Source organism: Mya arenaria, chromosome 8, assembly GCF_026914265.1.
Source record: "Mya arenaria isolate MELC-2E11 chromosome 8, ASM2691426v1".
Lineage (NCBI taxonomy): Eukaryota > Metazoa > Mollusca > Bivalvia > Myida > Myidae > Mya > Mya arenaria.
The window spans coordinates 55,467,753-55,539,841 of record NC_069129.1 but is presented as its reverse complement, the minus strand read 5'-3'; the positions used below and the strand labels follow the sequence as shown (position 1 = coordinate 55,539,841).

The following is a 72,089-nucleotide window of genomic DNA, read 5'->3' as shown; positions in this document are numbered from 1 at the left end:
TAGAGATATTGCTAGTGATTTGCCCAGTTGCAGTGGTGTTGACACCACAGAACCAGCACAGCTCCATGACAGAGATACATGTTTCGGCATTTTTGTCTGTATTGGAGTCCTCACAATTTTTATGTGGAAATGTCATCTGACAAACGCAAAACTGCCTGTCTAGAGAGGTGTATTTCCAGCATAGTCTACACTCTACAGAGTGCATGGCCATTGACTCTGTCATTTTCAGATACACTGTGTTGGGTGTGGGCAAAAATGCAGAGTGGTACCACAAGTCACCTAAGCCACCATTCCCCTCACAGGCATAAGGCTCATGGGGATGGTTCCAGCAAAGCTCACAATTGTAGCCCTACAAACTTCAGGTAGGCGATTAAACTGAGCTTCAAGATATCTATGCACTTCGCTATAAGTTCACACTTAGTTTGAGTGAAACTCACAATTTCAGCATCAAAATCCAGGTTAAGATCCCAGCCTTGAGCCTTGTCACCTTCAAAAATTTTAAGTTAAGATGTTCTATAAGCTACAAACGTGTTCCCTACTTCCAGCCATGTGGAATCTACATTTCTAGCTGAACTTTGGTCGGAACTAATATCAGACTCCCTTGCAGCACAGTGAACTTTTGCGTATTTATTTCCAGGCTGGTATACTCCACCAGACTTCCGGCATTTAATATTTTCTTTCATCATTTTTAGCTCACCTGAGCATGAAGTGCTCAAGGTGAGCTTTTGTTATCGCACTGTGCCCGTCGTCGTCCGTCATCAACAATTTGATTTTAACACTCTAGAGGTCACAATTTGGGCACAATCTTAATAAAACTTGGTCAGAATGTTACCCTGAATTTAATCTTGGACAAGTTTGATATTGGGTCATCTGGGGTTAAAAACTAGGTCACCAGGTCAAATAATAGGAAAAGCTTGTTAACACTTTAGTGGCACATTTATGACTGTATTTCAGAAAACTTAGTCAGAATGTAAATATTAATAATCTCTAGAACAAGTTCGAATCTGGGTCATGTGCTGTCAAAAACTAGGTCACAAGGTCAAATTGAAGGAAAAGCTTGTTAACACTCCAGAGGTCATATTTATGACTGTATGTTCATGAAACTTAGTCAGAATGTTTATATTGGTTAGCTCTAGACCAAGTTCAAATCTGGATCAGGTGAGCGATACAGGGCCTTCAGGTCCCTCTTGTTAAGAAAAGTACCTCAAGTCCTTCAATGAAATCAAAACTATGACTAGACTAGACAGTAGACTAGATATTAATTAAGGAACCATAATGTGTAGTAAGCCTTTTGGGTGCTTTAAAATCAGATAAGTAAACAGGACTCTCATGGTTTATAAGAGACCTTATGTGGACCTTACATTCTTTACTTGGGTAAGAGCAGATTAAATATGTAAGAAGGAGGATACAGATGAGAGAGTAAACAGTGTTTTTTAAGGTATCTTTGTTTTTATTTTATCATGATTAAGAAGGTATATCTTCAATTTATGCTAAAAATAGTTCAACTTTCATAACTTTTGCATTCTTTTCATGCTTCCAATTTTGAAATGCATTTCTTTTTTAGTGAAAATACCAAGTTTTGCTATCATAAAGCTCTAAAAATCACATTTTAAACAAGTATGACACAAACACTGTTACATGTTCTTTATTTCATGTAAATCAATAAATTATTTCTGGAGAAACATCAAATTTAGTCCGAGGGTCTATTCCACCCATGAGTATCACTGTCGTTAAATTGCTGTTGCGGTACAGTTTTAAATAGCAAAAGGAAAAAAGTGTATTCTTTCTTAGATACACACTTAAAAGTTAAGAAAAGTAATTTTTTTAATATATAAAGAAGTAAAGTTTTGCATAAAGGTGTCAGCCCACAACAAAATGCTTCCGGATTGTAGTACCCCTTTAAGTAGTTCTAAAAAAATGTTTCTCCCCGTTTAGGTAGGATTTGATGATGTGTACATTGTATTCTTGTATGTATTTTCAAGTTTACACATGAATTATATCATATTTGAAGATAATTGTAGTTTTGAATGATATTTTGCAGGACCTCTTTTTTGGGTGGATGGTTTCAGAGATGCGGCCATGACTGTGGCACATGGACATTATAGATAGAGACAGTAAGGAAATGGTGATAGCAGAAAACGAAACTATCTTAATATGGTTTTCTGGTGTTAAATCAACAAAGTGTTCATAATATGTGGAAAAATAATCTCATAGCTGAAATCTATTTTGCAAATTCATAATAAAGTGGTGATTTTACATAGAATAAGAAGGGCAATTTCGTTGTTTGCCATCACCTCTTGTGGCAGCAGTTAGTGCAGTGTTCTAGGGATCATCATCTTTGCTGCCATTGTCTTTGTTTGTTTTTGCAGGTGAAATTCTCGTTCACATTACAACTTGTAAAAGCATGCTTATGTTGTAAATTATTACTAAAGGGCCAAAATTTAAACTCATTATTAGCATGTTTTCGTTTGGTTTCATTTCTATTTTATCGTGAATTTCAAAATGATCCCTCATACTTTAATGTTCTTGCCTTTTATAGGCACACGGGCAACTGTCATAACAAGGCTCCAAATAACATCAACTTGTACCTCTGGGATCTTTGCTTGAGTTTTTGGGCGTTTGCCAACAGCCCTTTGGCAACTGGCTGATCGGAGAGGATTATAGTGTTGGTAGTTGTAATGGTAATAGGTTCTTCTGATGTATGATCACCAACATAAGATACTTTTAAACAGTGTTTTTGTATTAAGCTCACCCACAGTGACTTTTATGATAACATTGATTGTAGTATGATTTGGATAAATTCATTGTGTCAAAGTATTCATTATGCCATTTTTCATGTGTTACAAAGTTCAATCTAATTAATGACTTTAATTGAATTGCCAAGTGCCACAAATTTAATTAGATTTTTTACATGATGTTTATTTATTGTATGTCACTATGTGTTGATTCTGTATACTTGTATAATTTGTATTATGTACTTGACTTTTTTATGACCAATATGCAGATAACTATATGGATGTTTTGTTGACTATTATATAATATAAAATGAAAAATGATGACCTTTTAAAAAATCTCACGAAGATGTTAGCAAACAAATATGTTGAATGATCATGTTGCCATCACTTAATTATGTTGTATGATCATGTTACCATATCCTATATTACATTAATTGACTTGGTACTTGTTAATAAAATTGTGTTCATGTTCTAGAAACTTCATAGTTTTAAAATGTTTAATTCTGAATCTATGTATTCATACATACAATAATGTTGTATGATGTTTTCATCACAAATATGTTGTATGATTATATTTCCATTACAAATATGTGCTATGATCATGTTTCCATCTCAAATGTATGATCATGTTGCCATCACAAATATGTTCTATGATCATGTTTCCATCTCAAATGTATGATCATGTTGCCATCACAAATACGTTCTATGATCATGTTTCCATCTCAAATGTATGATCATGTTGCCATCACAAATATGTTCTATGATCATGTTTCCAGCAAAAATATGTTCTATGATCATGTTTCCAGCAAAAGTATGTGCTATGATCATGTTTCCATCACAAATATGTTCTATGATCATGTTTCCAGCAAAAATATGTGCTATGATCATGTTTCCATCAAAAGTATGTGCTATGATCATGTTTCCATCACAAATATGTTCTATGATCATGTTTCCAGCAAAAATATGTGCTATGATCATGTTTCCATCACAAATATGTTGTATGATTATGTTGGCATAACCTATATTATATTCTATGACATTATATATTTCATATATTGTGTTAATGATCTAGAAATGTCTTAGTTCTTGATTATTTACTTTGATAGGTCTTATGATTTCAGGGAAATCATTTACATGTGTTTAATAATGTTGTCTCTAATCTGTAGTCACAGTAAGGGGAGTAACTCTTTTAGTCTTATTGTCCACTTGAGTAATCAAGTGGACTGAATTGTCGTTCTTGTTGGTGACTCTTGTGTAAATCTAGTCTTATTGTTTGTGATATATATGGTGCATAATATGAGTAATATGTTTATTATTTGGGTGAAGAGTACTATACAGGGATATGGCATATTATTGTAAAAGAGTTACATAATAAAATGTTCTAAGTGACGAAGGTTTTGTGATTTCTATCACTTAAATTATTGCATAATTCCCAGTAATTGTTTCAACACATTGAATGTTTGTTGTAGGCTTATTGTGTTTGCATGATGCACAAAGTAGATGGTCAATTTGCATTTACACATATTTAATGCTGCAATTAGCTCTTTTTTTCAGTTACTCGTGTTCACATATTGTTTGTTTTCCAATGCAATAAATATATTCATTTGATATTAAGTTTATCTTGTGCAATGTCAATCGTTTTATGACATAACTGTGTTTATCTGTTTCCAAAATAATTGTCATGTTACAGAAAAGTAATTTTGTAATTTCAAACTTGATTTCATGATAATAGTATTGTATATAAAAGTAATATTGATATTTTGAATTTTAATTCAAAGCAACCCATTAATGGTTATTTTTAAATAGAGTTTGATTTTTTATAAATGATCATGTACAGCTAGCGATGTGACGATGATCAATTATTATCGACAATTGATCAGAAAGATCTACATCAGCGACACTTGATAGTGAAATTTAAACAATCAAATATAGAATCAAGGGACATAACTGCTATCGACTACCAGTCAAAACTGTGTCATGAAAATATGTTTTGTTTCTGGTTAATGCTAGTAAATGTTGAAATGTAACTTTAGGTGTTTCTATGTTAAGTTATCTAGTCATATTCTTATCAAGTCAGTAAGTTACTACATTACCTTAGTACAAATGTTCTTTGTAATATAACTGTTAAAGGATTGGTTCTCATCTGCTCATGTTTGTGGTTTAAAAGTGATTTTTAGCTCTACTGGCCAAAGGCCACAAGTGCTTATGCGATGGTAATGTATACGTAGTATGTGCCTCCGTGCATTTGTAAACAATCCTCGTTAACACGATACAGCCTTCAGTTTTGATTGTATCTTGATGAAACTTGTACAGTATCTACATATCCAGTAGAGCTCGGTTCCTTTCGAAAACCAGATCTGCCCATGTATGCCTAGATTATGGGCCTTGATAGTATAATAAAATCAGTGTGTCAGTAAACAATTGCTCGTTAACACGATACAGTCTTCAGTTTTGATTGTATCTTGATGAAACTTGTACAGTATTTTGATATCCATTAGAGCTCCGTTCAAAAACCAGCTAGATCTGCCCATGCATGCCTGGATTATGGGCCTTGAAAATATTAGATTATGGGCCTTGATAGTATAAAAAAATGCTATTGTGTAATAAATGCTTGCGAACATGATACAGTCTTCAGTTTTGAGTATTCAGATACCCATGACGGGTTGGTTCTTTTCGAAAACAGTGATGTTGACCACACAAACCCAGCCAGTAGAGCATGGCCCTTTTGGGCCTCTTGTTTTAAAACATGTTACCGATTACATTTTACTACATGTATATAAGAATTTAGTTTTCTCAGTCTCCTGAAAAAAAATGTTCTTGTAAAATTTAAAACTTAAAAATATTCAACTGCTTGTTGTACTTGTTTCTGACTGATTATCAAAAAGAAATTGATATCTTTTTTGTGTTTATTTTACTTATGTATACAACACTAAATGTAAGACATTACGTTTGTTAACTTAACCTATTTAAACCATTTCAAAAACAAATAAAGGGTTATAGCAAATGTGTTTTTCAACTCAGTGCTTATGGAGTATAAATTAAAAAAAACGAAACTGAGTCCTTTAAAATTGTGTGAACAGTTTGCGTTTAATTTCAACGGTTAAACAATGTCGCATTGCCTAATTTTATTTTCTTACGTTGGCTTTGTACACATGGAACCATGAGAAACATTATAATGAAGCAAGATGTGGTTTCCCAAAGTTCCTATAAACGAAACAAATGATATGATAAAAAATATAGCCCAGTAAATCGTCATCAGATGTTTGATGATATACATTTTGTTCTTTTTTTTTTCAAATAGCAGAGCATTCTTCATTTGCTCAAAAGCTTCAGAACTGTAATTGAATAATGAATTATTCTTGCTTGAATTTGAAATATTTCTGTAAAATGTGTGTATCAGTATGTTTAGTTTTGTTGAGTATTTAATACAAAATATAACAGTAATTCATTTAAAAGAATGTTTTGGAATAAAGTATGTCTTAAATATGAAAACAGTGAGAGGGTTTCTAAATATGGTCCAGATTACTTATTATATTGTAACTGTTTAAAATGACATGAGCTTAGATTTCTATATGTTTTGTGCTATAATATTTGCTAAAAATAAGAATATATAACCAATAAAATACCATCGATGAAGTCAGATCAGTAATTTCCTGTCTATCTTGAAGTAGCCATATATTTGAGCAGAGCGTCAGTTGAAAGTAATTCTAATCAGTGTCATGTTGAGTTTGATGAGATAATTGTGAGGCGGTACGCAACAATCCAAATTTGTTTTGTTTTGTTTATTTGAGTTTATCAAGGTCTGTCCACGCCTATTGGCCGCTACTTATGGCTTGACCCCGCCGTGACGCCATCACGACTTAAATTGTGTTTAAATGACATAAGTTACATGAGATAGAAGTGACAGCAATTGCAATCAAATCCAGACATTGGAAGACTTGAAGAAACAGAGCGAGATACAAGAGATCCGGGTGCTATACCCTAGCTCTTTGCGAAGAGACCTCTTGGTTCTTTAATGTGCTCGGTGTAAAGCACCAATACACGGGATACAACCTTCCTGTGTTGAACTGGTACTGAGTACACCACTTTTCCAAGCACTACCCTTTTAATGACAAGCGCCAGACAAGGGAGCTACTTGTACCAGCTTTTAACGTCTTTCGGTATGATGCGGCCCGGGATCGAACCCAGGACCTCCCGCTCCGTACCTTGATAAATTCCTTCAATCCAATGCATTTACACCAGAGACCTGCTGAAATTCAGCAAGAATTTTTCAGCATTGCACATCATTGTTTGTGTATATACATGTAACTGTAAATTCTGACAGGCTTTGGGCTCAAACTTGCCACCAAGGGTCTTCGTTGATCTTACATGTATCTTGTTTCTTTCCGCTCTTTTCAGTAATCAAGAACACAGTGTAATGTTGTTGAATCTTAGTATGTAACATTAATGCTACACTCACAAATTGACAGTTTTGACATTGTTTTTGTCTCAGGACCAACCTTCATTCCGATTTTATATGATAACTCAAAATAGAACAGATCTTAATTGTTTGAATAACTGTAGAAATGTTCATTTTTCTTACAGCGTAATTAACGTTTTAGCCATAAAACATCAATTTCCAAATGTAAACTTAGAACTTGATTTGGCCCTTAGAAATATCATGAAAATACTTAAGTCAAATCTCTATCTCAGATTCCAGGGGGAATTTATATTCTTCAGCCCAAAATACACATTTCGTTTTTACAATAACACAAGTAAATTTTTTGTTCTAGATTTTTTTTTCTTTGAAATATATATTTATCAACACATTCTATGGGAAAATACATTTTTAGTAAGCATAAAAATGCTGACAAAAAATTGTAATCATAAAGTGCATTTATGTAGTAAATAAAGGTGAGATTGAGATTTAGAGTTGACTTGTCAGTATTGTTGTGATATTTTAAATGGGCATGATCTTTTCCAAGCCTTTGCGTCTTCTATAAGTTATTTCACTGTTTTCGAGACATTTATGCACAAAAATGGCTCATTGCCAGCCAACATAGTTGTCATAATAGATTCTGTTAAGAGCCAATGCTGTTTTCTTTATTTTATATATATATATATATATATATATATATATATATATATATATATATATCCCTGTTGTTGTTGTTGTTAACAGTTACTTATGGTTTCTTAGATTATGTCAAATTGGGACAATGATGCTTTAACGGCTAATCAAAGACATTATAATTTTTTGAATGCATTGTTCCCACATTTGCAGTCACCTTTGTTCCGTAACAGAATGTTATTTAGTATTGTTGGTTTAACATTTGTGTAGCAACATTTGTTCTAACATTTGTGTAGCAACATTTGTTTGGCAACATCACATTAATTAAAAGTTATGCTTTACTTGTGTTCTGCTTCTATCTAAAATATAAATTGACCACCTTTATGACAGTTCTTGTTTGTGCATTACATCTAAACAATGGCAATATTTATTTATTTTAAATCTTGCTTAATTACAAGCTTTTTACATCCCGAATATTTCACAGAGATATGGTATATGCTAATGTTATTAAAGTGTCTCTCTGGGTGGCAGCGGAGGATTCTCCTTGTGGCGGTTTTTCCACCCAGATATGTATTTCGGGAAATGTTATTATACACATGCTATTGACACTTAGGTTTTATTTTACGATATTTCGTAAAAACACTTTTATGGCATTATTTTCATTCAAAGCTTGTGTTACGTTTTCCCTTCATCCATAAGAGTTTGACCCGGCCTGTCACTTAGTACCTTGACGTTGAACAATACATAAAAGTTAACCATTGGTCTTACTCTAAAGTGTTCGTAAGTACTTCCAAAGATATTCCGATGATTAATATATGTTCCGTAAGGACACATTTTATTACTTCATAAGGTTTCCATAGACAAACGGAGTGAATGGGTTAAATTTCTACACAATTTGTCAGAGGTATTAAACTTTAATAACAAAGTCAATTATGGAAGGGTTGCATCTGCATCTTCTGCCATTTTTATCTGAAAAATAAAATGTTTAATTGTATAAAAGAGTACTAATCATTGATATTAATATTAATTGTTTTCATTACCACTGGGTCCTCACGTTGTAACAAAAGAAATAGTGGGATGAAAGTTTGTGTCACAGAAGCCTCAGATTTTATCCAGTCCACAACAATCAAAAAATATTGTCTCCATCAAAATGGTATGAAATGTTGTATTTTTGACACGAACATTCAATAATCGACATAACGAGTTTCGACTGTAGTTTACTGTGAAAAAATATTTCCTTTTAAGTGTGTAGGCTTCTCAAAAAGACATACAACCTGCACATTTAATAGAACATATATACAGTAATTATTTGCATCTTTTGTATAGGATAGACAACGGGGGACGTATTTCATGATAGATATGTCCTTGAGGAGTCTATAATGCACTTAGACCACATGAAGTTTCTTGGGCAAATATCAGATAAGTTATTATAACTTAAACTCAAAGCAGATTTTTGTTTGTCTTTAGCACAAAATGTTTGTTGGTTTAAGGAATTCATGTATATAATACATGCAAGTTTTTTTTTACCTATGTTGCATTACTTGCATTAGGCCAGAACAGATTTGTTATGAAACGGGTGGTCGAAAAAGTTGCAATTTGTTAGTTATTCCCTTTTGTTGTTGTTGTTTTTTGTTCGCTTCAAACATTATATACAGGTATGATAAAATTTTCATTGAGCAGAAGTGCATTGCACAGGACCATTACTCTGGCTGCAGTTATTCCCCTGTGGGTTTTTTTCTTTTCACTTCAAAGATTTATACAGATATATCTCATTGAGCAGAGGAACCATATTTCAGGCTGCAGTATTGGAGAGAGATAGAGAATAGGTATAGCTAAGTTTAATGATTCCATGAAATTAAAAAAAAAGAAATCAAAACCACTGGGACAAACTTTGATAACGAAGGATAAACACTAAAACAAGACAAACAATTGTTAAACCAGGCCCTATGCAGTTTCACAACAAATGTTCCTTTTTATTTCATGCTCAACAAATTTAACCATATTAAATTATATGACTGTCTTTGGAGAAAATTAATATAAACATTTTGTAATTAAAGTTGTTTGGTCAATAAAGGAGTGAGTTCATTTTTAGAGTAAGAAAGGAGATAAATAAAAGCTTGTATAAGTATTAAGGTATTTTTGCATAAAATGTGTGTTTTCAGTCCGTTATCGTGGTGCGTTAAAACACAAACCCCGGGAGTTATTCGTAGAAAACGTGCATTATTCAGTAAATTCACATGCCATTAATGCCCAGCTTTTTGTTTTACATAAGCGCTATCAGGGCTCACATCATAACAATGGTTATATGTACATTTTTTTAAGGAAGCAGCTCAACTTATTCTTTATGATTTCTTAAAGACTATGTAAAGAATGATGTAACAAACTCACCAGCTTTTAAATTTCCTATAATTTTTAAGACAACTTGAAAAAACGCATTAATTTGCCCTCCCCAGTAATCTGGGACACTATCTATGGCTTACGTGTGACAAAACTTGTCATTCAACTTGTTCTTGTGTTACAGAGTCGGTACCCCTTGATAACATGGGCACATCTAGACTGGTACCCTATGTTACTTTTTCTACAAAAATATAAAAAGAGAAAGAGGGTACCAGTCTTGGGCACATCTTCAAGACTGAGCTTAATCACATGATAGCATTATACACACTAATGAAATGATTACCTTTTTGTATTTCCTTGAGCACATCTTCTATAAAGCACTAATTTATACATGCTCATTGTGACCTAATTTCATCTATGATCAATTACTTGAATATCAATTTAGCGTTTCCAGGTATTTGCTAGTGTATTTCACCAAAACTTCTCTTAATTTGATTTATGTTTGTTGATCTTCTGCATCAAACAATGTCATTTCCTTAAAGACAAAAGCTGATGCAGGTGCGCCTCAAAACTCCATTATGATGCATTTTAAAGATGATTTCCATCCATTTCTGTGAACTTGTGCCCTTGATTAATAAAGTAAATCAGCTATAGAACTGTACTATTGTAACATAACATCAATCTTTAAAAAAACAACAGATATCCACAAAGAATAATCCTCACCTCTGAATCCTCCTTGTCAATTTTTGTTTTCAGATCAGAAAACACTTTAGCGCAAGCCATCTCTGCTTCCTTGAGGAGTCTTTCTCCGTTTTCCTTCTCAGCCTGGAACAATCACAGTAATACTACAGTGTTGATGCTCAGTGGATTCTTTCATTCAACATTTGGCATTTGCTGGTTTTATCCAGTACTGATGTGGAACCTGTCTGTCATATTTACATTGCAAAATGTAATGCTTCTGTGGAAATCAGTTGGACAAATGGTACGTGTTGTAAGAATGTTTGTGATTTGAAAATCCCAAGTTGCCCTAACACTTTTTACCAGTCACAATGTGCTCTGAATCTTGAACCAAGGTTCCTATGTCAATCAGGGGCCATCATTTGTACTTTTGATAAAATGGTGTTATGTTACTTAATTGAAAGATAGTCATCAATAATCATAAGAATTATTATGTCATTAGAATGAAAGGGTATAGAAGTTATTAGTAAAATCCCAACATGCTCAAATCTTTAACCTGACATAATGTGCCCTAAATCTTTAACCTAAGTTTCTAAGTCAATCAGTGGCCATTGTGTATTATTTTATGTAACCTAATTGTGTGATGGTCCTGAACAACTGTGTGAAGTATTAAGTGAATTCAATGAAGGGCATTGGAGTCATAAGTCAGAAAATGCCAACTTTAAACTTTAACCAGATGCTGACGATGTGGCTGGAGAGAGTGGAGAGTAGAATGGCCCCCTTATTCTTCAGATAGTAGAGCTAAAAATCCAAGCTCGTATATATGTATATCCATTTTCTCAAGTCCAGTTTCTAAGTCCTTTAAATAGGATTTAGCTAAACTCACTATTATTCTTTGTCTTAAATACGTGTACTATCAACTTCAATAAGAGTTATAAGACTTTGAATTATGAGGAATTACTGTACGGCCTTTTTTAAAAAATAAATCGGTTAATGGATCCACCGCCCAATCATTTCGAAATCTCAAATAAAATAAAAAGAAATTGATAAAGAAAATTTGAAATATTTTTTTTTAATATTGAAAAAAAGAAAGTCAGATTTTTTTTCTATGCACATAAAATGATGTTAAACCTGTTGCCTGTTTCTTTGCAACATAAGGATGCAGTTTTAGAAATTGTTTTCAAAATGGCAGCCTCAATTGAGCTGAGATAATACAAAAAAAAAAATTCTCATTTTCAACATACCTGATTTGCAATTTTTTTTGGGGTAATAAATGTGAACTCGACTGTAAGCAATGTTATTGCTGCTATTAATTAATGATATTTTGATCTTTTTGTTTTGGGTTTTCCCACAAACGCTATGAAAAATAAATACATGCATTGTAAAAAATTTAGTAACTTACAAGTCAGAATTCCTATATTTTTTTCGCACCACCTGTCCAACATTTTTTCAAAAAAATCTGTTAACCAATTAATAAAAAAAATGGCCTTATGTTTATCACAATAAACCATGTTTTATTAACCAGATTCACATTTAAGTATATGTTTTGTCTAATTAAAATTAGCTACTTAAAGCCTAATTTAGCTTAAGAGTTTCGAGAAATTGGGGCCAGGCAATTAAATTGAACAAATTAAATTAAAACAGCAATCATGATTTTAAAATGAAATTACCATACAATTCAAACCTTAATATGTATATTCTACCAACTATTTACATCCCGATACTTATGTACAACTATGAATTATTTAATTTCTTTCTTTTGTATATATTCAACAAATTGCACTTTTCTTCCATTTAATTTTGTATGCATGACTATTTAAAGATATCATAATTAAATATTAAAGGCAAAGCCCCACACAGTTTTTACCTCATACATGTTCCTTTTTCAAATGATAACACTTGTCCATGCTCATGCCTGCGCCAATGAGATTGCCAGACGGATTCACACTTTAGAACAGCTCAGACAATCAATGATCCAACCAGTAGATTAAATAAATGCAAACTGTCTGGGTAGTCATGAAAAACTGTCAAACTTCCATTTAGTCATTTATTGGTTTTATTAAGTGAGTTGTTTAGAAGCTGAAGCTGAACACTCTAAAGTTAAGCATTTATTTTTAGTTCGAATATTTGAAGAATAAGGAGAGCTATCCTAGTCACCCGAGCATCGGCGTTGGCGTAACTACTTATGTTAAAGTTTGGCACCACCTCAAATATATTCAAAGTCCATTGACATATGGCTTTGAAACTTTGCACACTTGGTCACCATCATGCCCCCAACCTGTACACAGGAGGAGGTAACTCTATCAAGCATTTTGAGAAAATTATGCCTCTTTTTCTATTTAGAATTTAAGTTAAAGTTTGCGTACCACCTCAAATATTATCAAAGTCTATTGATATATGGCTCTGAAACTTTTCACACTTGTTCACCATCATGCCCCCAACCTGTACACAGGAGGAGGTAACTCTATCAAGCATTTTGACAAAATTATGCCCCTTTTCTACTTATAATTTACGTTAAAGTTTGCGTACCACCTCAAATATTTTCAAAGTCCATTTACATCTGGCTTTGAAACTTCGCACACTTGTTCACCATCATGCCCCCAACCTGTACACAAGAGGAGGTCACTTTATCGAGTATTTTGACAGAATTATGCCCCTTTTTGGACCTAGAATTTACATTAAAGTCTGCGTACCACCTCAAATATTTTCCAATTCAATTTATGTAAATATCTCAGCACATCATGTATTGCATTGAAATTTAATCTAACAGTGATCAATGCATGTTTCGCCAAAACTTAAATCCATACACCGAAAGTGGGTGGATTAGTCTAGCGCGCTGTCTCTGTGACAGCTCTTGTTGGTCTTCTTAAGACCATGTCCATAATGAAATTTCTAAATTGCAATACTCCCTGGGCTGTATTCTGTCAACTAACATGAGGGCCACACCCCACAAGACCACACTCTTGCGTGAAAGCCTGCCAACGTGAGTGTTTAATATAACTTGTAATACCTTGTTTCACAATTCTTGTAAAATTAGATTAAGTTTAAAGGGACTGTACTCCGTATGATGAAAAGCGTAAAACTGATAATCTTGGTATCGATGTGTACAATGCATTGAAACTTAGTAACTGAAGTACCACATAGTTAACAATTTCTTTTTTCGCAGTGTTTTTGTATTTTCCATTAAAAAATATTACTGGGTATGTACCTTGTAGAATTCATTTCTTATGCCTGATTGGCTAGTCGATGTTATCACCTAAAATTACCGAGTTTTGCCTATAGCTTAATTATATCACCCATTTACAGTAAGCCATTCTAGCTCAGTGGATTCGATGCTGATTTGCAATTTTGGCAACACCGGTTCGAACCCGGTCTTTGCCACAATTTTTTGTTTGTTTTAGTAATCTTTTTTCAATTATGATATCACATGTAAAACATTTTATTAAATAATTGTACTGAGATTCGTTACAGAAAAAAACTTTTTTGGTGCCAATCTTGTGTACAGTCCCTTTAAACTAAAATTAAGCAATACAATTTGGACCATGTACACAGTTTTATCAATGTTGTGCTAGGATGACCTGGATTGCTACCTTTTGACCTACTTTCTTATTTTTGAGTTTTAGTGATTCGTCACAATGTAGCATGATTGATTGACTTTATCACGTGATGTTACCATTGTATTCTGAAAAGGTAAAATTATCCATAATGGCTGTTGTATATGTCCTTGTGGCCCAGTGGTTTAGGCTTAGATTTTTAAATTTGTCCTTGACTTAATCGGCATAGGTTTGCACCCCACTAAAACCAAGATATTTTTTTATACTCTAATTGTACTCTTTTTTTTGCAATTTTAGTATCATAGAGTAAAATAATGATAAGTCTTGTTACATGCGATACCCAGACAACTAACTTTTGGTCATGCAATGTTTTCTAAGCTAACTAACCCAAACACAAAACATTTCAAGTGAACTATACATTTGTTGCCTAGAACCCGTACAAGAGCCATGCCAGAAGAGCATAGGCCCTCATGGGCCTCTTGTTTACCGGTAATATTGTCTGGCGCAAATTTCACTAACTTTTTGAAATCAGTGTATTTATCTTTTGACATTAAGCTTGTTGAAGTTGCCATATTGCTAAATCTTTGTTCAGACATAATGCTTTTTGAGTGTTTCTCTTCTCTCTTTTCTTAGACATTAAAGCTGCATTCTCACCGATTGAACTTTTTGACAACATGAAAGCCAGTGAAATAAAACTGCTGAAAAAAATCACTTCTGAGAATCTCATATTTAAGTTTAAAAATTGATGTTTTATGCATTTTTCTTAAACCGTTAGTAATGGTTTAAGCCATAAAACATTAACTTTCGAAGGGAAATATGAAATTCTGCGATCTGATTTTTTGTCAGCCGCGAGTCTTATATCATTGGTTTGCAGATATTAACCCAAATATTTGCTCTTTCCAAGACAAAAAATAAAAAAAAGTTGTCAAAACAGTAAATCTGTGAGAGTGCAGCTTTAAGTAACTTGAGTTTCTCTTCTCTGTATTCTTGTTGAGATTCTTTTCTCTCTGTTCGTAGACATTTAGTAACTTGAGTTTCTCTTCTCTGTATTCTTGTTGAGTTTCTCTTCTCTCTGTTCTTAGACATTAAGTAACTTGAGTTTCTCTTCTCTGTATTCTTGTTGAGATTCTTTCCTCTCTGTTTGTAGACATTTAGTAACTTGAGTTTCTCTTTTCTGTATGCTTGTTGAGTTTCTCTTCTCTCTGTTCATAGACATTAAGTAACTTGAGTTTCTTTTCTCTCTGTTATTAGACATCAAGTTACTTGATTTTTTTCTCTGTATTCTTGTTGAGTTTCTCTTCTCTCTGTTCTTGGACATTAAGTAACTTGAGTTTCTCTTCTCTGTTAAGTTTCTCTTCTCTCTGTTCGTAGACATTTAGTAACTTGAGTTTCTCTTCTCTGTATTCTTGTTGAGTTTCTCTTCTCTCTGTTCTTAGACATGAAGTAACTTGATTTTTTTCTCTGTATTCTTGTTGAGTTTCTCTTCTCTCTGTTTTTTGACATTAAGTAACTTGAGTTTCTCTTTTCTGTATGCTTGTTGAGTTTCTCTTCTCTCTGTTCGTAGACATTAAGAAACTTGAGTTTCTCTTTTCTGTATGCTTGTTGAGTTTCTCTTCTCTCTGTTCTTAGACATTAAGAAACTTGAGTTTCTCTTTTCTGTATTCTTGTTGAGTTTCTCTTCTCTGTGTTCTTAGACATTAAGAAACTTGAGTTTCTCTTTTCTGTATGCTTGTTGAGTTTCTCTTCTCTCTGTTCTTAGACATTAAGAAACTTGAGTTTCTCTTTTCTGTATGCTTGTTGAGTTTCTCTTCTCTCTGTTCGTAGACATTAAGAAACTTGAGTTTCTCTTTTCTGTATGCTTGTTGAGTTTCTCTTCTCTCTGTTCGTAGACATTAAGAAACTTGAGTTTCTCTTTTCTGTATTCTTGTTGAGTTTCTCTTCTCTCTGTTCTTAGACATTAAGAAACTTGAGTTTCTCTTTTCTGTATGCTTGTTGAGTTTCTCTTCTCTCTGTTTTTAGACATTAAGAAACTTGAGTTTCTCTTTTCTGTATGCTTGTTGAGTTTCTCTTCTCTCTGTTCTTAGACATTAAGTAACTTGAGTTTCTCTTTTCTGTATTCTTGTTGAGTTTCTCTTCTCTGTTCTTAGACATTAAGAAACTTGAGTTTCTCTTTTCTGTATTCTTGTTGAGTTTCTTTTCTCTCTGTTTTTAGACATTAAGAAACTTGAGTTTCTCTTTTCTGTATTCTTGTTGAGTTTCTCTGATCTCTGTTTTTAGACATTAAGACACTTGAGTTTCTCTTCTCTCTGTTCTTGCTAATGTACTCTTTAAGGCGTATAGAATATGCAAATCTGGTCTTTACAAAACTAGAGCTAATTTACAGAAGTGTTGCACAACCCATAAAACACCTGGAGGTTACACACCACCATTGTTATTCCCTATATAATTCAATGTAAAATTATAATTTTCAGACAACATTTAAAGGCATTTCGAGCGAATGCAGGCTATGATAACCACATATAATCTTAAAGTGCAAGCTTTAAATTACCTTTTAAGCTAATAAAAAAGGGGGGTCAAGTTATTCCTAAGAAAAATCACTCCACTTGAAAAACAAACTCTAAAAATTGCACCGTCCGCCATGACAGATCTTCCAAAATGACCTTTCAACTATAGGGCAGCGGTTTATGCTTTAATCTCTACTCTAAATGATAAATCAAGCAATAATAGATACTTAAGGTATACAAGTTTCAGGAATAATGATAGTTTTGATTTACAGTGTATTGAGCATGTGAAAACATGTCTATCAATCATAAGAACATTTTTTTTTTTATTGAGAATTTTCCACACAACGGAAGTACATATGTCGTAATGGTGACGTCATTCCTATAACTAAACCCGTCCCTGCATTTTTAATGAAAAACACTTTCGATTAGTCCTTCATACATAAATACACCCAAAGCTAGCTCAATCTGACAGTCTGTGTCAGGTTTTCCAGTTTCACTGCCTGTCACCCAAGTGCCTGTGCGTCTGTATTTTCTCAGGCGTTTTGGCCCAAAATGCCATTCTTTGAGGTTTTTCAACTGAACCTTGACTCAAATGGCATACTAAGCATCAAATTGGGCAGTTCTACACATCTTTGCACACATTTCAAGTTCTCGCAGTCAAATTTTCACCAAATTTGGACATTTTCAGTGCTCGTAAGATTGCAGACGACTCATTTTTTTTTTAAAAAATAGGCGAAAGTTGTGAAAACCAGGAAATAGCATATTTTGATCAACCAGACAAGATAAATGCATTTAATTGTGAAAATTTGCCAGAAATAGTGAAATGCAATACAGTTCTTATCAAAAATAACACTTTTTAAACAAAGCAGTTTGGTCCCTTTTAGGTTACACACCACCATTGTTATTCCCTATATAATTCAATGTAAAATTATAATTTTCAGACAATATTTAAAGGCATTTCGAGCGAATGCAGGCTATGATAACCACATATATTCTTAAAGTGCAAGCTTTAAATTACCTTTTAAGCCAATAAAAAAGGGGGGTCAAGTTATTCCTAAGAAAAATCACTCCACTTGAAAAACAAACTCTAAAAATTGCACCGTCCGCCATGACAGATCTTCCAAAATGACCTTTCAACTATAGGGCAGCGGTTTATGCTTTAATCTCTACTCTAAATGATAAATCAAGCAATAATAGATACTTAAGGTATACAAGTTTCAGGAATAATGATAGTTTTGATTTACAGTGTATTGAGCATGTGAAAACATGTCTATCAATCATAAGAACATTTTTTTTTTATTGAAAATTTTCCACACAACGGAAGTACATATGTCGTAATGGTGACGTCATTCCTGGACATACATGTAGGAATGGGTCAAATCAGTGTTATGAGCATTATGTCTTTTTTGTTTCATGAAAACTAACCAAAATTCTGCCATTGTTATGTCAGTCTGTCAAGAAATTTAGGGCAGTTACTAGGCAAAGTCCCATGAATATTGTTGACTAGGTTAAACTTCACACAATTGCAGGGGCACAATTTACCAAGCTGACCAACATTTCTATATAGTTCCATATGAAAGAGTTTAGAGTTTAAAAGATTTTGTGAAATGAAGTAACTCATTAAGACTGGATAAGAAGAGACAATTTTTAGGGCATAAGTAATATAAAGTTAAATGGAGTTATACAATTCTAGACCATCCATAATGTCAGCTCGATGATATTGTTATATGAAATCATACATGTTGTTTTTACAGTATAATAAGACAACACATACCGGTACTTCCATAACAGCAACCCAGACCTGAAAAAAGAAAAACATATATTTTAAATTTCAAAATTATCAGTGTAACAAAAATGTTGACAATAAATGCATAGTAATTGCATCAGCAGCATACAGTAATATTCCTGAAAACAAAGAAATAATTTTATTTAAAAAAAAACCCACTACTGACTACATTATTCGCCTGTACCACTTATTTGCCCACAAATCAGTCTGGTGTTTCATTGTGGCATTTCTTGTCAACATAAATAAGGTCACTGCCAACATATGTTTTTTAACCTCAATGTTACATTGACCTTTTGATCTCAAAATCAATAGGGGTCATCTACTAGTCATTATCAACTAGCATACCAAGTATGAAGTTCCAAGACCCTTAGGATCTTTAGTTATTGAGCGGAATTGAGCGCAAACTGTTTCTTCACCTCAAGGTCACAGCAACCCAGACCTTTGACCTTGTGATCTCAAAATCAATAGGGTTCAACTTCTAGTCAAGTCATGACCAACAACCATACCAACTTACCAAGTATGAAGTTCATGGGTCTAAGCATTCTTTAGTTATAGATAGATAGATAGATTTATTCGTGCATATATATATGTCATAGTAACAAACCAAATATCTCATAAGTATAAGTGATAATATCTACACTAAAGGACAACATCATTAGAATGCTTTGGATACATACATACATTAATGAAGATTTAAGCCAATGTGACAAATATATAACACAGGATAACCCATTGAAGTTATTCAACTTATTTCCAATGGGGTTCTTATGACAAATATAATTATTTTCCAAGATCTCAGTTGTAAGGTGTTTAAATTAGTTCTTTTATACAAAAAAATAGCATGCATATGCGTGTACTCTTGACTGGTTAAAGAATTATTAAATGTTTGAGATCAAAATTCTATTTTAGTTATAATGCAACCGACTGTTACAAAACCATATGACATAATATGACAAAAATCTTAGAACTGATAATGCAAGCTTAAAAAAATAACAATTAATGAAATAGGAAATCTTTCAATTCTGCATACTTCATACCAGTAATGAGATGTGATTTCACTTCTTTTTTAAAAATATTCTTATTTTTCAATTCTTTTAACTTTATTGGAAGACTGTTCCAGTCCTGGATAAAAGAAAGCCTGATCTATATACCTTCAAACAGGCCCATAAGTATCTGAATGACTTGCATCTGCTCTAGACAAGCCATGCGTTATTTCCCCAGCAAATTTTACATCATCTTGGCTCATAAGTATCAAATTAATTCCATCTGCTCTAAACAAGTTATTTACTCCAGCAAATGTTGCATCTAATGGTACATGTATCATAAGTATCAGAATGACTTTCATCTGCTCTAAACAAGGTATAAACCCAATCTGGATTTCCACCTACTTTGCCCATACTTATCAGAATGATTTCAATCTACTCTAAATAAGTCATTAACCCCAGCATAATTTCCAATTACGTGGCTCATGGGTATCAGAATTACTTCCATTTAAACTAACCAATTAAGTCATTAACCCCAGCATAATTTCCAATTACATGGCTCATGGGTATCAGAATTACTTCCAATTACACTAAACAATTAAGTCATTAACCCCAGCATAATTTCCAATTACATGGCTCATGGGTATCAGAATTACTTCCATTTACACTGAAACAATTAAGTCATTAACCCTAGCATAATTTCCATTTACATGGCTCATGGGTATCAGAATTACTTCCATTTACACTAACCAATGAAGTCATTAACCCTAGCATAATTTCCAATTACATGGCTCATGGGTATCAGAATTACTTCCAATTACACTAAACAATTAAGTCATTAACCCCAGCATAATTTCCAATTACATGGCTCATGGGTATCAGAATTACTTCCATTTACACTAAACAATTAAGTCATTATCCCCACCATAATTTTCATTTACATGGCTCATGGTTATCAGAATTACTTCCATTTACACTGAAACAATTAAGTCATTAACCCTAGCATAATTTCCATTTACATGGCTCATGGGTATCAGAATTACTTCCATTTACACTAACCAATGAAGTCATTAACCCTAGCATAATTTCCATTTACATGGCTCATGGGTATCAGAATTACTTCCATTTGCACTAAGCAAAAGTCATTAACTCTAGCATAATTTCCATTTATATGGCTCATGGGTATCAGAATTACTTCCATTTACACTAAACAATTAAGTCATTAACCCTAGCATAATTTCCATTTACATGGCTCATGTGTATCAGAATTAGTTCCATTTACACTAAACAATTAAGTCATTAACCCTAGCATAATTTCCATTTACATGGCTCATGTGTATCAGAATTAGTTCCATTTACACTAAACAATAAAGTCATTAACCCTAGTATAATTTCCATTTACATGGCTCATGAGTATCAGAATTACTTTCATTTATCCCAAACAATTAAGTCATTAACCCCTGGTTGAGCATAATTTCCATTAACTTGGCTCATAAGTATCAGAATTACTTCCTAAACAATTCATTAATCTAAGCATGATTTCCATCTACTTATCTCACAAGTTATAATCAGAATGGCTTTCATCTGCTCTAAATAAGCTGTTTTACCCCAGCATGATACCCATCTACTGGGTACATACATGTCATACATGCCATATCCCCCTGGGGAGGGAAAAATCCCCAGGAATTTCGATCCATCGGTCTCTTCGAATTTAAAAAAAAAAAAATATTACTTTTTTTTTTAGGTATTTTACATCAGGCAAGTATGACAAAGTGAAACCACAGTGTGTGAGGGAAACTGAATGTAAAGAAACAACTCAGCAAGGGTGAAATGACTGTTTAAAAAAAGGTTTGATCAATGCCAAAAGGAAACATTAACAATAAGTGATCAATTAATTTGAAGTACCGGTAATGATCAGAGGCAAAGAAATATTACTATTTTGGAAAAGGAAGAAATTAATAATTTTCATTGTATTCTCTTAGTGTATGAACATCATCATAGCTGATAGTATTAAGCAGAATCTTTTGAAAGACTTTCAAGAAAGTCAAATTTAATTTAAAACAGTATAACAGTATGACATGACAGTGTATCATAAGAATATGATAAATCATGACATAAAATAATTCTGTATAATGAAAAAGGTTTTCATAGCAAAATATATGTGAATACATTTTTTCTTACTTTGGCATCTTAAAATACTTTGAAATTTAGCCAACTTGATCCTGCTAAAAAATCCCCCTGAATACTACCAAAATCCCCCTGAATTTTCAGCCTTTCTGAACAAATCCCCCTGAATGTTCTCCAGAAAATATGGCATGTATGGCATATAAGTATCAGAATGACTTTCATCTGCTCTAAACAAGCCATTTACCTTGAGCATGATCTTCATTTACTATGTTCACAAATACCCTAACACAATTACCATCTACTTGGCTTATGACTATTAGATGCTTTAAACAAGCAATTAACACCAGCTTGATTTCCGTCTACTTCTCTCTTAAGTATCAGAATGTCTCCCATCTGCTATAAGCAAGCCTGGTTAACCCAAGTGTAAACTGCATCTACATGTACTTCGCAAAGTTGTCCAAGGCCATCATATATATTAGTTCATATAACTCCATACTATCCTAAATACAAGTTGTGGCCCTTGATCACATAGAAAGTTTTTTTTTACATGCACAAAAGCATCATTAATGCCTTCTTTTCTAAGACAAAGCAGTGTATAATCAAGAACTGTCCTAAGACAGTTTTTGTTAAATGTATAATATGTTGAAATAATCAAGTTAACATATATTATGAACTGCTTTAACTTTTGCTTTCCGAGTCCAAAATATGTAGAATCTGTCAGTTTTGATTTTAAAAATCTGGGCTAAACAAATACTGTTTTTATAGAATTGTGAGCATTTACAACTCATGTGGTTGTTGTGTTATGAGATGTAAAATTTTATATCTTCAGGTAATAGGAGGAAGGGCAAACAGTAAAAAAAATGCAAAGTGGGCACCCATTACTACAACGCAGCAGTTTTAAATTGCCCACAGCCTGGCATCATAGCAGTTTTCAAATGCCCACAGACTTGCCTCTTAGATGTCCAAGCAGTTTTCAAATGCCCACAGACTTGCCTCTTAGATGTCCAAGCAGTTTTCAAATGCCCACAGACTTGCCTCTTAGATGTCCAAGCAGTTTTCAAATGCCCACAGACTTGCCTCTTAGATGTCCAAGCAGTTTTCAAATGCCCACAATCTTGCCTGTTAGATATCACAGCAGTTTTCAAGTGCCCACAGACTTGCCTCTTAGATGTACCAGCAGTTTTCAAGTACCCACAGACTTGCCTCTTAGATGTACCAGCAGTTTTCAAGTACCCACAGACTTGCCTCTTAGATGCCCCAGCAGTTTTGAAATGCCCACAGACTTGCCTCTTAGATGTCCAAGCAGTTTTCAAATGCCCACAGACTTGCCTCTTAGATGTCCAAGCAGTTTTCAAATGCCCACAGACTTGCCTCTTAGATGTCCAAGCAGTTTTCAAATGCCCACAGACTTGCCTCTTAGATGTCCAAGCAGTTTTCAAATGCCCACAGACTTGCCTCTTAGATGTCCAAGCAGTTTTCAAATGCCAACAGACTTGCCTCTTAGATGTCCCAGCAGTTTTCAAGTGCCCACAGACTTGCCTCTTAGATGTCCCAGCAGTTTTCAAGCGCCCACAGACTTTCCTCTTAGATATCCCAGCAGTTTTCAAGTACCCACAGACTTGCCTCTTAGATTTCCCAGCAGTTTTCAAATGCCCACAGACTTGCCTCTTAGATGTCCCAGCAGTTTTCAAGTTCCTGCAGACTTGCCTCTTAGATGTCCCAGCAGTTTTCAAGTTCCTGCAGACTTGCAACTTAGATGTCCCAGCAGTTTTCAAGTACCCACAGACTTGCCTCTTAGATGTCCCAGCAGTTTAAAGCGCCCTGACAGACTTGCCTCTTAGATGTCCCAGCAGTTTTCAAGTTCCTGCAGACTTGCCACTTAGATGTCCCAGCAGTTTTCAAGTACCCACAGACTTGCCTCTTAGATGTCCCAGCAGTTTTCAAGCGCCCTGACAGACTTGCCTCTTAGATGTCCAAGCAGTTTTCAAGTTTCAGCAGACTTGCCACTTAGATGTCCCAGCAGTTTTCAAGTACCCACAGACTTGCCTCTTAGATGTCCCAGCAGTTTTCAAGTACCCACAGACTTGCCTCTTAGATGTCCAAGCAGTTTTCAAGTTCCTGCAGACTTGCCTCTTAGATGTCCAAGCAGTTTTCAAGTTCCTGCAGACTTGCCTCTTAGATGTCCCAGCAGTTTTCAAGTACCCACAGACTTGCCTCTTAGATGTCCCAGCAGTTTTCAAGTACCCACAGACTTGCCTCTTAGATGCCCCAGCAGTTTTCAAGTTCCTGCAGACTTGCCTCTTAGATGTCCCAGCAGTTTTCAAGTTCCTGCAGACTTGCCTCTTTGATGTCCCAGCAGTTTTTAAGTACCCACAGACTTGCCTCTTAGATGTCCCAGCAGTTTTCAAGTACCCACAGACTTGCCTCTTAGATGCCCCAGCAGTTTTCAAGTTCCTGCAGACTTGCCTCTTAGATGTCCCAGCAGTTTTCAAGTTCCTGCAGACTTGCCTCTTTGATGTCCCAGCAGTTTTTAAGTACCCACAGACTTGCCTCTTAGATGTCCCAGCAGTTTTCAAGTACCCACAGACTTGCCTCTTAGATGTCCCAGCAGTTTTCAAGCGCCCTGACAGACTGGCATCTTAAGATGCCCCAGCAGTTTTCAAGTGCCCACTGACATGCCTCTTAGATGTTGCAGCAGTTTTTACGTTCCTGCAGACTTGCCTTTTAGATGTCCCAGCAGTTTTCAAGTGCCCACAGACTTGCCTCTTAGATGTCGCAGCAGTTTTCAAATGCCCTGACAGACTGGCAGACTGGCATCTTAGATGATGGTAATTTAGTGTACCCCTATTCCAAGGAAATAATCAGGAAAACATACCAGTCTTATGTGACAGTAGAATTATCAACAATTAAAGGTTATTACGGTTTAGAACAGTTTTTTATGCTTTTGGCAATATCTACAGTATCTACAGCATAACTACAAGTACCTCAATACAAGGCAACGCCAACAGCAGGTGTTGTATATAAGTTTTCACTGACTGTGGGTATGAACTTTAAGGATATGTGCCAAATTTAAAATGGTTAAGGAATGATGATAATTTAAATAATGAATTTGCTCCAATGTGCTGATTTTTACAGTGAATTACTGAAGAGCCTTATCTTCATACTTCCTAAAACACTTGAAGGCCTAAAAACACAAACATAATTATAGTTTATTTGTATAGGCTATTTGGTTGCTGAAACTCGGGGACTTTCAAAGCCAAAAATCAGAAATGAGCATAAAACATGGCATTTTTAACCTTATGAGACTAATTTAGACCACAGTAAATCTTTTAGCATTCACCAATCATTTAATATTTTTGCAATTTCTGCTATTAAATACGCGTTACAAATTATGTTATCAGTAATTAATATTTTCCATAAATGCATTTTTTAGTAAGTAGTTAAAGATTTATCAGTCCAAATTGAGGTTTGTTATAAATGTGAGTGTTACTTAAAGTATGTGTGTGCTTTTTGTTTTCAAAATGCTTCTATTGTTGTCAGTTAGTGGAGTTCATCCTTGAATTTTTTTATAAAATTATTGCAAAATGTCCAAAAGATATTATTTCATGAATTTGTCTCCAAAACGTTTGACTTCATGAAGATTTTCTACACTGTAGCAAATTTATGACTCTGTCTAGGAATTTAGTCTTTGGGCTGTGTAATTTTTGCCTCAAAATATTGTTAACAGTCATTTTCAAAGTTAAATAGTTGTAGCTACTGGAAGTAGTTTAATTTGTGTAAAACATGTTTTTGTCTTTTTGCAGATGCACCTAGAAGCTGTCAGATATGAAGCAGTCTTGCAATCTGACACCTGGAAATGCAGCTTTGAACCCAATATTTCAGAAGAATGAAGATGTTTAAGTCACGCCAGTGGGACTATTTTGTGGCTTAGTGATTCAAATGAGTGAATTATAAATCACATATAGCCATTGGAAAGCTCTGTTCTCTAAAATGTTTGCCTCAAAGCTGCACTCTCACAGATTGACCATTTGAACAACTTTTAATTTTTAACCAGGTTTTCAACGAAAACCGGGTTATTAGAATGAGGTTGTCGTTGGGCGGCCCGGCGGGCGGGCGTCAAACATTGGTTTCTGCCCAATAACTTTAGTTAGGATTAATAGATATTGACGAAAGTTGGTGTGTAGGTAGCTTATGTGAAGAGCTAGCTTGGGAATGCTATTGAGGGGGGAGGGGCTAAGGTCAAGGTCACTGTTACTTAAAATAGAAAAATGGTTTCTGCCCAATAACTTTAGTTAGCATTGACCGATATTGATGAAACTTGGTGTGTAAGTTGCTTATGTGAAGAGCTAGCTTGGGATTGCTTTTGAGTGGGGAGGGGCTAAGGTCAAGGTCACTATTACTTAAAATAGAAAAATGGTCAAGGTCACTGTTATTTAAAATAGAAAAATGGTTTCTGCCCAATAACTTTAGTTAGCATTGACCGATATTGATGAAACTTGGTGTGTAGGTAGCTTATGTACAGAGCTAGCTTGGGATTGCTTTTGAGGGGGGTGGGGATAAGGTCAAGGTCGCCTGTTACTTAAAATAGAAAAATGGTTTCTGCCCAATAACATAAGTTAGCATTGATAGATATGGATGAAACTTAGTGTGTAGGTAGCTTATGTGAAGAGCTAGCTTGGAATTGCTTTTGAGTGGGGAGGGGCTAAGGTCAAGGTCACTATTACTAAAAATAGAAAAAGGGTTTCCGCCAACAGTAATTTTCAGTTACGTCTCTTTTTGATAAAAGTAAAGATAAAGTCATACAACAAATTAATTGGCTATAATTTCTGATTGCCCATAACAAAAACCTGGTTTCGTCGCATTGCGGCGCTTCTAGTTTTGTCTTGGAAAGAGCAAACCTTTGAGTAAATATCAGCAAACCAATAATATAAGATTGCTGTCAAAAAATCAGATTGTAGATTTTCATATTTCCGTTCTAAAACTAATGTTTTATGGCTTAAACCATTATTAAAGGTTTAAGAAAAATGTATAAAACATCAATTAAACTTAAATATAACAAGAGCCGTAAGACAGCGCGCTCGACTACGCCGCTTTGACTTAGAAGTGATTACAATAACCATGTAATATTACCAAGTTTGGTCTCTTTATGTCAAACCTAACTAGAATTATTCGATACATTAGGCGACTTTGATGCTGCCCTCCCTCCAGCCCGCCCGAACACCTCAGATAACTGACGCCAGGGCGAGTAGTATAATAGCCCACCTATTCTTCGAATAGTCGAGCTAAAAATCTGTGATCTGATTTATTGTCAGCATCTTACATGTATATATCACTAGTTTCCATGGATTTTTGCAAATATTGGCCTGTTCCAAGACAAAAATAAAACAGTTGTCAAAAACGTTCAATCTGTGAGAGTGCAGCTTTAAAAGCTTTCAGTTTTTTGTTATTTTTTCTTGTAACATTTGTCTTATAAGACCCTCAAATTGTGTGCACTGGTGTTTCAACTGTCTATAATAATTATTTGCCTATCTGTCTATTGCTAAACTGACAAGTTAAATAACTAAAATATATATATATATATATATATGAATAATTCTGAAAACCACGAATTTGAAAAGTTGAAGACATAACTGCTTGAATATTTGTCGTTTTTTGTGTGAAAATCTTCATTTGTATTTTCTTTATAATTCTTCTTGCATAAAGAAATAATGACTGTATTAATAATTTCATGGCAAATTCATTATCACATACATGTTTATGCTTTTTATTCTTTCTTTTTAGACAGACATTTAATCAATTCGAAGAAACAGTCGATTTGAATATATTAGGAGCACAAAGACAATGAAGAAAATAGTCGTTGAAGTAACTTATTTAGCTGCATCTTCTTAATGTTCAATATCAAGTACTATTTACTTTCTTTCAAATAGAAAGGTGGAAAAAATAAACTTCCATATAAAGGTTTCTGTCTTTAGTATATTATATTAAGGCATAAAAAATTGATATGTTTGTTTCAGGTTTCATTATTTCTCAAGGCATTTAAAAGGTTTAGGGTCAGGGCTGACATTTGAAATGGACAGAATGGCTTTGGATGGAAAAGTTGACTCTTCTGAAAAGCAAAGATACCAAAAGTATGGCCATCTGAAGCATTACAAAGATTGATGGTTTGTCAAACAGGTGAATTAAAAAAAATACCCTGGGAAAAGGTACTTGTTAATAAACTTCCAGGGAAGAGCTAATTCAATCATCTACAAGGGGAACAAGACCCGTGCTGTCCTAGGGAAACCTATTGGGCAACCTGGTAGTACACAAACTGTCAAACAGTCGAGCAACCTTCTGAAATACAGTCAGACGCTGTGATGACCAGTGGATCCCCAGGGTGTGGGGCAAAAGGCATGCAGTTGTGGATTGAGAAATGGACCAAAATAATTTTTATAAAAACCTGAAACAAACAATTATTTTATGGCTTAGCACATTTTACATTAAAAACAACAAGTTCTGATGTGATAATGATAGTTAACATCCATAACAATGAGCAAGATGGCCATTTGGTGCCCTAGAACCATCACCTGATAATTTTAAACTCTTGCCAATTGGCAATTTTCTTGTGTTCATAAGGCCTTTCTATGATATATATGCTAATGTCCTAAATTTTTATCTGACAGAACTTTACTAACGAAGATTGGCGAAAACTGGTAAAAAGTTGGAGCAAATGTAGAAGTAAACAAAGTTATTTAATGGAAGGTCATCGATATACAACAGTTTAGGGAAATATACATTTTTTTCCAAATATGACATGTGCCTCAGTCTTGGTAGAAAATCAAGAACTTAATTAACTGCCAAGAAATTTCCACCACCTTATATACATTTTTTCCAAATATGGCATGTGCCTCAGTCTCGGTAGAAAATCAAGAACTTAATTAACTGCCAAGAAATTTCCACCCCCTTTTTACCAACTAGACATGGCATTTGGTGCAAATTTGAAATTGAAAATTGAATTCTTGAATAGCATTTGGTGAAAATGGAACTCAGCATCTTCATGAGCATCAGTATCATAATTACATATATGCTATTATAATTAATAGGAAACACTATTATTGAGTATTTGTTTTACAGCTAGTATAATTACAACTACAATCAATAGTGTTGCTATTGCTTTCAGTTTTAACTAAAGCTTAAATCTTGTTACATTATGACTTCTATAAACAACATAATCTTTTATGAGGCTTGACTAATACATTACATAATCATCTGACAACCAGTATTAGCTACAAGTCTACTACCGCTGCTGCTGATGGTGAGGTGGTTCTACTGTTGTTGATGCTGCTGCTGCTGATGATGATGATAACTCAAATGCAATTAAACTGAGACTGTTTTGTTAAAACTAAGTCACAAGCACATGGACAAAACTAATACTAATTAGCTCAACTGAATGGCAGCATGACTTTTACAAACTAACATGGCTTGCAAACACACCATATTTCTGGAAGTATTTTTAAAGGATTTTTAGCTGACTTTTAGTGTTCAGGGTGAGGTTGTCCCATTGCCCACTGTCGGGCTTCCAGGTGTCAACAATTGCTTCGAACAACATCTCCTAAACCTCCTGGCCAATTAAGAATTTTAATGGGATGTTTCTTGGATGGTGCACTTTTAAAATTGTTAAAAAAAATGAATTCCAAATGAAAAACTTCTTGCAAAAACTGTTAGAGCTAAAGCTTAGATATTTGGTGTGTCACGTTGTCTAGTGGTCCTCTTCCAAGTTCTTCAAGTTATGCCCCAAGGGTCAAAACTGGCCCTGCCCCGAAGGTCACAAGTTCTTACATGCATATATAGGGAAGTCTTTGACAATCGTGTCTGAAACCACAAGGCCCAGACCGTTGATATTTTGTATATTGCATTATACAGTGGTCCTACACCAAGTTTGTTCAAATTATGCTCATTGGCACAAAACTGACCCACGCCCTGAGGGTCACAAGTTACTAACATACTTGTTTTGGGAAATCTTAAAAATCTTCTTGTCTGAAACCACAAGGCCCAGACCCTAGATATTTTGCAAGTACATGTAGCATCATATAGTGGTACTCTATCAAGTTAGTTCAAATCTTGCCCCTAGAGTTAAAGCTGGCATTGCACCAGGGGTCACAAGTTTCCTCACCCGGAAATTGCTATGCCTAGGCCCTTGATCTTAGTCGGTGCTAAAAGCTATTTAGAGCTTATGTTGTCCTGTTACACAATCCGACTTTGTAAAAAATATTTTACTTAACTTGACTTGATACTTTGCACCAAGTAAGTTCAAAATATGCACCTGGGGACAAAATGAGCCAGTCCTGAGGCTAAAAGATTTCCTATGTCCTTTTAATGGGAAATCTTTGAAAATATTTTTCTCAAACCACAAGGCCCAGACCTTTGTTATTTTTTATGTAGCATCATATGATGGCAAGCTACCAAGTGTATTCAAATTAAGCCCTTGTGGCCAAAGCTGGACCCCCTCCTTTTGACCTACTTTCTATTTTTGAAGTTAAGTTATGAAATTTGGACCATGTGTTCAGTTTTGAAAACAAATAGCAATGTTGTCCTTGGATGACATTGACTGTGACCTTTGACCTACTTCCTTATTTTTGAAGCAGCAGCAATGAAATTTAGACCATATGTGTGCAATTTTGAATACAAATATCAATGCTGTCCTCAGATGATCTATACTGTGACCTTTTGACCTACTTCCTTTTTTTTTGAAGCTACAGCATTGAAATTTGGTGCAAGTGTACAGTTTTGAAAACAAATATCAGTGTTATGCTTGGATTACCTTATTCACTACAACATTTGACAATACTTGATCGTAGTTTAATAATCCGTAATTACATTGCCATCAACCAATAAACTTAATCATACTCTTAAAACATGAAGGTTTCAAACTTTCACTAAAGTGAGATATTTAGGGCCATCATGGTCCTCTTGTTATTATCATTCCCTGTGTAGTGGGCTCTTTTTAATGTGTGTTTCTGATGGGGTGGGGGCGAGGGGGTGGAGAATATTAACAGAGGATCAGAAACTAAAGTTTCCTATCATAATATTCACTATGTACAGTACTATGCATGCTGTCACAACTTTCACGCAATATTATATCAATAGAGCACAGACTTGCACAGTTTCATATGATAAGAGAAAAGGTGAAATAAAAAACCTATATAAATATGATTATTGAAACCACGAAGAGTAATTTAAATAATACTATCTCATCTTTGTATAAAATACTTACAAACAAATCAGGCAAACTGTCAAAAGCTTATTTTCGCAAGAAACCAATTTTATACCAATACCAAATCGGGCGCTAAGATCGTCAATCACACAGTGTCTTATTTTTATTTATTGGTCGTAGGTCTTTACCAACAACCAATCAGATTGTTGCTTTAAACCCTTTTTCAAACAGTGTAAATTTAACCGAGCTCTGATAGCACCCCGTGCTTTATAATATTACGGCGGATCCGTGATCTAGTGGTAACACACTTGACTGTCAATCCAGGAGTCGTAGGTTCGATTCCCCGCAGCAGCACTTCAAAAAGTTCTAATCGTCTTCCGGGAGGGACGTTAAATTGGGGGGTCCGTTTGACAGTGCTATACAGTTGCACGATAAAGAAGCAAGCTTTGCTTCTAAAACCTAATTATATTATGACTTACACTTTTATAGGAGCACTCGCCGATTGTGTACGGGTGCAAGTATAAATCAGTGCACACGATCGTAATTTGAAATGAATATGATACAATTTGTTATAACATTAGATAATGATGCTTTTGACATATATTTTTCTTAATTTTAGTTACGAATTTGATTTTAATTATTTTCTTTTGATAAAGCTAATGAGCGTTTAGTGGCGGTATTTGAAGCACGAGATTTGCCACGTGGATTATTTTAATAAGCCTTTTTAGGAAGTACATGGACATAACTACTCAGTTCTTCATAGTCAAAAAGCTTATGACGGCATTTTGAAGGCAACAAAGTCTGATTTCAAGCTACACTAGAGGAACATTTATTAGGATTGCAGGAAGTTATTATGGCGGTTTGGAAAACTGCCATATACAGTTCGATTCAACACAGCACGACAAGAAGCGATTGTGACTACGAAACCGGAATCCAAAGAGCCGACGGCAGAGCTCTTTAGAGGAAACGTTTGACTAAAAGAAAGGGTCGAGATTTAATTAATGGTCGTCTGCCTGGTCAGTCCTCGTCATCCTTATTACCTGTGGGAAGAGGTCGTTTTTGCCTATATTGACCCTATGGTAATGGTTCCAACTAGGCATTCAGTGACTATTCAAGCTTCACTTTCGGTTACGGTTCCGTCGCCATTTACGATTTCGTGTACAGCACATCCCCAGATTCGGGCAGATCTGGCGGTCCGTGCTTCGCATGCGGAAAAGGCAGTAACCGATGCTTTGAAAGATGAGAATTATTAAAGACTGCATGGTCATTTACGAAAAAAAGGATAAAAATGTGATTAAAAAGACAAAGTTATATTTTTGGATAGAAATTGATTCAAATGATTTAAAATCCAGCTGTGTAGATTTTAGAGCATGGGCTATTTAAGATAAGTTAAACCTATGTTTATGATTAACAGAGAAATGTACAAACTGTCCAGTCTGTAAGAAATGAATATATTTAAACAACATTGGCACTAATTCAGAAAGATTATTTTATGTTTGCATTTGATATCATACTCTTTTGTACATAACCTTTAGGGTGTTCGTTGTTAATTCCTTGTAATGCAATTAACATTGCTGTTGGTTTCCTATTTCGAATGAACTTAGGGCATTCCTGTACAAATATCACTTCCGGTTTACTTTATTATTGCTTCTCCTGTCTTTCCTTCTGGCTCTTTGAGCCACCATCGTACATGTGTATGTGGTCGCACATGTGGCGAGATCTATCTTCCTTTTGTTCTCTCAACTTCTGCATTTAATCATCTTCTTCGCTCTTCTTCCCTACTCAGTTTACACTGTCGCCTGTATTACTTTCATACCTCCATCAGTTATATTGCTTTACCGCATTCTTTTTTCCTCTTTCTCCCCTCAATTCCATCTCAAATCACCCCTACCCCCCTACTTTTCTTCTCCTCTTTATCGCCATCCCCCTCCTCTTTATCCTATTTCTTTTCCCTTTCCCTCTTCTTTCTCTCCAATCTTTCTATCAGTTTCCCGCCCTTCGCTTCCTCCCATCTCACCCCTCTCGCCTTCTAATCCCTTTTCCATATGCAATCTATCTATAATAATCTAGATCCAAACGCGGAAATTTATTTTATTTCATACATGTCATACTTATGAATTCCAAATGAATGATCGCATAACTACATACATGTACAGTATTGTGTGAAAAGACATTTCGAATATGGACAGAAGAGTTAAGTGACAATTCAATGTCTTAAATATAGTTCGTCACTTCAATGCACCTGCCATTACTGCCATTGAATTCACTGACTTTGATTTGGGACCAAAAACATATCGTTCTCCCAACTATGAAATTTCATCACACTAATATGAAAGCATTTTGAAAATATTGTAAAGTGTCCGTCTTAACATGGACGTTATGACTTAAAAATTTGAACCAAAATGGCCACTTCCATGAGAAATGTGATTTTCTGTCATAAATCCCTGCCAAGAAGTATCCAGGTATTTGTGCAGTTATTATTAGTTCATTTCGTTTAATTATTTAAATGTATTTTGAGTTCGTATGCATTTGTTACTAACATGTTTTAAGATGGAAAAAAAAGCATTTGACATTGACAGGTAGATAGTTATTTGGATTACACATTTCGGATACAATCATAAGAAATTAGTAGAGTAGCATGTCAAGCGTTCCCACGTTCACAAATTTTTGTCATCCTGCCCTATGATAATTATCTCCCCTTGACAAAATATTTTTTTGAAACTTTTGATATACTCTACTAGTCTAGGTCATGCATACCGTTTTATACATGTTCACAAACTGTCAGATTTGTCCCAGATTTACAGGTATTCGGATACTTGATAAACAATCGGCACATGTTAATGTGTTATGTGTCTGAATATGTTTTTTGGCATAATGACATAAATAAATATGTGTTTAAAGTAGGCAATAATGAGTCTCCCCAGTTAGCTCAATCAGTAGAGCATTGGCGGTGAATCAGACAACCAGGATTCGATTCCTGGGCAGACCAGGTCACTTTTGAAGTTCTGTTGTGATTGGTTATGAAATCCTTTCTATGACCATTCACACTGTACCACTGCCCCTGACATGTACAGAAGTTATCAGTTCCTTGCAGAGGTGAGGGCACCCATAGTTGGTTAACCGCCTGATAGTCTACTGATAGGTGTGCAGTGGTTGAATTGTCACTCCCCGACCCTTCAATGTGTTCACACCAGGACCCGGAATATAAACTAATAACACCACCACCAGTAGGCAATAATATTTTGTAGAAATTCGAATTCGTAACAGAAATAATTTCATAACTGTGGCCATGAGGATTCTCTGAGCAAGGAGCGTTCGCTACTTTATGCTTGGATGGTGGAAGTCTCAAGTCTGCCATATATATATAGTAAAAAATCATAAAAATACTCCTTGACGGCCATTTAGGTGGACTATTGTTTGGGCCATGTCATGGAAATACTTACAGGATTGGAGAGAAAAACAATTAGTTTAAGCACTGAAAAATGTTTTCCGCTTAAGAACTAAAGAATGCTTGCACCCAGGAACATTATACTTGGAACATCAGTTGGTCATGCCTCTAAAATGACCCACTATTGCTTTTGAGATCATTAAACAAAATGGTACTTACATTCGTTCTTGTGCAATTATTTTTTAACATTGCATGAAAACATTTCATATATTCAAATCGGCTAACATACTATAGCTTTTAAAGAATACATGAGCAGAAAAAGGAATTAGTCTGGACAATATAATTCTACTAAACCTGTTCTGTACTCTCATAGATTGACTGCTTTGACAAATTTTTTATGACCCTGGTGGGAATATCAAAATTGCACCATCCATCTGTCCGTCCTTCTGTCTGTCTGCACACACAAATGGGTACATGTATATATTTCAATTTGGCACTAATCCTTCGTTTATTATAGAGGATACATTTGTTAGGTACATGTAGCACTTGTTGGTTAGGGTTAGTAAGGTATTAATTAGTGGGTATATTTTTATAATGGGAGTAATGGGAAAGTACCTAACAAAAGGTTGATATGTGAGAACGTCCGTCCGTGTGTCTGGCTCAACTTCATGTTCGGATTGTAATTTACTCTTGTATGGGCAGATTTTGAAATAGCAGGCGATGTGTTGAGTACCTCTAAGATCTAGGGCACACTTAGTGTCCGGCTCAAACTTTCTCTTGTATGGACATATTTTAAAATAACTTGCCACATGTGTTAACATTTCGAGACGACGTGTTGTGAAAAGAGCCATGTTCCTACCCCTAAGGTCTGGTCACACTCAGTGTTTATTCACAATGGAATGTTGTGTATAAGGACATAGGCTATAGGTTGTCGGGTTTAGGCTGTAGTTTCTATTGTATGGACAGATTTTAAAATTTACCTGCCACATGTGTTCCTCTAAGGTCAATGTCACATTCCGGGGCATACCGTGACAGCTCTTATTTTTGTATTGGGATGAGCCAATTTTTGCATAAAAGTATGGAAACCATTGATATAATACTGCTCACAAACAATCAGATCTCAGTTTTCATATCATTTTCGAAAACTGTGTTTACTAGTGTTTATAAAGCTTTTAGAAAATGGAATTTTTCGGCATAAAACAATATAGGAACTGAAAGTGAAAGGGGGTTTGTAAAAATAAGTTATACACAATTATTTGTTTAATTTTGCAGAATTCATTTTCAAGGCGTCTCCACACAATACATGCAAACAGAGAACTCCAGCACCGAATACAGCGCCACCTGAAGGCAGGAAGATTCCAGGCCCTGTGTGTTCTAACAGCCAGACATGCCAGTACAAAGGTTGGGTTTCAGACAGAATGATATTCAAATATTAATACTATATGATAAATATGCCCCTCAAGTGCAATACCATGTCAGGGCTTGCAAAACTCATCTGACTGACCAGCCCAATCTTGTCAGTGATTTTATTGGTGCATTTTATACTGCCTTCTAATGGCTGTTCTCCCTCGCAAAAAAGTGTTTATTTTTCCTAAAAATACAGAATATTACACATATCCCAATTAAGTGAACACAGTTAACATAAATGAATTTAAAAGCAACGTATTTATGAAAAATAAACAACATCTTTGCACACCTAGTTCTTAAAGAGTAAAATGTATCTATTTAACGATTAACACGTGTTTATTTCCTATTATAATGTATTTTAAGTTTGGTATTTTCTCTAAGTCCTATTAGGTAGGAAAATATGGTATAAATATTTCCAAAATAAATCACTGCTTGTTAATTGTTAACTTTGAGCAGGTTTTAACAAATGTTATGAGATTTTTTTTTACATATTTGCAATTTGGCAGTCCCTGCACGCTGGTGTTTTAAATTTTCTATACAGAATTTTTCAAAGAAAGAAGTTAAATTTGCTATTTGATGTACTGCAGTTAAATCTGGATATAACGAACACCTCTGAAAGGATCCATATTTAACTTAAAAGGTATAAATTTAAATTGGGACTCCTGGGGGCTGTTATAAAAATGATCTTAATGCATGTAGTCAAGAATTGAAATAGGTTGTCCAGTTAGCATAACTGGGGTACAATTCCCATGTGAGTTTTGTTGTAGTCACCAAGCCGATCAATACAACTGTAAGTGGGTTTTCTTTGGGAATCTCCATTTCCCCCAAACCAAGCGTGCCAACAAGAGTGATTAATAGAATGTTGTTATGACTTGTTCACAATCATTGTAAAATAAAAAAAAACTATGAATCAATATTATTTCAGTGTCAAAGTTTCATTATTTTGCTACTTTCTGGTAGGCATCAAACTTAAGTCAGCAATGAAAATAAACACGAAATTATGAAAATTAAAAAATATGTTCTGCTATTTGTGACATTTATACAGTATTAAGATAATTAGTTCAAACAATATTTTATTACAAAATTTACAGGTACAAAACATGGATATTAATGGATTCGATTAAAGATAATTTAAGTAACGTTTAAAATCCTGTATTAATCAGCCCCCTGACCTTTACTACACTTGCTTTTACAGACAGAGATACCTGAAGGATATATACCTGACATACCTGCCCCTCCTAAACTGGAATTAATCGACAATCTTCCAGATTTAACTGCACTTGGGGAGCCAACGCTACAGAGCCTCGGCCTGGCATCATGGTATCCGCCAGGGCGCATGCAGGCTCTGCTGGAGTTCTTCCATGTGTCAATAGACATGCCTTGGTATGCCTGCATCACGCTGACAGCTGTTGCACTGAGGTTAATACTGTTGCCCATCTACGTCAGGCAAAGAAAGTTTGCCATCAATATGGGGAACCATTCTCAGACAGTGCAGAGACTGCAGAGACAGGTTGAGGATGCCAAAACAACCGGGAATGCTATCTTGGGTAAGTGAATATTTCTGTTTTTTTCACATTTATTAAAACATCCGAGGTTTAGTTACACTCACCTTTTATAACGGTATAGACCATAGTTATACAGTTTCTGTCAAATTTCATTTTTTGTACAAATTATGATAAAGGCTACGCCACGAGTGAAATATTCACTTTTAAATTTATTTTTAGAAAAACTGCGCCAATTTGTATGCACATTTAATGTCGTTTCGGAAATGAAGTTGTTGAAATTGTGTGCCAGCCCTGTGCACGCTAATGTTCGATTTAGAACTTAGAGGGGGCTATAATTTTTTATATCAAAGTGTTTGAAAAAGTAAAATATCAATTTTAATTCACTAATAAAACTTGATTAAAAACCAGAAAGCATATATCATAAATGTTCATATCCTATGGTTTAACTCAGACCACAGGTACATGTCGTGCAATAACTTAATAACTGCATATAGAAATAGAAGCAGATATTGAGTTCTTGCACTAAGGTGACAATGTGTACAATGACTAATATTAATGACAGAACATTATTTTATATTTGATATAAAACACTGTGAAGTTAACCTTTTTCTACAGCGGACACACGCCGGAAATCACTGCAGGAGTATACTATTAGGAATAATCTCCAGCCCTGGAAGATGTTTCAGTTCCCTGCTATGCAGGTTTGTAGTATATTTAGCTAAGATAAATTCTGCTTATAACTGAATCTGCCGATTGGATTCTTATTATTTTCCTTCTTGGAATTGCCTGTTCATGACGATCTGTTAACTTATTCATTAAATACAGTTTTCAATGATAAATTATCATACAATATTAAGTTCTGAAAGGCTGCTTAAACAATATTAAACTTATTTTACGCTGTAATATTATTACAAAATAATTTATGAATTGTGATGATCTTATCAAATCATTTAAAAAAGAACATAATGTTGCTCTTTCAGAAAAAAAGTTTGTCCTATAAATTAAAAAAGGCTAATCTGGCCTTTGTTTAATTTTACAGATCAATCATTTTGACAACTTTATTATTTTTTGTCTTTGGTTTACAATTTATGCCAAAATGCATGTAAACCAGTCATATAAGACCAGTCAAATCATTTATTTGCAGATTTTATATTTATGTTTAAAAATTGATGTTTTATGCATTTATCTTAAATCGTCAGTAACAGTTTGAAAATCTGCAATCTGATCTTTTGTCAGCAATCTTTTATCATTGGTTTGCATATAATTACACAAAAATAATTTGTTCTTTCCAAAAAAAAAAAAGGTTGTAAAAATGGTATACTGGTATCTGAGAGTGCAGCTTTAATGCTGGTCAGTGAAAAAAGTATTGATTGTGTTCTATTTCACAAATGTTAAATATCACAACTCATAAATATAGAATGGTTCTAGTTGTTTATCTGTATGAAAATATTATCCACTGTTCATATATAATAATGATTTTTTGTACAAAAGTCATGAAACCTTTAGAAATATCACCACACATTATGCTGATCAGTGTAAGAAATGACATAGTGTTTCATGGCACAGGTTCCCATCATGGTGTCAATGTTCATTGGTCTGCGAAAGATGTGTGATTTGCCGGTAATGACGCTGAAGTCAGGAGGGTGTTTGTGGTTCACAGACATGACCATTGCTGACCCCTACATCCTACCAGCCATCACAGCTGTAACCATCCTTGCTACAATAGAGGTAATGACTGTCCATTTTGCTGTACTTGGATATAAATTTTATTATTTGCTCACCTGAGCACAAAGTGCTGAGGGTAAGCTTTTCCCATCATCTGCCTGTACGTCAACAATTGCTTCAAAGGACACCACCTCCCTAACCAGCTGGTCAACTCACTCAGATGTTCTTTTGATGGTGCCCTTTCAAAATTGATAAAATGAAGTCCTCACAGATCTCTGGTTGCCATAAATTTTTAAGCTACTGCAATACAATTTTGACCATGTGTAGTTTTGAAAACAATTATCAATATGAACCTATGATGACCTTGACAGTGACCTTTTGACCTACTTTCTCAGTTTTTAACATACAGCAATGGAATTTAGATTCAGAACTAAATTTTTGTGCAGTTTGCAAACATATCAGCCCTATGTAGTCCTCAGTTGAGCTTTACTTTGACCCTTGACCTACTAGTTACAGCAATGATTTGGACCATGTGTACACTTTTGAAACCAAATGCCATTGTTGTGCTTATTACCTTTACCACCAAAATATTTTACAATACTGGATGATAGACACTTATAAACTGGTCTCATTAGGGCAGAAGCAGATTTACAAATAAGGTTGGTAAATACATAAAAATGCAATTAAAATCATAGAAAACTCAATTGTTTTAAAAATTGATGGGTAACAGTATGTATAAGAATTAATTTAAGATTGAAGCATAATGAATTAAAAATGAGAATTGGAAACTCATTTCATCTTTCACCAAAACAGATGAGTGCCCATCACATACTAATATCACTAGGAGAGAAGGGTGCCCATCACATACTGGTCTTACCAAAGCAGAAGGGTGCCCATCAGGCACTGATCTCACCAAAGCAGAAGAGTGCCCGTCACATACTGGTCTCACCAAAGCAGAAGGGTGCCCATCACATACTAATATCACTAGGACAGAAGGGTGCCCATCACATACTGGTCTCACTAGGGCAGAAGGGTGCCCATCACATACTGGTCTCCCCAGGGCAGAAGGGTGCCCATCACATACTGGTCTCACCAGGGCAGAAGGGTGCCCATCACATACTGGTCTGACTAAAGCAGAAGGGTGCCCATCACATACTGGTCTCACCAAAGCAGAAGGGTGTCCACCACATACTGGTCTCACCAAAGCAGAAGGGTGCCCATCACATACTGGTCTCATCAAAGCAGAAGGGTGCCCATCACATACTGGTCTCACCAAAGCAGAAGGGTGTCCATCACATACTAATATCACTAGGGCAGAAGGGTGCCCATTATATACTGGTCTCACTAGGGCAGAAGGTTGCCAGTTTAATACTGGTCTCATTAGGACAGAAGGGTGCCCATTATATACGGGTCTCACTAGGGCAGAAGGGTGCCCATTTTATACTGGTCTCACTAGGGCAGAAGGGTGTCAATTATATACGGGTCTCACTAGGGCAGAAGGGTGCCAATTATATACGGGTCTCACTAGGGCAGAAGGGTGCCAATTATATACGGGTGCCCATTATATACTGGCCTCACTAGGGCAGAAGGGTGCCCATTATGTACTGGCCTCACTAGGGCAGAAGGGTGCCCATTATGTACTGGTCTCACTAGGGCAGAAGGGTGCCCATTATGTACTGGTCTCACTAGGGCAGAAGGGTGCCCATTATGTACTGGTCTCACTAGGGCAGAAGGGTGCCCATTATGTACTGGTCTCACTAGGGCAGAAGGGTGCCCATTATGTACTGGTCTCACCAGGGCAGAAGGGTGCCCATTATGTACTGGTCTCACCAGGGCAGAAGGGTGCCCATTATGTACTGGTCTCACCAGGGCAGAAGGGTGCCCATTATGTACTGGTCTCACCAGGGCAGAAGGGTGCCCATTATATACTGGTCTCACCAGGGCAGAAGGGTGCCCATTATATACTGGTCTCACCAGGGCAGAAGGGTGCCCATTATATACTGGTCTCACCAGGGCAGCAGGGTGCCCATTTTATACTGGTCTCACCAGGGCAGCAGGGTGCCCATTTTATACTGGTCTCACCAGGGCAGCAGGGTGCCCATTATATACTGGTCTCACCAGGGCAGCAGGGTGCCCATTATATACTGGTCTCACCAGGGCAGAAGGGTGCCCATTATATACTGGTCTCACCAGGGCAGAAGGGTGCCCATTATATACTGGTCTCACCAGGGCAGAAGGGTGCCCATTATATACTGGTCTCACCAGGGCAGAAGGGTGCCCATTATATACTGGTCTCACTAGGACAGCAGGGTGCCCATTATATACTGGTCTCACTAGGACAGCAGGGTGCCCATTATATACTGGTCTCACCAGGGCAGAAGGGTTCCCATTATATACTGGTCTCACCAGGGCAGAAGGGTTCCCATTATATACTGGTCTCACTAGGACAGAAGGGTGCCCATTATATACTGGTCTCACTAGGACAGAAGGGTGCCCATTATATACTGGTCTCACTAGGACAGAAGGGTGCCCATTATATACTGGTCTCACTAGGGAAGAAGGGTGCCCATTATATACTGGTCTCACTAGGACAGAAGGGTTACGGGTCTCACTAGGGCAGAAGGGTGTCCATTATATACTGGTCTCACTAGGGCAGCAGGGTGCCCATTATATACTGGTCTCACTAGGGCAGCAGGGTGCCCATTATATACTGGCCTCACTAGGGCAGAAGGGTGCCCATTATATTCTGGCCTCACTAGGGCAGAAGGGTGCCCATTATGTACTGGCCTCACTAGGGCAGAAGGGTGCCCATTATGTACTGGCCTCACTAGGGCAGAAGGGTGCCCATTATGTACTGGCCTCACTAGGGCAGAAGGGTGCCCATTATGTACTGGTCTCACTAGGGCAGAAGGGTGCCCATTATGTACTGGTCTCACTAGGGCAGAAGGGTGCCCATTATGTACTGGTCTCACTAGGGCAGAAGGGTGCCCATTATGTACTGGTCTCACTAGGGCAGAAGGGTGCCCATTATGTACTGGTCTCACTAGGGCAGAAGGGTGCCCATTATGTACTGGTCTCACTAGGGCAGAAGGGTGCCCATTATGTACTGGTCTCACCAGGGCAGAAGGGTGCCCATTATGTACTGGTCTCACCAGGGCAGAAGGGTGCCCATTATGTACTGGTCTCACCAGGGCAGAAGGGTGCCCATTATGTACTGGTCTCACCAGGGCAGAAGGGTGCCCATTATGTACTGGTCTCACCAGGGCAGAAGGGTGCCCATTATGTACTGGTCTCACCAGGGCAGAAGGGTGCCCATTATGTACTGGTCTCACCAGGGCAGAAGGGTGCCCATTATGTACTGGTCTCACCAGGGCAGAAGGGTGCCCATTATGTACTGGTCTCACCAGGGCAGAAGGGTGCCCATTATGTACTGGTCTCACCAGGGCAGAAGGGTGCCCATTATGTACTGGTCTCACCAGGGCAGAAGGGTGCCCATTATGTACTGGTCTCACCAGGGCAGAAGGGTGCCCATTATGTACTGGTCTCACCAGGGCAGAAGGGTGCCCATTATGTACTGGTCTCACCAGGGCAGAAGGGTGCCCATTATGTACTGGTCTCACCAGGGCAGAAGGGTGCCCATTATATACTGGTCATTATATACTGGTCTCACTAGGGCAGAAGGGTGCCCATTATATACTGGTCTCACCAGGGCAGAAGGGTGCCCATTATATACTGGTCTCACCAGGGCAGAAGGGTGCCCATTATATACTGGTCTCACTAGGGCAGAAGGGTGCCCATTATATACTGGTCTCACTAGGGCAGAAGGGTGCCCATTATATACTGGTCTCACTAGGACAGAAGGGTGCCCATTATATACTGGTCTCACTAGGACAGAATGGTGCCCATTATATACTGGTCTCACTAGGACAGAAGGGTGCCCATTATATACGGGTCTCACTAGGACAGAAGGGTGCCCATTATATACTGGTCTCACTAGGACAGAAGGGTGCCCATTATATACGGGTCTCGCTAGGACAGAAGGGTGCCCATTATATACTGGTCTCACTAGGGCAGAAGGGTGCCCATTATATACGGGTCTCACTAGGGCAGCAGGGTGCCCATTATATACTGGTCTCATAAGGAAGGTGCAGGACCCTTCCACAACTCTCAAGCTATAACACTGTTGTTATTTAATTTAACCCTACCATCATTTATACAAAATCAGTGCTCCTGGTTTCATTTTATAGTTCAAAATGTAAATTTTTATTTTATTTTTTTACAGTACTGGTTATAAAATAAAAGTGCTCTTTTTGGTTGTATGAATTCCCTTTCTTTAATATGTCATATCATATAAGTAACATCTTTATGGTGTTAAATGTAATCCACGCTTATATAATAATTGATCAAAAATGATTATTAATTTAAGGTAGCAGTACATTTTATTTCTTTAAATCTCAATGATAGATGGCTTTCTTTAAAGATGCACTCTTTCTCACAAATAAGCAGTACCACAGTTAATAAAATTGTTTCAATTAAAAAGGATGAATATATATGGAAAACAATAGTTCTTATATAGAAAAGTGAAGGATATTTGAAAGAAAAGTGTTGAAAACACAGTATTTCTACCTTATGAATCAATAGAAGATCACTGTTATTCCTTTAGGACCAATCAGTCATTTAATATTTGTATATTTTTTTGGCTATTGAATACATGGTTACAATCTTGTTATCAGTTATTAATATTTTCCATAAATGCCTTATAACTTAGGAAGTAGTTAATAGTTTATCAATCACAATTTATGTCTGTTATATATGTGTATGTATTGATTGAAACTCATGTTCTTGACAATAATTGCTTTCAGATAATAAGGTATAAGCTTATAAGAGGCCTAATTCAAGCTGCTATATATTTATTCATTTGTAAACAAAAACAAACATACTGGCCAGAACGGAGAGTTCTGCTTTTAAAATGATTAAATGATTTTATGACGTAATTTTGATATAATTACTTTCAGTTTGGGTCGGAGTCGACGAAGGCATCCCAGATGACACACACCATGAAGTGGGTGTTACGGAGTTTTCCCGTCATTGCTTTCTTCTTTACTTCACAATATGCCTCCGTAAGTACTGGCAGTACCATGAATAACAGTGGTCAAAAATGATCACAACCCCGCCGTCCCAGCATTGGTAAAATGCATTTCGGTCTTGCTGAAATTCTGTTGTTTTTTTAATTTTATATAGCAGGCCTTCTTAAATTTGGGCTTTCAGAAGTAAAAGTTTGATAACTGAATCTATGTAGCATGTAGTAGCAGTTGGATTTACCCTGTGCTCACAGTGGCATTTATCACACAGTAAACCTACTTGGTAATGGTGAGGGGTCAGATTTACCACACTAGTGATGTCTGAAAGATTGCTTATAATTGAAAATTGGTTTGTTAGTCCTGAAATCAGTTACAATCGATATTTTTTGGTCAAAATCGATAAACCATTGAACCAATGAGTTGTTTTTCTTCTTCTTTTCTCTTGTTATTTGCTTTTAGCTAATTTCCACCAATTTTCTCCTTGGAGTTCATTCAAACATTTGAAAGTGTTTAGATGTTATCGTTATCAATCTTGCTACAGCAACAACACTAAATAAATTCAAACATACACATAACAAAAGTAATGATAACAATTACGAGTTATTGTACATGGATTAAACAATTTAGGTATTGTCAAAAACAGATTGTGCTATCAATAATCAGTTACTTGAGTTGAACTGATCGATAGTCAAACTTGACCTGATTACCAACATTCCGCATGATACACGTGGCAATGTTATGGGGCGCCAGCAGTCACATTTACAACACAGTAGGCATGGCAATGTTGAGGGGCGCCAGCAGTCACATTAACCACATAGTAGGCATGGCAATGTTGAGGGTGCTAGACGTCTCATTTATCACAAAGTACATATGGCAATGTTGAGGGGCACTAGATGTCTCATTTACCACACAGTGCACATGGCAATGTTGAGGGGCACTAGATGTCTCATTTACCACACAGTACACATGGCAATGTTGAGGGGTGCTAGACATCACATTTACCACACAGTACACATGGCAATGTTGAGGGGCACTAGAAGTCACATTTACCACACAGTACACATGGCAATGTTAAGGGGTGCTAGACATCACATTTACTACACAGTACACATGGCAATGTTGAGGGGCACTGTACATCACATTTACCACACAGTACACATGGCAATGTTGAGGGGCACTGTACGTCACATTTACCACACAGTACAATGGCAATGTTGAGGGGCACAAGACGTAACATTTATCACACAGTACACATGGCAATGTTGAGGGGCACTAGACATCACATTTGACACACAGTACACATGGCAATGTTGAGGGGCACTGTTCGTCACATTTACCACACAGTGCATGTGGCATTGTTGAGGGGTGCTAGACATCACATTTACCACACAGTACACATGGCAATGTTGAGGGGCGCTAGACATTACATTTGACACACAATACACATGGCAATGTTGAGGGGCACTAGACGTCACATTTGACACACAGTACACATGGCAATGTTGAGGGGCACTGTAAGTCACATTTACCACACAGTGCACGTGGCAATGTTGAGGGGTGCTAGACATCACATTTACCACACAGTACAATGGCAATGTTGAGGGGCACTAGACATCACAATTACCACACAGTACACATGGCAATGTTGAGGGGCGCTAGACATCACATTTGACACACAATACACATGGCAATGTTGAGGGGCACTAGACGTCACATTTGACACACAGTACACATGGCAATGTTGAGGGGCACTAGATGTCACATTTGACACACAGTACACATGGCAATGTTGAGGGGCACAAGACGTAACATTTATCACACAGTACACATGGCAATGTTTAGGGGCCCTAGACGTCACATTTACCACACAGTACACATGGCAATGTTGAGGGGCGCTAGACGTCACATTTACCACACAGTACAAATGGCAATGTTGAGGGGCGCTAGACGTCACATTTACCACGAAGTACACATGGCAATGTTGAGGGGCGCTAGACATCACATTTGACACACAGTACACATCACAAGACGTAACATTTATCACACAGTACACATGGCAATGTTGAGGGGCGGTAGACATCACATTTGACACACAGTACACATCACAAGACGTAACATTTATCACACAGTACACGTGGCAATGTTGAGGGGCCCTAGACGTCACATTTACCACACAGTACACATGGCTATGTTGAGGGGCGCTAGATGTCACATTTACCACGAAGTACACATGGCAATGTTGAGGGGCGCTAGACGTCACATTTACCATGAAGTACACATTGCAATGTTGAGGGGTGCTAGACATCATAATTACCACACAGAACAATGGAAATGTTGAGGGGCACTAGACGTCACATTTACCACACAGTACACATGGCAATGTTGAGGGGTGCTAGACTTCACATTTACCACACAGTACACATGGCAATGTTGATTTGCACTGTACGTCACATTTACCACACAGTGCACGTGGCAATGTTGAGGGTGCTAGACATCACATTTACCACACAGTACAATGGCAATGTTGAGGGGCACTAGACGTCACATTTACCACACAGTACACATGGCAATGTTGAGGGGTGCTAGACGTCACATTTACCACACATTACACATGGCAATGTTGAGGGGTGCTAGACGTCACATTTACCACACAGTACACATGGCAATGTTGAGGGGCACTAGATGTCACATTTATTGCACAGTACACATGGCAATCTTGAAGGGCACATGACGTAACATTTACCACACAGTACACATGGCAATGTTGAGGAGTGCTAGACATCACATTTACTACACAGTACAATGGCAATGTTGAGGGGCACTAGACATCACAATTACCACACAGTACACATGGCAATATTGAGGGGCGCTAGACATCACATTTGACACACAGTACACATGGCACTGTTGATGGGCGCTAGACATCACATTTGACACACAGTACACATGGCAATGTTGAGGGGCACTAGACATCACATTTGACACACAGTACACATGGCAATGTTGAGGGGCACTGTACGTCACATTTACCACACAGTACACATGGCAATGTTGAGAGGCCCTAGACGTCACATTTACCACACAGTACACATGGCAATGTTGAGGGGCGCTAGACGTCACATTTACCACGAAGTACACATGGCAATGTTGAGGGGCGCTAGACGTCACATTTGACACACAGTACACATCACAAGACGTAACATTTATCACACAGTACACATGGCAATGTTGAGGGGCCCTAGACGTCACATTTACCACACAGTACACATGGCAATGTTGAGGGGCGCTAGATATCACATTTACCACGAAGTACACATGGCAATGTTGAGGGGCGCTAGACGTCACATTTACCACGAAGTACACATGGCAATGTTGAGGGGCACTAGACCTCACATTTACCACAAAGTACACATGGCAATGTTGAGGGGTGCTAGACATCACATTTACCACACAGTACACATGGCAATGTTGAGGGGCGCTAGACGTCACATTTACCACAAAGTACACATGGCAATGTTGAGGGGCGCTAGACGTCACATTTACCACACAGTACACATTGCAATGAGGAGGGGCGCTAGCAGTCAAATTTACTGTCAGTATATCTGGCAATGTAAAAAAGATTATAATTATGGTTCTAATTTTCTAAATTTTCAGGCAATAGCATTTTACTGGACGATTAACAATGTTCTCAGTCTGGTGGTGGCTCTGTCCTTTAGAACAGATTTTGTGAAGAAGCTGGCGAAAATGCCTGATCAGATCGTGCCAGAGGCGCAGAAGGAACAGAAGCCCTTCATACAGGGATTTAAGGAAGGTAGGTTGCCCCAGGTAAATAACTTCCATGGTTAAGTTCATACTCAATTATTTCTGCTTGATTTTTATAAAAGCTGATAACTTAAAGAATCCATTTCTAGAGGCCAAGAGTAAGTTGCCTAGGTGGTGATTAAACCATTGATCTCCTCGAGAGGTTGAAAACTTACCCACATCTCAAACTTAAACCCTAAACAGTTGCTTAGTAATGAACAAGACTGCCTTTAAATTAATAATGAATAAATAAATAGATGGAAAAGATAGATTATTCCTTTCAGAATACAACAGCTCTTCCATACAAATAGGGTTATGGCGAAAATGTACTGGTAGATTTAAAAAATAAAGTTAAAAATATATTGACCTTTTTTAAATGGGAATTTTATTTTTCAAAATTATGAAAATGGTAAGTGTTAAAGAGGCACAAATTTTACTAAAAAAATGGTCAGAAAAACACATTGGCTTTCATGTAAACACAGGCAGCTGCATTAATTCTGTTCAAACCATCTTTCAGTTGTCTTGTTTTTCATTTCACTTGGTTAGTACCTACCAGTAGTTTTCTGGTACCTACTTTACCCAGCATCAAAAACACATGGAATGTATCTCGAAACAAGGTTTAACATTGCATACAAAATAAGTATTTATCTGTGTGCCTCTTTTATTGAACTTTAACTGCATTTTACAGAGTACCAGCGTAAGAAGCGTGAAAAGGAAGGGATGAACAGGAAGTACATCGAGGAAGCTGCATTCAAGAAAGCGGGAACTGGCCCTGTGCCAAAAACATACGCGTACGACCCCACAAAGAGACGTACAGGCTCCTCACAGTTATAATGGGGCTAAGAAATAATAAATATTTGTTTTATGCATTTCACTGCAAAGTTTTTGATTTGATTGTCAATGATGTAGGTAAAATGTGTTATACCTGTGCATTGAAGTAAGTAAAAAGAACCAAGATGCTTTGAACCTGAATTGTGTAAGAAATTGGGCTAATTTATTTTTCTATATTTACTTCTCAATCATGAGGCAATTTTCAACAGTTTTAAGTTGGACACAAATGCATAAATGATAGTTAAAATGAAAATGAGTTTGAATGCCTGCAATGTTGTCAACCATTTCACTTGAATGTGTTTAAATTATTGGACATAAACTCATTAAAGATTTGATACTGAGAATGGGACAAAGGGAGATATTCTGTTTATAGATTAATGTGTGCTATTTTATGACATGTACTAAAAATTATGTTAATAGATTAATGCGTGTTGTTTTATAACATGTACTGAAGAACAAGTTTATGGAAACATGGTTGTGTTTGCTTTTTATGCCCCCACAAAGTGGCGGCATATAGGGTTGCCCTTGTCCGTACGTACGTACGTACGTACGTACGTACGTCCCGAAGATTGTTTCCGATCTAATTCTTGAAAACCGTTTGTCCAATCCTAACCAAACTTTAAACACATGTTTGTGACCATAATATCTTGATCAAGTTCGATAGTCATGGAAATCGCTTTAGTCATTTAGGAGTTACGGCCCTTTTTTGCCAAAAATTCCCGAAGATTGTTTCCGATCTAATTCTTGAAAACCGTTTGTCCAATCCTCACCAAACTTTAAACACATGTTTGTGACCATAATATCTTGATCAAGTTCGATAGTCATGGAAATCGCTTTAGTCATTTAGGAGTTACGGCCCTTTTTTGCCAAAAATACTTCAAAAATATATGTTTCCAATCTAATTCTTGAAAAGTATGTGTCCAATCCTCACCAAACTTTACATACATGATTGTGACCATAATATCTTGATCAAGTTCGATAGCCATGGAAATCGCTTTTGTCATTTAGGAGTTACGGCCCTTTATTTGCAAAAAAAGACTTGAAAAATACGTCCCGAAGATTGTTTCCGATCTAATTCTTGAAAACTGTTTGTCCAATCCTCACCAAACTTTTAACACATGTTTGTGACCATAATATCTTGATCAAGTTCGATAGCCATGGAAATCGCTTTAATCATTTAGGAGTTAGGGCCCTCAGATTATCCTGAATAATCATTATGGCTTATTTTCTGTGACAAAAAATCGAAGTGGGGGCATCCGTGTCCTATGGACACATTTCTAGTTCCATTTGATTTGTTATAGCGTAAAATTTACAAAGTGAATTATGGCTTTATAGGAATCATGTGCAAAGTAATGTGTGTTCGTCCATTCTGCATTCGTGTACCCTCAGTAACACTGTCATTCCTGGTGGGATTTCAAAATTATTCTGCAGAAGTGACCACCATTAGATGACGACATGTTACACTTATGACCCAGGCCCCGATTTCTCGAAACTTCTTAAGCCCCTTATAACAGGATTACGCTAAGCTCATTATTTTTGGTTTTCAATAATTTGCATAATGTTAACTTCTTTAAGTGTTTTTACCCTTGAGATGGGAATTATAATCATGATTATCAGAATAAACAATTATTCATTTATCAAAATTCTCTTTAAGTATGTATTTTGGCTAGTTGAAATTACCTAGAAGAAGAAGTTTCGAGAAATTGGGGCCAGGGGCCGTCTCAGTAAAGGATTTAAGTCGTAACTTCAATCATCTTATATCTGTATAAAGAGCATCAATGGTAATACAGCATATTGTTCTTACTTCCTAACGGTATCTCTGTGTTCATTGTAACTATGGTTAAAGCTCGTTTCACTCAAATTTGAAGCGGAGTTATGGAACTATGATACTAAGATAATTTCAATTTACGACTACAATTGACTAAGATTTTTATTGAAATGCCCCCCAGGTCCATAGCTTCAAGGTCAAGGTCAATGTATGCCTAAGAATTTAGGTGGTTTTGCTACATAAGCCTTACTGATGTAAGTGATTCTTATCTGGTCCTTAATTTGTCATTCATGGTGGGATTTGGAAATAATTTTGCCTTATTGACCACCATAAGATGGTTAGTTGTCGAGCCTAAGTCCTGGGTTTCTGGCTTCAAGGCGAAGGTCACTAGGCGCCTAAGGAGGGGGGGGGGGGGGGGGGGGGGGGGGGCTTCTCTAAAATAAGTGGATCTGGAATACCATATCTGCAAGATGTTTTCTGTGAAGCACATTTCCCCTTACAGCTACAATTGCCTGTTGTACATTTATATGCTGATAATTTATTCTTAAAATGATAAATATGACTCACTTTACTTGGTTGATTTTAATATTAATTAACAATACAATTAACAATGTAAAAGAAATGACACTTTCAATCCGAAATGATAAAAAGCACAATTTATATTACATAGTGCATGTGATTTTCAGATTTTCACAGGTATATAACTGTCGCCTCTTAAAGGCGTACCAATGGCTTAATCCATAAAAAGCTATCTCCAATATTTATATATGGAGTTATGACCAGAATTGTGCTGAGCCCTTGAATTACATCATATACTTTACCCTAGGTTTCCAATCCACAACACTTCATATAAAACTATATATCAAGAAACTTTAAATGTGCAAATTAACCTCCATGCATTCAACTGTCAGACCGAAAACATACTCTTTTATGTAAAACAATCCAGAAGCAGCTGATGATTTCTTGATGAAAAACATTTTAGCCCCAAGCAATGCATAAATATATCAATTGATGTTTTATCAATGTATACTAGTAACATCCTTAACAAGACATAATACTATCCATCACCTTCACATACATTTTTTTTGACAGTGTCAATCTATCCCATCCACAAGCACTTGATTGTTAAAACGATGAGAACACTCTGTTTCCATTTAAGTAAGCTTATAGATCTATAAAATACACATACAGTCGAAACCCGTTTGCTCCATCATGTTTGATTTGATTTCCTTGTTGGCCCAAACTTGATGTAAAGGAGCAAATTTGTTTTACTCTTAGTAGGCATTCCCAATTGGCTGGAAGTATTTTGGTATTCCAGCGCATGTAGCTCTTGTCAAAATAATGTCAAACTCTTAAAACTGTCACAGCAAATAATTCATAATCATTTTTAACACTATATGGCACAAAGCTGATTGTATTTGGCAATGAGTGGTTCCATCCGAGATCTTGAATGGCTGGATCAATAAATCAATTAAACAGCTAGTAGCCATTTTTCTAAATATCCAGGACGAAAAAGGCACAAGCTAAATTGTTGATGGTACATAAAACACAATTTCTGACATAAGTGACATGTGTTTGACAACCAACTGAGGAGAACTTTACATGTATATTTGTAATGCAACACAACGGTTGGAGGTTTCAGCAGTTGGCCTTTCCTTGCATATAAATATCAGCCCCATTGTTATCACAGAGCAGAGTCATTCCAGTGTTAGAGTTAAGACACAAAATGCTTTTGTACAGGAGTCCACCATACTATCCAATGACAAATTTAAGGGGTCGGAGTCAAAATCAAGCACATCAGTAGTTTAGCGCATGAAGAAAATCATCTTCAAAACAATGCTTGTGAGAAGATGCATATGTTTTCACAATATGGCAAATTTACTTATAGATCCCAAAAAGCATTTATTGATTCGGTCTTTTATGCCTGTACCAGGAGGCTGATGGGGCTCCCAAACTCAAAAATCAAGGTGTCCGTGCCAGAAATTAGGAGTGTCAGACTCCAGGACTCTTCAATGCCTTTTATCATCTCTTCTTTTTCTCTGCACTGCTCTTAGCCTTTGGACCTTTTTTCTCTTCCTGAAAAACAGTACTAACATGAATACCTGATAGTGTGCTTAAATTCAAATAAATGAATCAAGTCATATCTTTCACTTAGAATCACAACTGATAACATATCCTTGACGTCAAATGAATGAGAAAGGCATGCTTATTTCACGGGAATAAGATTTTGTTGCATGCTTGGAGCCCACAATTTTTGGAATGAAAAATGGTTGAATATTTATTAATAATACGTAGCGATAGAAATGATATAACTATATGTTATATGTTTCACTGTTGAACTAAAAAAAGTTCAAACTGGAATGGTATTTCAACTTTGTGATGATTGATTGACAAGGAACGTGTTTTACGATGTTCACTGTACAAGAGCTAGACAGAGACTGACTGATAAGCCTCACTATGTGCAGCTAGCTGGTAAACTATATGAGCTCATACAACACAGACATATAATTCTGGGGTTCTTAAGTTCAGGGTTAAACCTGAAATGAGGATTGAGAGCTTTTAACTTCAGACTACTGTACAGTTGTGTACAGACAATTGCATCAAAAACAGGACCAAAATATGAATATAAATGACAATTTCAAAGGAGGTCCAAGTCCCTTAACCTGCTTTTGGCATGAATCCCTCATACTAAAACAGATTTACAAATAAGTGTTTTTACGCCATATTTGATTGAACTTGCTGTTCATCAAACTCAAGTCAAGATCACATGCTTATGAACATATTGACCGGGTTGAGTGAATGATAAATAAGCGATACTCGAGCAAGAGAGCGGACAAGGTGAAATTTGGAAATTCGAGGCCTCTGCAGTTTACAGCGTGATTTGGCTGTTAATTAAACTGAGATATTATGCTAAAACCATTGAGACCAAGTTTAGCTGCCATCAGAAAAGATTCTCTCTAAATGGCTAACATGCTACCGTATGTTGGTGAAAAATTTGAGACAAATGTGTGTTTTTTACAAATTTCTTTATCCTATCAGGTCTGATAGAGTAATGCTGAGTACAGTTGGTGAAAAAAAATGATGAAATGTTGATTCAAGATTGAAAAGCTTGAGAGGCCGATGTGTTCAACCTTGTCCTTGATGTAATCGCTCTGGTCTAGGATGGTGCGTGTGCAGTTGTTGATGTGTTTGAACCTGTCCGGCCCCAGGTGTATACCCCCATACCAGCGAGACACGACGACCATCACATTCTCCACATCTAGTATCTGCGGAAGAAGGGAAGAATGTGTATCATTGATGATAAAATGGATTTTTTTTTTATATGACCTCAGATAGGTATTTCTTGTTTTGATCACAAAGCAGAGATGAGGTAGTTTGAGTGTGAAATTTTGGTTCTCAGCCCATTTCATTGGTTCCTGTTGAAAATTTTCAACATTGCCATTATAATCTGGTTATCAGTCATTGGATGATGTTGTGTTAAAGCAATTGAGATTGACTAGTCACATGACAACCCTCAACAAAATATTGCTTTAGGGCAGTATTCATAAAACTTCTTATGTCATTTCCTATTAAACTTAAATCAATTATGTTAAAATGTTAATAGTCAAATAAAAAGAAAAGTGTTTTAACATTAAAGTATATTTTTGCAATGAAGTCAAAAGAAATTTAAAGATGCACTCTTACTCCCAAATAAGATATACCACAATTAATACAATTGTTCTAATATACCAAAACGGATGAATCAATGTCGAAAGCAATGTCGAAAACAATGTTTTTTTATGAAGGATACTGAAAAAGTAGGTAATTATGGCCAGTGGTTATAAATATCAATTATTATTGTGCCTTTAATTTAAGTGCCTTAATAAAGTGAGTTTGTTTTAAATGCATGTGAGTAAGTTTTACCTGGGTGTGAGTTAGTTTTACCTGGATATGAACTAGTTTTACCTGGATGTGAACTAGCTTTACTCGCATGTGAACTAGCTTTACTCGCATGTGAACTAGCTTTACTCGCATGTGAACTAGCTTTACTCGCATGTGAACTAGCTTTACTCGCATGTGAACTAGCTTTACTCGCATGTGAACTAGCTTTACTCGCATGTGAACTAGCTTTATTCGTATGTGAGCTAGCTTTACTTGCATGTGAACTAGCTTTATTCGCATGTGAGCTAGCTTTACTTGCATGTGAACTAGCTTTATTCGCATGTGAGCTAGCTTTACTCGCATGTGAGCTAGCTTTATTCGCATGTGAGCTAGCTTTACTTGCATGTGAACTAGCTTTATTCGCATGTGAGCTAGCTTTACTCGCATGTGAACTATCTTTACTCGCATGTGAACTATCTTTACTCGCATGTGAACTAGCTTTACTCGCATGTGAGCTAGCTTTACTCGCATGTGAACTAGCTTTACGAGCTAGCTTTACTTGCATGTCAACTAGCTTTACTCACATGTGAGCTAGCTCCACTCGCATGTGAGCTAGCTTTACTTGCATGTGAACTAGCTTTACTCGCATGTGAGCTAGCTTTACTCGCATGTGAGCTAGCTTTACTCGCATGTGAACTAGCTTTACTCGCATGTGAGCTAGCTTTACTCGCATGTGAGCTAGCTTTACTCGCATGTGAGCTAGCTTTACTCGCATGTGAGCTAGCTTTACTCGCATGTGAGCTAGCTTTACTCGCATGTGAACTAGCTTTACTCGCATGTGAGCTAGCTTTGCTCGCATGTGAGCTAGCTTTACTCGCATGTGAGCTAGCTTTACTCGCATGTGAGCTAGCTTTACTCGCATGTGAGCTAGCTTTACTCGCATGTGAACTAGCTTTACTCGCATGTGAGCTAGCTTTACTTGCATGTGAACTAGCTTTACTTGCATGTGAGCTAGCTTTACTCGCATGTGAGCTAGCTTTATTCGCATGTGAGCTAGCTTTACTCGCATGTGAACTAGCTTTATTCGCATGTGAGCTAGCTTTACTCGCATGTGAACTAGCTTTATTCGCATGTGAGCTAGCTTTACTTGCATGTGAACTAGCTTTATTCGCATGTGAGCTAGCTTTACTCGCATGTGAGCTAGCTTTATTCGCATGTGAGCTAGCTTTACTTGCATGTGAACTAGCTTTATTCGCATGTGAGCTAGCTTTACTTGCATGTGAGATAGTTTTATTTGCATGTGAGCTAGATTTACCTGCAGTAAATGCAGCATTCTGGAACCAGCATGTGTCTCGCCATCATCCTCACAGCCTTGTATCACTATAGGTGACTTTTGTGGATGTCGCTGAACTATACGGTAGGCCAATATGTTGTGAGTGGCATTTGCAATCTTCTTGTTTTCGCACAGTTTATCAAGCACCATCTTCACCTATTATGTTAAACAGGTGAACTGTAGAAATTTTAATGATAAAATGACTTTCATAAAAAAGTATCATATATAATTATATGATACCCTGTTTTATGTTTGTATCTGACAGATATAAATATCAATCTTATCAAAATCAGATCCTATAAACATGCTTAACAGCATTACATGAAGTAACTTAATGAAATGAAATGAAGGTTATGATATGATTTTAATGAAATTGATAAAAAAATATTACTTAAGTTAAAACACAGTACAAAGCTGTATTCTTATAACAGCTTTTAACTGTTTAAAAATCACACACAACCTCTTTTAAGGGTTTTTATACTTTAAGTTTCAATTAAAGCAAATCTGAGGTGACTCACTTTAAAGTCTGACACTCTTGGACCAAATGAAATTACCCCCTGAATGAAGACATCAATCACAGTTCTTTAAATGTCCCACTTGCAATGTGTAGGGTGCAGAATAAAATATTCACAGTGATTTTAATGAAGAAACAGATTACTACGAATGGTAAACTAATCTACTCTGGTATTCAGCACTCATTTACCTGAGATCTGTGAAAGACGGGGGCCAGGTGGGGCTGGAATGTGGATCGTCGGTCTGTTACACACTCCCCATGTGCAATGGCGGGACACTCACAATCTGAATACAGCAATCACAGATATGCAAACATTTTTTGTGTCTAAACTCAATTAAGTAATGTTTGAGCCCAAGTCTTGAGTAGAAGTGAATAGAATTGCCTTTTGTATGTATGTATTCAAACCAGAAAATATAAAATAAACTGGGGCCAATCAAAATGATGTGAATGGATGCCTTACTCGACCATCAGTTGTCGAAGGTTGATTGTCAGAGGTGGTCAGAGTAATTCATTTAAGGATTGATCACATTTTTTCTTGCGTTTATGCTGTAAGAACACAGTAGTGCATGCTCGCAAATTTCATGAAGCGCGCTAGCTAGTATACAACATAAACACAAGAAAAAATGCATTCAATACTTATATTTACATTGCGATTAAAAATTCTTCTGCAGTGAGTACTTTTTAGAAAAAAGTGTAACTGACAAAATATGTTTGTATAAAAGAATAGCTGATTTTGGTAACGTCATATATCATTGGTTAAATGACGTCACGCTTATCCAATCCGAGTGCAATATTGAAGCAAACAATGACCATCTTGTCAGTAATGAATATTTTCCAATGTTTTGTTTGTTGACTGTGTAACTCAACTTAAGCCATTCTCATTCATCAGAGCATAATGAGCATCATCAGTCTGGTTTACGAGATAATTAAACCATAAAGATATAATTTTCAAGAAAATGTAATAAATATCCATACACACCACTGCCATTTTCTGTGCCATGTTCTGATACTGTAGAGGAAATCTCCACCAGCTCAGGGTCAAAGTCATCATCTCCGTGGTCCGTTTCTGTGGATATGGTCACTTGACGGAGGGCCTCAAGGTCCACTTGAAATACAAGCAATAGATATTGAAAGTCATTCCTTACCTGTTCAATCTGTGTCTCCAATATTGCATAATGTAATAATGTAAAGAGAGGATATATATAGAGAGAGAGAGAGTGAGAGAGAGAGATGAAATATAGGTAGAAAATCTGTATTACACATGATGTATTTTGGTTTGTATTAAATTAAACTCTGTAAAAGAAATAGACCCAAGTTGATCAAACTTGATTGGTTGACTTAAGAAAACCTTAAGTATAGTTTTATGTGAAAAAGATAAATTGATAGGCATACAATAAAAGAAATATTATGTTAGTTTTAAGATCTGCAGAAGTGTATCATGTTTCTTTTGTAGACAAACATGCAGTCTCATGCACATGAAACTCAAAGTATTACAACCCAACAATTCCACAGATTTACATACAATTCCCAACACATTTGAAAAAAAAAAAATGAATGGTGCACATGAGTTTGAACATCTTTGAGTAATATATTAATTGTAGTACATATTTTTGGAGTAACGGTAATAAGCTAAGCTTGTTATTTGATATTGTCAATTTTTCAGTTTCAACAACCAAAATCCGATCTTAATGATAAAAGGTTATCAGAGCTTTTGTAAGGGCTTTAACTGATACCTAAGATGACCAAGTCCACTTCAATTTGATAGCCATACTGCCGAAGCGTTCTCTACTTTCAAGGTCACAAGCTAGTGATATTGTGATACATTGATTCTAATTGAATAATCCTATTATAAGCTAGCCATACCTTCATCTGATGATGAGATTTTGTTTTGAAGCCTTTCTCTGATTTTTTCTGTCCACAGATATATAATGCTTTCCCCGATATTTTCACTGAAATGCAACCATGCAAATGCTTTAAAGAAATGTACAGTGAAAGAACTATATAAGGTTCAGTTAAAATTATATAGAAGGTATACAACTTGTCTAGAATAACAGTAAAATCATTTCAGAAATATATTAAGTTGTCAAAGGGTGACTTGTTATGTGTGTTTTTTTATATATTTACAGGAAAAGCTGAACATTTCTTATAATAGCAAATGTCAATTGTAGACTATGTAAGCGCTCGATAGTAACTAACTCCAACAAGGGAATCAAAGAGCAATCGCCAAAAAACGTCTGTTGATATCAGTCGAAAAAGGGGAATAACTTATTACTTATTTTTAAAGCCACTATTATTGGGCTTGCTGTACATGTATGTGTGCCCATGAGCTGCATCCCACAATTTTGGGCCTTCAAACAATAAGTATAACTTACGAAATACATATGACATAACATTTTTTTGGACAATTTATGACAATTACTTAACCCATGTTTCAATAGCAACCACGGTCCAGATTTATTTTGACTGCATTGAAAGTGTTTTGTTTTAAACGGTTGATTGTTTAAAAACTAAAATGGATCATCAAACTATTTTTAATAATGTTCCATGACATTGAAATATTGAATAAGGGTTATAGAGTAATGGCTAATATCTAAGTTTTTGCACAATACATCGCTGCCAACACCAAGGTTATCACAACATCTTAACCTTTCTGCAAAAACAAAACAGACAAGCTGAAAATGGTACACATCTGTGTTGAGTATTAAACTGATTTTGAGGCATGCTAATTTTCAGTTTTTGTTTCTGAATATTAAACAATTAGCTGTAAAAAGTCCTTCCTAGGGGATGTAATCATTGAGAGTTGAGGTAATGCTTTTCCATTACCAATACAGGTCAGCTAGGGCTGCTTCCAGCTGTAGTCTCTCCTCCCCGCGCAGCCAGGGGGCACTGAAGGTAAACACATATCATACAGAATAATGGTTACTTTCTTATTTTTATTTGTTGGCAAAGCATTCATTTAATTGTAACGTTCAAAATGACTGCACCAAAAATGTACAGAATAAATGTGTTTACATCGCTGGCCTTACAAAAAATATTTATTTAATGTGTACACTTACATTTACTTATGTTTCTACCGGTACTCATGATTATATAGGATTTCATATTTTTTTTATAATAAACACAATATTCCTATTAACTCTAGCTTACACTAAATTTCTGTATATCATATATAGTTTAAGAGAATAGGTAGGTAAGTGGCAACTTAGAGCTGTGGATGAAGTTTATCTGGCAAGGAGGAGGAATATATCAGGCAAGCTGAAGGACTTCATTTTTTTTTTCAACCAAAGACTAGGTCTGTCCTCGCATGGTTGGATATGTAAATGGATATACACATATCATTTTTTTTACTGATGCAAATGATATTCTTATATACCTCATTTAACCGTTATTTTTAAGTATGTTATCATCCTAATACTTGCCAGAATTATATCTTTTTCCATTATGCAATCTCCATTAATTTTGTTATTTCATGTCTGTAAGTGTGCTTTCTCCTAATCATGTATATGTATGCACCGTTAATATTTGTAAATATTTTATTTGTCTTCATGGGGTAAATGGCTTGTTGGAGTTAGAAAAAGAAAAAGAAACTATTTCCACCTACTTGAGCTGGTATTCTGGCGGTGCTTCACTTGGGTAATTTTCTGGCAGTATAACCTACAACACCAGAAAAACATTTACCTTATCACTCATATTACTAAAGAACATACATAAAAAGACTATTGAAACACTTTTCTGTTTTTAAAAAGTATCAGAACATTCACAATAATAAAATCTATGTATGGCAGTAATGAATGAAATCTAATGCATGAAATTCAATATTACCGTAAACATGAGTCGATTGTAAAGCATTATGCCTGCTGAATGCCACAAATTGTCAGAAAATGTTCGCATGTAGAAAGGTTTCAGAAAACTGAAGATAAACACTAAGATCCATTAACAACTTGATTTCAATTTCCTCATAGGTCATCAAATAGTAAAGTGCAGACAATTCACAATATTTCTAGATTTTACAATAGCATATTTGTTACCCAACTTTTGAAATTCTGGCCACAAAAACTTAGTGTGTCATTATAATCATTTTTTTTCTTTAGTTTTGATTGGGAATTTTTTCGGAAGATTGGGAAAAATATATATTTAGCTTTGGGAATGGGTCCGATAGTCGAACCTGTGGGTTCTAAAGAAAAAGCCCTGTACTGATCACAAAGAACCATAGGGTTCATGTTCTGGTCAAGGTCAACATACCAGTGGAGTTTCATGGTCCCAGATCAAACCCTTCTCAAGTTATTACATGTGCAGAAAAAGTTTAAAAAAAACACAAGCTGTGACTTTGATCTTGTGTCCTGCTGACCCGAAAACAATTGGATCACGTACTGGTCAAAGACAGCCTACTGCTAATGGTGGAGTTTTATGTAATGAGGTTAACGAATTCTTGAGTTATTGTGGGGGAAAACTTTTTCCCGAAAAACATTTGTAGTGACCTTGAACTTTGACCTACTGACCAAAAACCATTAGGGATTGACTGGTAAATGGCAACCTACCAGTGGAGTTTCATGGTACTATTTCATAGTGGATCGAACAACCCTCTGACACTTTCAAACATATATGTCCTTTCCTTTTTTGAAGAGGGTATAATAATTCAATATTATTCTATTTCAAACTATTAGGATAATGTGAAATGTTTACAAGCGAAACCAACCTGTATACAGACAGTCCACTGTGGTTTGTCCTGGCCATCAGTTATCTGTATACAGTAGATGTGGTGGTCAGCATCCACTACACACCAGTCATCCCCGTATATAGCTGCAAGGGCCTCAACCTCATCCCTCTGTAATATTGCATAGAGTATAACATGTCATTGCAGTCATTGAAATTAATACGTTAATTTGTATAAATTAATAATAACATTAGAGTATAACCTACAAACCATATAATGTATTATCATATAAAAAAACTAAGATTGTTTTCTATTTGTTGTGGGCATGTGCTAAATTTGATCATTTTAACTGGAAAATCGACCTCATAAATATTTTTGATTGGATGAAGAAGCAATCAAATTGTTAGCTCTTGTTCAAGATTAAGATATGGTATAGCCTGCTTGATGATAAGTAGAAACAGCTGTACATCATATTCTATGTAAAATCAGATAGTATATGTCCGATACTTGTGAGTGAGACCTGAATGTACAAACTACGAGATGATGTGCATGATGATGGCAGTGCATCGTTTAAATAAGGTTATCATTATCTAAAAGATAGTTAACATAAATAGCTTAGTGGTAGAGCATTCCTTCCAGATGCTGAAGGTCGCGGGCTCAAACCCTGGCCGCGTCATATTTAATGAAGTTAAAAAATGGTACCAGTAGCTTCTTTGCCTAGCTATCAGCATTAAAATGGTAGTACAGAGAAATGTTATACTCAGTACTGATTAAAACCCAGAATAGTTGTATCCCCTGTTTCGGTGCTTTACACCAAGCATGTTTAAGAACCAAGAGGTCTCTTCACAACGAGCTAGAGTATTGCATTTAGATCTCTTGTTTCCCACTCTGTTTCTTTAAGTTTTCTTACGGCTGGATTTGACTGGGTATGCATACAGGTAGCCACAATAACGTGCATTTAGGGAACGTTTTTTAACATTTGAATATTTATTGCGTAGAGTCGCCAACACAAAAATCAAAGACTTTGAAGCGGCTGTTTATATTGACTAGCATGCAGGCACTTCTATCTCATGTCACTTAAATGGCATTTAAAAAAAACTCGAATAAACAAACATAAAAGAGAGCTTAACAATCTGTGCTGTATAATTACCTGAAGGCTAGCATTGTCTTCTCCTGACATCCTTTTAAACACTAACAATGCTTCACTGGCTGAATTTGACGTTTCACCATGGAGGCAGCCATTTTTAAATCACGTGACCTAACTCTTCAACTAGAGGTTTAAAAGTATTAAACCAGGAAGTAAACATTTTTCTGCCGTTGACAGTATTTTTTAGTATTTTAAAAGAAAGAATGACTGACAGCGATCCTACTGAAAGCAGATCAGCAGATTTGACTTCGTGTCTACCAGATCTCGCGAATGATTTCACAGGGTATCTAGATGTTGATGCAACAAAAGAGGTAAATCAAACAATTACTCATTCAGTCATTGGCATTGACCAGTTCTTGACTATCTAAAATAATGAGCGTTCGTGGTTACTGATTTTAGTATTTTGACATTTCTTAAGTATCCCTGTCTCGAGCCTGCCGTATTAATAAAATTGTCATAAGACTTGTTAATCCTTATTGAGGTGGACAAATAATAGATATCATGGACCATGGACATTACGGACCAGACATAAGAGAGCATATTTTGGGACATTACTGACCATATTTGGGGACATTACAGACCATCGAGAGAAACATGAAGAACCACAATTTATAATTTTAATAGCAGTTTGTTTATACTTTATTCTCCCCATAAACTTCTTATTTTAATAAAAACATTTGTATATGAATGCTCCTTTTGATATGACACCTGCCAAATGCCTTTCAACCAATGCTGAAAATGCTCGATGTTAATAATGTGACCATTGCCCTATTTTGATGAAATTCAATGAGATGTTAGACACCAGTGAACACCTACTTTGATTTAATTTAATATGTAAAATAAGAATGTCCCTGATGAATGAAATGTGAAAATATATCGATTAAAACAGATGTCAGAAAACAAATATTTTATATTCACAGAAAAAGTTGGTTTCACTAGGAAATCAAGCACATAATGATATAAGTACACATGAACATAACTCAAATATACAACAACAATAATATAGCACACCAAAGAGCACATCAAACAATGTCAACATATAATATACATGGGGCAGTATAGTCGCACACACGCCTTTAAGAAAAAAATAAGTGGATTTTTTTGTTTATGGAGCTTCATCATCCATCCTTGTGTTATTGCTGCAGCTCGTCGCTGGTACAGGCACAACTTCTGCTCTTTCACATTTTAGCTTGTACTGGATTAGGATTTCTCTAGCTTCTCTGTGAAGAAGTTCTTCCAGCAGATAGAACGGGAGATTCCCTTTCTTGGCACGGCGGGTCAGACACGCTTGCCAATCTTCCACAACGTTGTTCGTACGAATGGAGTGCCTGTACACAGACCGTCGTTGGAATTCTTTTTACACTCGATCTTTTGGAAGGCTGCTTGATTGTCTTCTTGAAGACCTTCCGCATGAGGCAATACACGATGTCCCTGCTACTGTAGGCAGTCTGATATTGCACAAAAATAAATATACCATTATGTTATATTTGGGCTCGGTGCCATTCAGGTTCAAGTGTCGCACTAGACAATGGGTAGACCTGCAAAAAGACAGTAATTAGAAATGTTAATTGCAGTACCCAAGTTGACCGATACTTGGAATTCAAAAAGCATGTAACAGTAAGTTCTCTGCACCTATACAAATTATGATCTTACCTGTGTTGACACAACGTAGATGCTGCCAATGTTCACAAATGTCGCATTCAACCTCTGACAATAATTGTTAGTCCTCAACAGATGACAATGAGGCGAAGACGGGAAATTAGGTACTTGTAGAGCTTGGAGTGGAGACTGTCCTCAGTCCTGTGTTTTCATTGCTTGAACAACACTGTTAGCTGTTTCAATCTGATATTTAAAACTGGTAATTTTGATTGCATTTAATTAGTTAATTAGATGCAATTATAGCCTGTAATTTTGAGGGCATATCATCGAAGAAATATACTTTATACTGACAAATTTTAATTGGCAATCATTGGAGTGTAAAAAGCCATCTTGATGGCATTCTTTCACTGAGCCAGTCTTGTCCTAATTTTTAGTTGTTTCCAAAAAAAGTTGGCAGTAATATATATATATATATGATTTATTTTATTTTCAAGCATGGTTTGTTGTGTACCCAAACAAATATGACAATCCAAAATTTATTTCAAAAAGCAATAAGAACATATAAATTTACACGAGATACACAAATAAACGTGGTCCGTGAGTGTCCCCAAAAAGTGGTACGTTATAAAGTTAAAACAACTGTAAGTAAAATTATGAATCATAACCGTAATGTCCCAAAATATAGTTTGTTATGTCTGGTCCGTAATGTCCACTACGCTTTTGACCAGTGTTAACACATTGTTACATTTGTCTGAAATATGAAATAATAGAAGTTCAAAACACAATTCTTCAGACATCGTTTTAATCTTGACGGATTTGCCTTATCAAAAATCGTAAAAAAATATGTCCATGTTCAATTATTAGGACCATACTCTATATTTGATTGACTAATTTTCACGTGAGATAACATTTCCAGTTCATTAAGGCCCACAACACCATATACATGAGTTGCGAACAAAACATTAAACATTAGAAAAACAGTTACATTTCTTATAAAAGAAAAAAAACTGTTGAATTTAACTACTGTGCATTTGACAAAGTGACCATTCCTGGTGTACGAGTACAAACAATGCCAAAAAAAGGTTGCCAATGGTCTGTCAGAATTGGTATAACCATGCTTTGATCCACTGTCATGTGTTAGTGAACAGAAAAAAAGCCCTGTTACACTGAGTACCGGTAATCACTTCCGAAATGGTGTTATTTGCCTAGTATACACCAATTTGATTTTAAAACATTCTCAACAGTTTGTTATTGGTTTCATCATCTTAGATTAACAGGTAAAAACAATGCTGTTGTTGATCAGTAGACTTTGTTTTGTTAATGTTATCTGATATTTGAAATGAAATTTTACTTACTGGTATATTCTATTTTTTCTAATTTCAGAAGCAGGCTTTCTACCACAGCATTGATGAGATGCTCACAAAGCTGGATGAGTTTGGAGGACTTGTTGACTCAGTAGGTGGCTGTTCATTCTATTTCCAAATAGTTTCCAATTCTTAGGGTGTAGATGACACCTTCTCCCTTGTATACTGAATACCGGATACTCATAATTTTTTTTACCAGAATGTGTAATAATTAAATCACGATATATAACAATTTTGAGGGTCGCTCTAATTCATAATGTAATATCTTGGGTTTATGCGTACTGTATTGCATCCTCGTGTGTCCTAGGTTCTTTGTTTAAAGACTCTGAATACTAAAAAGTCGGGTTCCAGCGTCTTTTAACTTGTCTGTCGTTTTGTTTTAGGAAATAAAATGGATGAATTGTCATCTTTGGTGTAGCAAGTTTCATAACTCGTGACAAAAATATCTGTCACATTATGTCCCTCGATTGACTAAGAAAATAAAAGAGCATTGAGATTCATGGTGCTATTGTTAAAAATTCCTGCCTTTCTTGCCATTGTTCGATATGATTTAGGGTTAAGCATACACAATTAAATATAGCTAAGTATTTGTCAAGTCTTTGAATCAGAGTGTGGAAATGTGATCCCTTATCTTGGTAAAGGGTCTTAAATAAAAAGGTGACTTTCTTCATAGACAGTTTCAAAATACTTGTGTATTTTTCAATTGTTCATGTCTTCATGTAATGCAGTCAGCAAATGTTGTTTAAATTGCAGTACAAGTTTGTCATTTAAGTTGGAATTACTGCTTTGCTTTCAGATCAGAAGTGACACTAGCCTGTGTGTGGAAACCAATGTACGGAATATACAGACCAAATGTGAACAAATGAAACAAATATTCGCTAGAGTGGACCAACTTGAGGTGAGATATGAAATTCACAAAATCAGTATCAAAATGTATGACATGCATTATGGGTTGCTGTGATTGTAACTTTCTTCAAAGTAAAATAGTAGTATTTTCAACAGGGTATGATGTATATTTATACATCATCCTTGTGTGTTAGTGCATCAGGTAACTTTGGTATAATTTGTTTAGTTTATTTTTATTTCTCAAATAGAAAGGTAAATACACAAATGTATCAACATATTCAAACAATGCTAAATCTGTGTAAGGAATATACATGGATCTTCTGTGCATTGAAGGTTGCATTTGTATTTTTTAAATACAAGTGTATGCAGAATGTCCTAAGCCTTTCTGATTTCATATTTTAAGTTCACACACGAAAAAGTTATACTTATATTTCAGGCGTTTGTGTCCCTAGTTAAACAAAATGTGAACACAGTGGAGGAATGTGTGAACAAGGCCGAGTCTGATATGAGCTCCTTCCCCAGCCTGAAAAAGGTCTTCTCCTCTCTTGTCGGCAGTGTAAGTTGTACTGGATTTATAAAATCAGTGATATTTCTCCATAAAATATAGTCTGCCTTTTAAGAGGCTATTCCCATTTCTAAAGACTAATATTTTTTGTTGTGATCATTTAAGTCAAATGAGTTAAACATAGTAAAACAATTGAATAATCCTTTTACTCCCCCAACAATATAGCAAAGGATATAATTATGTTTTACCCTTGAAAAACAATTATACCTTAAAACAATGTGAAAAAATAAAGGGTTCTGTTTTTGGCTTTGTAGTGATAAAGAGCCTTTACTATTGTAAACTACATTATATTATTATTTACTGTTTTATTTATATCAAAAGCTAATATAAAGAGTCACAGCCATTTTAGGAAACCATAATTCATAGATGAGCTAATTTTCTTTTTTAATATTCTCTTGTAATATTTCAGAAAAAGCAGAGCCAAAATAAAGAGAAGTTAACTTTCAATCCTCCAGATATTTTCCTCACTGAGGACTTTATCACTCCGGTTCAAAGTGTGGTGAAAATAGATCAGTCAATGATGGACACAAGTGGGAGTAAATCAGTTCAGAGTAAAGAAAGTGATTCTACTGAACAAACATCGAAAGATGGTTAAATACATCCTTTAACAAAGGCTATCGAGCAGTATACGCACCATACCTAGATTATTAATACTCTACACTGTTCATCCACATGTGTTCCAAATGGACAAACTGTCGACACAAGGAGATGTAGCCTGTGCAGGGACAGGCACTAAGCCAATGACTGTGGATTGTTGTTGCCATAGTTTTTATTATAATTTGTTTATATATTATTTAAAAAATGTGATAAGTTTCAAAGCTTCATTAAATGTTTAACAGTGGCTGTGTTCTTATTAAGGAAGTTTTGAGCCTTGTTGCTTGTGAAATAGTATTTGAAACAATTGTCTCGGTTTGGTCACTATTTTACCCACGACTGTGACAATACAATACAAAGACAATATGACATACCAAATATCCAGTGCTCTCATACCTATATTATATCTTCTTATTGATGTCATTATTGGGGTATGAACGCAGTTGGTCTGGTTTATGTCTGTGGAGTGTGAATGACTGACCACGTATACTTTTACCTGGCCCAACTGTGTTCATATTCCCGATATGACGTTAATCACGCAATTCATTACTTATGTTTACACCAATAGTTATTATTTATTTCCAGAATTTCTGAAAGTACTTCATTTCATTTCAGAAAACCTTTTAGTAATTCTTTCCTCACCCATTTTGTAAATAGAACAACCTGACAATAACCGGAAACATTTTGTCATATGATGACAAGACAACGCAGGAAAAACTTTATAGGTGATTTTTAACGTAAAAATGAAACACAAACAAATCAAAGTATTAATACTTTTTAACATGTTGATTCAAGTTGATTCATGGCCTGATGACACAATAACAAGATAAACAATTTTCAATTTACATGTATATTTATATGCCATCATTTGCAATCCAAAGGTGTTGCGTTCATTAGATAATAATTGCAATTGTCATAAGGCTGCTCATTTTGGGAATGGAAATTGAGGTGTAAATATTAATATATTCAATATTTTAGGAAGACCCTAAGCCTCAAACAGAATGTTTCCATATTTCTATAAAAACTAAAACCTAATACATAAGATAGGACGCAGGCAATTGTTTCCCCAACATTCTGGGGGTAAAGAAGTATACATAGTATAAATGGAACATGTAATAGCCCTTTTTAAAGCTTCATCATAAATATAAGTGTTTTGGCCCTCAAAAGCTCATTTCAATCAAATGTAGTGGTTAGATTTCCATGGAATTGGATGTCACCTGTTTCAGCTCACATCATTGTCAAACCCATTACGAGTTACAATTGTAAATTGAGATTTTTTTCTGATTTTAATAAACTGTGCATGTATTTTAGACTTTTAGTGTTAAAGGGATAGAACTCTGGTATTACCATACCAAATATTTATCGATGGAGCTTTCGTTTTTTTGTGTTTAAACAAATTAAATAAGAAATTAGCTTTATTTGCATTTCAACCATTGTTATTGGTTTTATTCATTTGATAGATTACTTGTATACTGTGATTTACATGTACATATCATACATTACATCACTCATGATTGGACATAAATTTTATCTAATCAATAAAATTTGGGCTCAACTTTTTACATTAACCACTGGCTCAATCTTTAACCATTGGATGCAAATACTGATGTGTTGTCTCCACAACAAATAAACAAAATAAAATAAAGGTAATAGGCATTACTCTGCAAGTAGCTGGTTTGGTTGATTTGGAACCTGAGCTACAAAAACCGGAAGAGCTCTTCCGGATCATTCAATTGGCTGGTTTCTGTTTTCAGAAGCTCTTTCATCTCTTCTACTCTATATTTGGATGAGGCAGTGGAGAAGACCACTTTGTTGTTTCAGAAGACATTAAGCTTCATCTTGACTTTGTAACTAGGAACACTGTCACCAAGTTTTATCATGAAAGTGTGAAAATATTGAACTAATTCTTTTGCAAGTGTTGGCAATCAGTTCCAGTTTGATAAAAGTACAATCGGTTTTTAACTTAATTGTAGTTTTATTCTTGTACAATAACTTGTTATCCTTAACAATGTTAATGTTATGTGTATGTTTGAAAGTATTTAGTGTTGTAGTTGCTTTCAGCCATATTGTTAATGATGACATCTGAAATTTTCAGAATGTACAAAATTAATGAACTCAAAAAAGAAAATTTGTGGAACTTAACAGAACACAAATAACAAGAGAAAAAAGAAAAACAATTTGCCGGATGAATTGATGCTGAATTATTACCAAATACCGGTACAAACGATTGTCGTCGATTTCAGGCCCAACCAATCAATTTTGATTATTATCGATCATCGAAACATCACTGTCGTTTGCTCATCAAATACACCAACTACCATATGAAGGTGTCTGAGGAAAATGTGCCAACAAAACTTCAGGAAATTTGTGCAAATATGTGCCTCTTATAGATGCATACAGAAGGTAATGTAAGAGGCACATAAATGTTACTGGGTTTACTGGGTTGATTTATCTCCCGATAAAACTTGGCTTTCAACAAGTTTCATTTGTAAGCTATTGTCTACACAAACATTAGATGGTGCCACCAATAGTAACTTCTATTTGCTGCCAGCTCAAGCGACACACAAACAGGTGTTTAGGGATAAGACAAGGTCTCCCTTTACCATTATTTCACATTTTCAAGTTAAGCTGATCCTATTTCAATAAAAAATACCATATGGTCATTTTACAGCAAAAACAAAACAAAACATAAATTAGGTCATACAATTTAATCTTGGAAATTTACTAGCATGCAAATGACAACCTTGGCATTTAAGAATAAATTATAAAACATAAATATTTATTACACCGAAGTGGGATAAAACTTGTTTCTAACTATTATATAGAATACTAATATGTAAAATACACTACAAGGTACAAGCATTCGCTTTTTACAATTAAGTTCATTAAAAAATACTGGAATTTAATAACTTAATCATGAACTAGATAAAAGTACATGTTCCTGATATATTATCAATAGTTACAAAAATAGTACAGATATCACAAACACTTAACATAATTGAATAAGATCCTACATGTAGTGTACATGTACATATACATGTATTTACATTTATTTTCTTATTAAAATATTCATATTTTCACTAGTAAATTTAGCAAGTCCAAGTATAGAATTCATGGGCATTAAATTGTGAATTCAGAAAGCCATGAACTTTGTAATTCATTAAGCCATGAATTAAAAAATTCAAGAAGGTATAATCTATATAATGAAGCCATCAACATAAGCCATTACCTTTACAATTTATGAAAACCCTGAACTTTTGAGAGATATTGATCTGATATAAAGTAACACACAGATTTGAAAAAAGGATTGACAGTTTCAAAGTCATAGAATAACTTTGTCAGTATGATAACAAGAATCAAGTGTATTTCACATGCATTTTAAAGCTGCACCCTCACAGATATACCGTATTTACAACATATTTATTTTTTGTCTTGAAAAGAGCACATTTTTACGCAAGTATCTGTAAACCAATGATATAAGGTTGCTGACGAAAGATCAGATCGCAGATTTTCATATTTTTGTTCGAAATTAATGTTTTATGGCTTCAACCGTTACTAACGGTTTAAGAACAAGAGCTGTCACAGTATGTGACGAATGCCCCTGAATGTGACATTGACCTACAAACAAGGTCAGTACATGAAAAGTTGATCTTGCCTTTACTTTACATGTCAAATACATATGGCAAGTTATTTTAAATTGCCTCTGAACATATAAAAATACCACCAATACTTGACAACCTACACTGTTATGTCCTTATATTTAGAATTCCCTTGTGAATAAACACTTGTATCTTTCACCTTAGAGGTAGGGACATGGGTCTTGCACACGACACGTCGTCTTCGTATGTGGAACACATGTAGCAAGTGATTTTAAAATCTGTCCATACAAGGGAAAGTAACAGCCCTGACACGACAACCTATACTCTATGTCCTTACATGCAGCACTCCATTGTGAATAAACACTAAGTGTGACCTTGACCTTTGAGGTAGGGACATGGGTCTTGCAAGCGACACGTCGTCTTGGTGTGTGGAACACCTGTGGCAAGTTATTTTAGAATCTGTCCATACAAGGGAAAGTTACAGCCCGGACACGACAACCTATACTCTATATCCTTATATGCAGCACTCCATTGTGAATAAACACTATGTGTGATCTTGACATTTGAGGTAGGGACACGGGTCTTTCATGCGACAATTCGTCTTGGTATGTGGTACACATGTGGCAAGTTATTTTAAAATCTGTCCATACAAGGGAAAATTACAGAGCCGGACGGACGAACGGACGGACGGTACGATTTTAATATGCCCATCTTCGGGGGCATAAAAATGTATAAAACGTCAATTTTTGAACTTAAATATAACAAGAAACGCCGCAATGCAACAAAACCAGGTTTTTAATGATTGACAGAAGAATTTCAGCCTGTGTCTGTTTTTCTAATTTTAGTAACAGTGACCTTGACCCTAGGGACCCCAAATGCAATCCATCGAAAGATATCCATAAACTCTTATTTTATACCAAGTTGTGTCAGTGTCGCGAATGAAAATGGTTCGTCTCTCAGGGCGACTGGAATTATCCAAATACACTTTTATAAAGAAATGAAACAATAAAGTTTCCAAATTTATCCAACGATGTTTACGTCTCCATCGACAAAATATGAGTGCTAATACATCAAATTACACAAAAGACAAATTCACACAATGCCAACATGTATATTATAGTAATAAATCATACCTGGAATTATCCAAATACACTTTTATAAAGAAATGAAACAATAAAGTTTCCAAATTTATCCAACGATGTTTACGTCTCCATCGACAAAATATGAGTGCGCTGTGCACGAGGAAAATACCGCCACCAGCTGTGCACGAGGCGAACTACTTTAATAAATATAGAAAGTGAAAGCGAAAATGAAAGTGAAATTAGTATATGAATTAGTGAATGATAGGAATGACTGAAAGGAATGGAAGAATAGGAAAATGGATTATCAAAAGAAAGATGGACTTGGAAAGTACGTGTACTGGACAAACATACATGTAGACATATGACACTAACACAAACATATAGAGCAGGGCAAATTGACCCCGCGACACCCTCCCCCCTTCGGGTAAATGGCGTCCCGACATTTCAAATTCAGTACATAGTTTACTGTCCATAGTTACTAACATGAAAACAAATGCTGTCAGAGCACAAGCTTGTCTACTTAGGTTTACCGTAATTA

General features: G+C 35.9%; 3 protein-coding genes and 1 long non-coding RNA gene across 8 annotated transcripts in view; 3 read left to right on the top strand and 1 right to left on the bottom strand.

Moving 5' to 3' along the window:
* LOC128245159 (uncharacterized) overlaps nucleotides 1-5,746 on the top strand; it is a 17,392-nt gene extending 11,646 nt beyond the window's left edge. For 3 of the 4 annotated variants that reach the window (XR_008263069.1, XR_008263071.1, XR_008263070.1), the window contains exons 6-7: nucleotides 230-362; nucleotides 2,042-5,745. This is a non-coding gene — a long non-coding RNA (uncharacterized LOC128245159). Of the gene's footprint in view, nucleotides 1-229; nucleotides 1,439-2,041 lie in introns of all 4 variants that reach the window. The other variant, XR_008263072.1, reaches the window with a different exon arrangement.
* Nucleotides 5,747-33,333: 27,587 nt separating this feature from the next.
* On the top strand, nucleotides 33,334-49,098 carry LOC128243578 (mitochondrial inner membrane protein OXA1L-like). Of its 2 annotated transcripts, none has more exons than XM_052961423.1 (8): nucleotides 33,334-33,409; nucleotides 35,608-35,736; nucleotides 36,938-37,289; nucleotides 37,863-37,948; nucleotides 38,814-38,975; nucleotides 43,928-44,032; nucleotides 47,648-47,804; nucleotides 48,483-49,098. In XM_052961423.1, exons 1-8 carry the CDS (start codon nucleotides 33,350-33,352, stop codon nucleotides 48,626-48,628), a joined length of 1,197 nt encoding a protein of 398 aa, XP_052817383.1. In that variant the 5' UTR covers nucleotides 33,334-33,349; the 3' UTR covers nucleotides 48,629-49,098. The 2 variants fall into 2 exon arrangements, with proteins under 2 accessions (XP_052817383.1, XP_052817384.1); XM_052961424.1 differs by having other exon boundaries at nucleotides 47,648-47,818.
* A 1,868-nt stretch (nucleotides 49,099-50,966) lies between these two features.
* LOC128244688 (protein IMPACT-like) lies at nucleotides 50,967-62,027 on the bottom strand. Its single transcript, XM_052962723.1, has 10 exons — nucleotides 61,906-62,027; nucleotides 60,798-60,926; nucleotides 59,703-59,755; nucleotides 58,925-58,987; nucleotides 57,965-58,050; nucleotides 57,081-57,206; nucleotides 56,291-56,385; nucleotides 55,570-55,743; nucleotides 53,525-53,659; nucleotides 50,967-52,469 (listed from the first exon to the last, which is right to left on the bottom strand). The coding sequence occupies exons 1-10, from the start codon at nucleotides 61,933-61,935 to the stop codon at nucleotides 52,416-52,418; spliced, it is 945 nt and encodes a 314-aa protein (XP_052818683.1). The 5' UTR covers nucleotides 61,936-62,027; the 3' UTR covers nucleotides 50,967-52,415.
* On the top strand, nucleotides 62,026-68,288 carry LOC128244689 (biogenesis of lysosome-related organelles complex 1 subunit 4-like). The gene is made up of 5 exons (XM_052962725.1): nucleotides 62,026-62,213; nucleotides 64,885-64,956; nucleotides 65,662-65,763; nucleotides 66,148-66,267; nucleotides 66,686-68,288. The coding sequence occupies exons 1-5, from the start codon at nucleotides 62,106-62,108 to the stop codon at nucleotides 66,869-66,871; spliced, it is 588 nt and encodes a 195-aa protein (XP_052818685.1). The 5' UTR covers nucleotides 62,026-62,105; the 3' UTR covers nucleotides 66,872-68,288.
* The last annotated feature ends 3,801 nt before the right edge of the window (nucleotides 68,289-72,089 follow it).

What these genes read in the sequence shown, in the direction of transcription:
- LOC128243578 (XM_052961423.1), top strand. Translation starts at nt 33,350, where the DNA reads ATGGCCACTTCCATGAGAAATGTGATTTTCTGTCATAAATCCCTGCCA. An exon ending in CCATCCTTGCTACAATAGAG is followed by an intron (nt 38,976 to 43,927) that starts GTAATGACTGTC and finishes AATTACTTTCAG; the next exon opens with TTTGGGTCGGAGTCGACGAA. An exon ending in TTACTTCACAATATGCCTCC is followed by an intron (nt 44,033 to 47,647) that starts GTAAGTACTGGC and finishes CTAAATTTTCAG; the next exon opens with GCAATAGCATTTTACTGGAC.
- LOC128244688 (XM_052962723.1), bottom strand. Translation starts at nt 61,935, where the DNA reads ATGTCAGGAGAAGACAATGCTAGCCTTCAG. An exon ending in GAATGCTGCATTTACTGCAG is followed by an intron (nt 53,660 to 55,569) that starts GTAAATCTAGCT and finishes CTTCTTCCGCAG; the next exon opens with ATACTAGATGTGGAGAATGT. An exon ending in GCGATTACATCAAGGACAAG is followed by an intron (nt 52,470 to 53,524) that starts GTTGAACACATC and finishes ACTGTTTTTCAG; the next exon opens with GAAGAGAAAAAAGGTCCAAA.
- LOC128244689 (XM_052962725.1), top strand. Translation starts at nt 62,106, where the DNA reads ATGACTGACAGCGATCCTACTGAAAGCAGATCAGCAGATTTGACTTCG. An exon ending in ATGTTGATGCAACAAAAGAG is followed by an intron (nt 62,214 to 64,884) that starts GTAAATCAAACA and finishes TTCTAATTTCAG; the next exon opens with AAGCAGGCTTTCTACCACAG. An exon ending in TCTCCTCTCTTGTCGGCAGT is followed by an intron (nt 66,268 to 66,685) that starts GTAAGTTGTACT and finishes GTAATATTTCAG; the next exon opens with AAAAAGCAGAGCCAAAATAA.